We start from the raw sequence: 72089 nt of genomic DNA, 5'->3' as shown, positions 1-72089 counted from the left end.
AGCATATCCCCTGACGTCTTGTCACGCTGTAGCATATCCCCTGACGTCTTGTCACGCTGTAGCATATCCCCTGACGTCTTGTCACGTTGTAGCATATCCCCTGACGTCTTGTCACGCTGTAGCCTATCCCCTGACGTCTTGTCACGCTGTAGCATATCCCCTGACGTCTTGTCATGCTGTAGCATATCCCCTGACGTCACGCTGTAGCATATCCCCTGACATCTTGTCACGCTGTAGCATATCCCCTGACATCTTGTCATGCTGTAGCATATCCCCTGACGTCTTGTCACGCTGTAGCATATCCCCTGACGTCTTGTCACCCTGTAGCATATCCCCTGAGACTTGTCACGCTGTAGCATATCCCCTGACGTCTTGTCATGCTGTAGCATATCCCCTGACATCTTGTCATGCTGTAGCATATCCCCTGAGACTTGTCACGCTGTAGCATAACCCCTGACGTCACGCTGTAGCATAACCCCTGACGTCACGCTGTAGCATATCCCCTGACGTCTTGTCACGCTGTAGCATAACCCCCGACGTCTTGTCACGCTGTAGCATAACCCCTGAAATCTGGTCACGCTGTAGCATAACCCCTGACGTCTTGTCACGCTGTAGCATAACCCCTGATGTCTTGTCACGCTGTAGCATAACCCCTGACGTCACGCTGTAGCATATCCCCTGACGTCTTGTCACGCTGTAGCATAACCCCTGACGTCTTGTCACGCTGTAGCATAACCCCTGAAATCTGGTCACGCTGTAGCATAACCCCTGACGTCTTGTCACGCTGTAGCATAACCCCTGATGTCTTGACACGCTGTAGCATAACCCCTGACGTCTTGACACGCTGTAGCATAACCCCTGACGTCTTGACACGCTGTAGCATAACCCCTGACGTCTTGTCGCGCTGTAGCATATCCCCTGACGTCACGCTGTAGCATAACCCCTGACGTCACGCTGTAGCATAACCCCTGACGTCACGCTGTAGCATATCCCCTGACGTCACGCTGTAGCATATCCCCTGACGTCACGCTGTAGCATATCCCCTGATGTCACGCTGTAGCATAACCCCTGACGTCATGCTGTAGCATAACCCCTGACGTCTTGTCACGCTGTAGCATAACCCCTGACGTCTTGTCACGCTGTAGCATAACCCCTGACGTCTTGTCATGCTGTAGCATAACCCCTGACGTCACGCTGTAGCATATCCCCTGACGCCACGCTGTAGCATATCCCCTGACGTCACGCTGTAGCATATCCCCTGATGTCACGCTGTAGCATAACCCCTGATGTCTTGTCACGCTGTAGCATAACCCCTGACATCTTGTCATGCTGTAGCATATCCCCTGAGACTTGTCACGCTGTAGCATAACCCCTGACGTCACGCTGTAGCATAACCCCTGACGTCACGCTGTAGCATATCCCCTGACGTCTTGTCACGCTGTAGCATAACCCCCGACGTCTTGTCACGCTGTAGCATAACCCCTGAAATCTGGTCACGCTGTAGCATAACCCCTGACGTCTTGTCACGCTGTAGCATAACCCCTGATGTCTTGTCACGCTGTAGCATAACCCCTGACGTCACGCTGTAGCATATCCCCTGACGTCTTGTCACGCTGTAGCATAACCCCTGACGTCTTGTCACGCTGTAGCATAACCCCTGAAATCTGGTCACGCTGTAGCATAACCCCTGACGTCTTGTCACGCTGTAGCATAATCCCTGATGTCTTGACACGCTGTAGCATAACCCCTGACGTCTTGACACGCTGTAGCATAACCCCTGACGTCTTGACACGCTGTAGCATAACCCCTGACGTCTTGTCGCGCTGTAGCATATCCCCTGACGTCACGCTGTAGCATAACCCCTGACGTCACGCTGTAGCATAACCCCTGACGTCACGCTGTAGCATATCCCCTGACGTCACGCTGTAGCATATCCCCTGACGTCACGCTGTAGCATATCCCCTGATGTCACGCTGTAGCATAACCCCTGACGTCATGCTGTAGCATAACCCCTGACGTCTTGTCACGCTGTAGCATAACCCCTGACGTCTTGTCACGCTGTAGCATAACCCCTGACGTCTTGTCATGCTGTAGCATAACCCCTGACGTCACGCTGTAGCATATCCCCTGACGCCACGCTGTAGCATATCCCCTGACGTCACGCTGTAGCATATCCCCTGATGTCACGCTGTAGCATAACCCCTGATGTCTTGTCACGCTGTAGCATAACCCCTGACGTCACGCTGTAGCATATCCCCTGACGTCTTGTCACGCTGTAGCATAACCCCTGACGTCTTGTCACGCTGTAGCATAACCCCTGAAATCTGGTCACGCTGTAGCATAACCCCTGACGTCTTGTCACGCTGTAGCATAACCCCTGATGTCTTGACACGCTGTAGCATAACCCCTGACGTCTTGACACGCTGTAGCATAACCCTTGACGTCTTGACACGCTGTAGCATAACCCCTGACGTCTTGTCGCGCTGTAGCATATCCCCTGACGTCACGCTGTAGCATAACCCCTGACGTCACGCTGTAGCATAACCCCTGACGTCACGCTGTAGCATATCCCCTGACGTCACGCTGTAGCATATCCCCTGACGTCACGCTGTAGCATATCCCCTGATGTCACGCTGTAGCATAACCCCTGACGTCATGCTGTAGCATAACCCCTGACGTCTTGTCACGCTGTAGCATAACCCCTGACGTCTTGTCACGCTGTAGCATAACCCCTGACGTCTTGTCATGCTGTAGCATAACCCCTGACGTCACGCTGTAGCATATCCCCTGACGCCACGCTGTAGCATATCCCCTGACGTCACGCTGTAGCATATCCCCTGATGTCACGCTGTAGCATATCCCCTGACGTCACGCTGTAGCATAACCCCTGACGTCTTGTCACGCTGTAGCATAACCCCTGACGTCTTGTCACGCTGTAGCATAACCCCTGAACACTTGACACTCTGTAGCATATCCCCTGACGTCTTGTCGCGCTGTAGCATATCCCCTGACGTCACGCTGTAGCATAACCCCTGACGTCACGCTGTAGCATAACCCCTGACGTCACGCTGTAGCATATCCCCTGACGTCACGCTGTAGCATATCCCCTGACGTCACGCTGTAGCATATCCCCTGATGTCACGCTGTAGCATAACCCCTGACGTCATGCTGTAGCATAACCCCTGACGTCTTGTCACGCTGTAGCATAACCCCTGACGTCTTGTCACGCTGTAGCATAACCCCTGACGTCTTGTCATGCTGTAGCATAACCCCTGACGTCACGCTGTAGCATATCCCCTGACGCCACGCTGTAGCATATCCCCTGACGTCACGCTGTAGCATATCCCCTGATGTCACGCTGTAGCATATCCCCTGACGTCACGCTGTAGCATAACCCCTGACGTCTTGTCACACTGTAGCATAACCCCTGACGTCTTGTCACGCTGTAGCATAACCCCTGAACACTTGTCACTCTGTAGCATATCCCCTGACGTCTTGTCGTGCTGTAGCATATCCCCTGATGTCTTGTCACGCTGTAGCATAACCCCTGACGTCTTGTCACGCTGTAGCATAACCCCTGACGTCACGCTGTAGCTTATCCCCTGACGTCACGCTGTAGCATATCCCCTGACGTCACGCTGTAGCATAACCCCTGACGTCTTGTCACGCTGTAGCATATCCCCTGACGTCACGCTGTAGCATAACCCCTGACGTCTTGTCACGCTGTAGCATATCCCCTGACGTCACGCTGTAGCTTATCCCCTGACGTCACGCTGTAGCATATCCCCTGACGTCACGCTGTAGCATAACCCCTGACGTCTTGTCACGCTGTAGCATATCCCCTGACGTCACGCTGTAGCATAACCCCTGACGTCTTGTCACGCTGTAGCATATCCCCTGACGTCTTGTCACGCTATAGCTTATCCCCTGACGTCACGCTGTAGCATATCCCCTGACGTCTTGTCACGCTGTAGCATATCCCCTGACGTCTTGTCACGCTGTAGCTTATCCCCTGACGTCACGCTGTAGCATAACCCCTGACGTCTTGTCACGCTGTAGCATATCCCCTGACGTCTTGTCACGCTGTAGCATAACCCCTGACGTCTTGTCACGCTGTAGCATAACCCCTGACGTTACGCTGTAGCATATCCCCTGACGTCTTGTCACGCTGTAGCATATCCCCTGACGTCTTGTCACGCTGTAGCATATCCCCTGACGTCTTGTCACGCTGTAGCTTATCCCCTGACGTCTTGTCACGCTGTAGCATAACCCCTGACGTCTTGTCACGCTGTAGCTTATCCCCTGACGTCTTGTCATGCTGTAGCATAACCCCTGACGTCTTGTCACGCTGTAGCTTATCCCCTGACGTCTTGTCACGCTGTAGCATATCCCCTGACGTCTTGTCACGCTGTAGCTTATCCCCTGACGTCACGCTGTAGCATAACCCCTGACGTCTTGTCACGCTGTAGCATATCCCCTGACGTCTTGTCACGCTGTAGCATATCCCCTGACGTCTTGTCACGCTGTAGCATAACCCCTGACGTCTTGTCACGCTGTAGCATAACCCCTGACGTTACGCTGTAGCATATCCCCTGACGTCTTGTCACGCTGTAGCATATCCCCTGACGTCTTGTCACGCTGTAGCATATCCCCTGACGTCACGCTGTAGCATATCCCCTGACGTCTTGTCACGCTGTAGCTTATCCCCTGACGTCTTGTCATGCTGTAGCATAACCCCTGACGTCTTGTCACGCTGTAGCTTATCCCCTGACGTCTTGTCACGCTGTAGCATATCCCCTGACGTCTTGTCACGCTGTAGCTTATCCCCTGACGTCACGCTGTAGCATAACCCCTGACGTCTTGTCACGCTGTAGCATATCCCCTGACGTCTTGTCACGCTGTAGCATATCCCCTGACGTCTTGTCACGCTGTAGCATAACCCCTGACGTCTTGTCACGCTGTAGCATAACCCCTGACGTTACGCTGTAGCATATCCCCTGACGTCTTGTCACGCTGTAGCATATCCCCTGACGTCTTGTCACGCTGTAGCATATCCCCTGACGTCACGCTGTAGCATATCCCCTGACGTCTTGTCACGCTGTAGCATAACCCCTGACGTCTTGTCATGCTGTAGCATATCCACTGACGTCTTGTCACGCTGTAGCATAACCCCTGACGTCACGCTGTAGCATATCCCCTGAGGTCACGCTGTAGCATATCCCCTGACGTTACGCTGTAGCATATCCCCTGACGTCACGCTGTAGCATATCCCCTGACATCTTGTCATTGTCACGCTGTAGCATATCCCCTGACGTTACGCTGTAGCATATCCCCTGACGTCACGCTGTAGCATAACCCCTGACGTCTTGTCACGCTGTAGCATATCCCCTGATGTCTTGTCACGCTGTAGCATAACCCCTGACGTCTTGTCACGCTGTAGCATATCCCCTGACGTCTTGTCACGCTGTAGCATATCCCCTGACGTCTTGTCACGCTGTAGCATATCCCCTGACGTCTTGTCACGCTGTAGCATATCCCCTGACGTCTTGTCACGCTGTAGCATATCCCCTGACGTCTTGTCACGCTGTAGCATATCCCCTGACGTCTCGCTGTAGCATATCCCCTGACGTCTTGTCACGCTGTAGCATATCCCCTGACGTCACGCTGTAGCATATCCCCTGACGTCTTGTCACGCTGTAGCATATCCCCTGACGTCTTGTCACGCTGTAGCATATCCCCTGACGTCTTGTCACGCTGTAGCATATCCCCTGACGTCTTGTCACGCTGTAGCATATCCCCTGACGTCTTGTCACGCTGTAGCATATCCCCTGACGTCTCGCTGTAGCATATCCCCTGACGTCTTGTCATGCTGTAGCATATCCCCTGACGTCTCGCTGTAGCATATCCCCTGACGTCTCGCTGTAGCATATCCCCTGACGTCTTGTCATGCTGTAGCATATCCCCTGACGTCTCGCTGTAGCATATCCCCTGACGTCTTGTCATGCTGTAGCATATCCCCTGACGTCTTGTCATGCTGTAGCATATCCCCTGACGTCTCGCTGTAGCATATCCCCTGACGTCTCGCTGTAGCATATCCCCTGACGTCTTGTCATGCTGTAGCATATCCCCTGACGTCTTGTCTCGCTGTAGCATATCCCCTGATGTCTCGCTGTAGCATATCCCCTGACGTCTTGTCACGCTGTAGCATATCCCCTGACGTCTCGCTGTAGCATATCCCCTGACGTCTCGCTGTAGCATATCCCCTGACGTCTTGTCACGCTGTAGCATATCCCCTGACGTCTCGCTGTAGCATATCCCCTGACGTCTCGCTGTAGCATATCCCCTGACGTCTCGCTGTAGCATATCCCCTGACGTCTCGCTGTAGCATATCCCCTGACGTCTCGCTGTAGCATATCCCCTGACGTCTCGCTGTAGCATATCCCCTGACGTCTCGCTGTAGCATATCCCCTGACGTCTCGCTGTAGCATATCCCCTGACGTCTCGCTGTAGCATATCCCCTGACGTCTCGCTGTAGCATATCCCCTGACGTCTCGCTGTAGCATATCCCCTGACGTCTCGCTGTAGCATATCCCCTGACGTCTCGCTGTAGCATATCCCCTGACGTCTCGCTGTAGCATATCCCCTGACGTCTCGCTGTAGCATATCCCCTGACGTCTCGCTGTAGCATATCCCCTGACGTCTCGCTGTAGCATATCCCCTGACGTCTCGCTGTAGCATATCCCCTGACGTCTTGTCATGCTGTAGCATATCCCCTGACGTCTTGTCATGCTGTAGCATATCCCCTGACGTCACGCTGTAGCATAACCCCTGACGTCACGCTGTAGCATATCCCCTGAGGTCACGCTGTAGCATATCCCCTGACGTTATGCTGTAGCATATCCCCTGACGTCACGCTGTAGCATATCCCCTGACATCTTGTCATTGTCACGCTGTAGCATATCCCCTGACGTTACGCTGTAGCATATCCCCTGACGTCACGCTGTAGCATAACCCCTGACGTCTTGTCACGCTGTAGCATATCCCCTGATGTCTTGTCACGCTGTAGCATAACCCCTGACGTCTTGTCACGCTGTAGCATATCCCCTGACGTCTTGTCACGCTGTAGCATATCCCCTGACGTCTTGTCACGCTGTAGCATAACCCCTGACGTCTCGCTGTAGCATATCCCCTGACGTCTTGTCACGCTGTAGCATATCCCCTGACGTCTTGTCACGCTGTAGCAGATCCCCTGACATCTTGTCACGCTGTAGCATATCCCCTGACGTCTTGTCACGCTGTAGCATATCCCCTGACGTCTTGTCACGCTGTAGCATATCCCCTGACGTCTCGCTGTAGCATATCCCCTGACGTCTTGTCACGCTGTAGCATATCCCCTGACGTCACGCTGTAGCATATCCCCTGACGTCTTGTCACGCTGTAGCATATCCCCTGACGTCTTGTCACGCTGTAGCATATCCCCTGACGTCTTGTCACGCTGTAGCATATCCCCTGACGTCTTGTCACGCTGTAGCATATCCCCTGACGTCTTGTCATGCTGTAGCATATCCCCTGACGTCTCGCTGTAGCATATCCCCTGACGTCTTGTCACGCTGTAGCATATCCCCTGACGTCTCGCTGTAGCATATCCCCTGACGTCTCGCTGTAGCATATCCCCTGACGTCTTGTCATGCTGTAGCATATCCCCTGACGTCTCGCTGTAGCATATCCCCTGACGTCTTGTCATGCTGTAGCATATCCCCTGACGTCTTGTCATGCTGTAGCATATCCCCTGACGTCTCGCTGTAGCATATCCCCTGACGTCTCGCTGTAGCATATCCCCTGACTTCTTGTCATGCTGTAGCATATCCCCTGACGTCTTGTCTCGCTGTAGCATATCCCCTGACGTCTCGCTGTAGCATATCCCCTGACGTCTTGTCACGCTGTAGCATATCCCCTGACGTCTCGCTGTAGCATATCCCCTGACGTCTCGCTGTAGCATATCCCCTGACGTCTTGTCACGCTGTAGCATATCCCCTGACGTCTCGCTGTAGCATATCCCCTGACGTCTCGCTGTAGCATATCCCCTGACGTCTCGCTGTAGCATATCCCCTGACGTCTCGCTGTAGCATATCCCCTGACGTCTCGCTGTAGCATATCCCCTGACGTCTTGTCATGCTGTAGCATATCCCCTGACGTCTCGCTGTAGCATATCCCCTGACGTCTTGTCATGCTGTAGCATATCCCCTGACGTCTTGTCATGCTGTAGCATATCCCCTGACGTCTCGCTGTAGCATATCCCCTGACGTCTCGCTGTAGCATATCCCCTGACGTCTTGTCATGCTGTAGCATATCCCCTGACGTCTTGTCTCGCTGTAGCATATCCCCTGACGTCTCGCTGTAGCATATCCCCTGACGTCTTGTCACGCTGTAGCATATCCCCTGACGTCTCGCTGTAGCATATCCCCTGACGTCTCGCTGTAGCATATCCCCTGACGTCTTGTCACGCTGTAGCATATCCCCTGACGTCTCGCTGTAGCATATCCCCTGACGTCTCGCTGTAGCATATCCCCTGACGTCTCGCTGTAGCATATCCCCTGACGTCTCGCTGTAGCATATCCCCTGACGTCTCGCTGTAGCATATCCCCTGACGTCTCGCTGTAGCATATCCCCTGACGTCTCGCTGTAGCATATCCCCTGACGTCTCGCTGTAGCATATCCCCTGACGTCTCGCTGTAGCATATCCCCTGACGTCTCGCTGTAGCATATCCCCTGACGTCTCGCTGTAGCATATCCCCTGACGTCTCGCTGTAGCATATCCCCTGACGTCTCGCTGTAGCATATCCCCTGACGTCTCGCTGTAGCATATCCCCTGACGTCTCGCTGTAGCATATCCCCTGACGTCTCGCTGTAGCATATCCCCTGACGTCTCGCTGTAGCATATCCCCTGACGTCTCGCTGTAGCATATCCCCTGACGTCTCGCTGTAGCATATCCCCTGACGTCTCGCTGTAGCATATCCCCTGACGTCTCGCTGTAGCATATCCCCTGACGTCTCGCTGTAGCATATCCCCTGACGTCTCGCTGTAGCATATCCCCTGACGTCTCGCTGTAGCATATCCCCTGACGTCTTGTCATGCTGTAGCATATCCCCTGACGTCTTGTCATGCTGTAGCATATCCCCTGACGTCACGCTGTAGCATAACCCCTGACGTCACGCTGTAGCATATCCCCTGAGGTCACGCTGTAGCATATCCCCTGACGTTATGCTGTAGCATATCCCCTGACGTCACGCTGTAGCATATCCCCTGACATCTTGTCATTGTCACGCTGTAGCATATCCCCTGACGTTACGCTGTAGCATATCCCCTGACGTCACGCTGTAGCATAACCCCTGACGTCTTGTCACGCTGTAGCATATCCCCTGATGTCTTGTCACGCTGTAGCATAACCCCTGACGTCTTGTCACGCTGTAGCATATCCCCTGACGTCTTGTCACGCTGTAGCATATCCCCTGACGTCTTGTCACGCTGTAGCATAACCCCTGACGTCTCGCTGTAGCATATCCCCTGACGTCTTGTCACGCTGTAGCATATCCCCTGACGTCTTGTCACGCTGTAGCATATCCCCTGACATCTTGTCACGCTGTAGCATATCCCCTGACGTCTTGTCACGCTGTAGCATATCCCCTGACGTCTTGTCACGCTGTAGCATATCCCCTGACGTCTCGCTGTAGCATATCCCCTGACGTCTTGTCACGCTGTAGCATATCCCCTGACGTCACGCTGTAGCATATCCCCTGACGTCTTGTCACGCTGTAGCATATCCCCTGACGTCTTGTCACGCTGTAGCATATCCCCTGACGTCTTGTCACGCTGTAGCATATCCCCTGACGTCTTGTCACGCTGTAGCATATCCCCTGACGTCTTGTCATGCTGTAGCATATCCCCTGACGTCTCGCTGTAGCATATCCCCTGACGTCTTGTCACGCTGTAGCATATCCCCTGACGTCTCGCTGTAGCATATCCCCTGACGTCTCGCTGTAGCATATCCCCTGACGTCTTGTCATGCTGTAGCATATCCCCTGACGTCTCGCTGTAGCATATCCCCTGACGTCTTGTCATGCTGTAGCATATCCCCTGACGTCTTGTCATGCTGTAGCATATCCCCTGACGTCTCGCTGTAGCATATCCCCTGACGTCTCGCTGTAGCATATCCCCTGACGTCTTGTCATGCTGTAGCATATCCCCTGACGTCTTGTCTCGCTGTAGCATATCCCCTGACGTCTCGCTGTAGCATATCCCCTGACGTCTTGTCACGCTGTAGCATATCCCCTGACGTCTCGCTGTAGCATATCCCCTGACGTCTCGCTGTAGCATATCCCCTGACGTCTTGTCACGCTGTAGCATATCCCCTGACGTCTCGCTGTAGCATATCCCCTGACGTCTCGCTGTAGCATATCCCCTGACGTCTCGCTGTAGCATATCCCCTGACGTCTCGCTGTAGCATATCCCCTGACGTCTCGCTGTAGCATATCCCCTGACGTCTCGCTGTAGCATATCCCCTGACGTCTCGCTGTAGCATATCCCCTGACGTCTCGCTGTAGCATATCCCCTGACGTCTCGCTGTAGCATATCCCCTGACGTCTCGCTGTAGCATATCCCCTGACGTCTCGCTGTAGCATATCCCCTGACGTCTCGCTGTAGCATATCCCCTGACGTCTCGCTGTAGCATATCCCCTGACGTCTCGCTGTAGCATATCCCCTGACGTCTCGCTGTAGCATATCCCCTGACGTCTCGCTGTAGCATATCCCCTGACGTCTCGCTGTAGCATATCCCCTGACGTCTCGCTGTAGCATATCCCCTGACGTCTCGCTGTAGCATATTGAAAATATGAGAAGGATTATTCATATGAATATGTTGACCATCATCATGAATCCAAAGATGAGATCTATGCATAGTCACTTCACCCCTACCTACATGAACAAACTACCTGGACTAACCTGTACCCTGGACTAACCTGTACCCTGGACTAACCTGTACCCTGGACTAACCTGTACCCTGGACTAACCTGTACCCTGGACTAACCTGTACCCTGGACTAAATCAAATCAAATCAAATCTAATTTATTTATATAGCTCTTCGTACATCAGCTGATATCTCAAAGTGCTGTACAGAAACCCAGCCTAAAACCCCAAACAGCAAACAATGCAGGTGTAAAAGCACGGTGGCTAGGAAAAACTCCCTAGAAAGGCCAAAACCTAGGAAGAAACCTAGAGAGGAACCGGGCTATGTGGGGTGGCCAGTCCTCTTCTGGCTGTGCCGGGTGGAGATTATAACAGAACATGGCCAAGATGTTCAAATGTTCATAAATGACCAGCATGGTCAAATAATAATAAGGCAGAACAGTTGAAACTGGAGCAGCAGCACAGTCAGGTGGACTGGGGACAGCAAGGAGCCATCATGTCAGGTAGTCCTGGGGCACGGTCCTAGGGCTCAGGTCAGTTGAAACTGGAGCAGGAGCATGGCCAGGTGGACTGGGGACAGCAAGGAGTCCTCATGTCAGGTAGTCCTGGGACATGGTCCTAGGGCCCAGGCCAGTTGAAACTGGAGCAGCAGCATGGCCAGGTGGACTGGGGACAGCAAGGAGTCATCATGTCAGGTAGTCCTGGGGCATGGTCCTAGGGCTCAGGTCCTCCGAGAGAGAGAAAGAAAGAGAGAAGGAGAGAATTAGAGAACGCACACTTAGATTCACACAGGACACCGAATAGGACAGGAGAAGTACTCCAGATAAACAAACTGACCCTAGCCCCCCGACACATAAACTACTGCAGCATAAATACTGGAGGCTGAGACAGGAGGGGTCAGGAGACACTGTGGCCCCATCCGAGGACACCCCCGGACAGGGCCAAACAGGAAGGATATAACCCCACCCACTTTGCCAAAGCACAGCCCCCACACCACTAACCTGTACCCCCGCACGCTGACTCCTCACCCCTACCTACATGAACAAACTACCTGGACTAACCTGTACCCTGGACTAACCTGTACCCTGGACTAACCTGTACCCCCGCACGCTGACTCCTCACCCCTACCTACATGAACAAACTACCTGGACTAACCTGTACCCTGGACTAACCTGTACCCTGGACTAACCTGTACCCTGGACTAACCTGTACCCTGGACTAACCTGTACCCCCGCACGCTGACTCCTCACCCCTACCTACATGTACAAACTACCTGGACTAACCTGTACCCTGGACTAACCTGTACCATGGACTAACCTGTACCCCCCCGCACACTGACTCCTCACCCCTACCTACATGTACAAACTACCTGGACTAACCTGTACCCTGGACTAACCTGTACCCTGGACTAACCTGTACCCTGGACTAACCTGTACCCCCGCACACTGACTCCTCACCCCTACCTACATGTACAAACTACCTGGACTAACCTGTACCCTGGACTAACCTGTACCCTGGACTAACCTGTACCCTGGACTAACCTGTACCCCCGCACACTGACACTTGACCCCTACCTACATGTACAAACTACCTGGACTAACCTGTACCGCCGCACGCTGACTCGGTACCGCATCCCCCCTTTATATAGACTCATTATTGTTATTTTATTGTGTTAATTTTTCTTTTTTTTACACTCTCATTTACTTGGTAAATATGTTCTTAACTCTTTCTTGAACTGCACTGTTGGTTAAGGGCTTGTAAGTATGCATTTCACTGTAAGGTCTACACTTGTTGTATTCAGCACACGTGACAAATAAAGCTGAATTTGATTTGAGAGTCTACTGAATCCCAAAATAAAATGTTATAGCTCATGAGAGACACCTGCTGGTCATTTAGGGTAACGTCATGCTGGTATGACATCAACGTCTCTCACCCAATGAGAGGACGGTAATTCCTCCATTCATCTAAATGTCAAAGCAATCAAATAAAGATGAGAACAAAGAAAGGACGTGAAACTGAACCTGATGTTTGTAGAGGAAATAATCACAGCATCATAGGAAATAGTCTCGGCCATATCTTTCAATATATCAAGTGGATTAATGAGGCAGTCCAGACAAAGGGGAACAAGCTTCACATTATGCTCCACTGAGCGAGTATATGTAGTGATGGTGTCATAGCTGATGAATGGTGTATCCAATCCCCTCTCTCCATAGAGCCCAAGACCCAACATAAGTCCCAAATGGCACCCTATTCCCTATAGGCTATGGTCAAAAGTAGTGCACTACATAGGGAAACGAGGGTGGAGAGGAGAGGAGAGGAGAGGAGAGGAGGGAGAGGAGAGGAGAGGAGAGGAGAGGAGAGGAGAGGAGAGGAGAGGAGAGGATGAATTAATCCCCTAGTCCTTCATGCTTCTGCCATGATGATGAATAAATCCCCTAGTCCTTCATGCTTCTGCCATGATGATGAATAAATCCCCTAGTCCCTCATGCTTCTGCCATGATGATGAATAAATCCCCTAGTCCCTCATGCTTCTGCCATGATGATGAATAAATCCCCTAGTCCCTCATGCTTCTGCCATGAGGATGAATAAATCCCCTAGTCCCTCATGCTTCTGCCATGATGATGAATACATCCCCTATTCATCCACAGGTTATGTTCTGAACACTGTAATGCACCACGTCGGCCTCGGAGGCTCACAGGAATATCGGTATCCACAGTAGTGGTGGTCAGCTGTTTGTTCACCCGCATCCGCCGGCAATTACAATAACCCACCAGCAACTACTATGTGATGAAGTCAAAATCAGAGGCCCGCACCCAACCATCAAATGCAGAAAAGACACAATGGGCTACAGTCAAATACTGGAAAACGATTTGTTTTGACGGGGGTGGCAGGATTATTGTTTTGTTGCCTGATATAGATATGTTTCTGCTTATAATTTCTGACATTGTGTTAGGCTATTTGTTAGTCAACTTGTCTATAATTAGATAAATGCAGCTACCCTTCTGTTATATGTTGGCTAGAAGACTAGATAAACTCTTGCTCAACTGAATGACATAATGCCTGGATGGAATGAAAGCTTCAATCTAGTTGACATTGGTCAAGTTCTCTGTCATCTTTCTCGGAGCAAAGACGTTTCCAGGGACTGGTGAGAAAATACAAAAATAGATGTGGTTGAAATACCATCAGCTTTTATGACACTTTTAAGTAACTGAACATCTCAAGATGCAGAGATAAATAAATAAATCATATTTCTCCACTCCTGTTCATTTTACTGCAAAAAACGCTTAATTCTGCAGGAGTTATGCTCTATGATGTTGGGTAATAGACTCAACATAGTGATTTACCTGCTCTATGATGTTGGGTAATAGACTCAACATAGTGATTTACCTGCTCTATGATGTTGGGTAATAGACTCAACATAGTGATTTACCTGCTCTGTGATGGGTTACAGACTCAACATAGTGATTTACCTGCTCTGTGATGTTGGGTAATAGACTCAACATAGTGATTTACCTGCTCTGTGGTGTTGGGTTACAGACTCAACATAGTGATTTACCTGCTCTGTGATGTTGGGTAATAGACTCAACATAGTGATTTACCTGCTCTGTGATGGGTTACAGACTCAACATAGTGATTTACCTGCTCTGTGATGTTGGGTAATAGACTCAACATAGTGATTTACCTGCTCTGTGATGGGTTACAGACTCAACATAGTGATTTACCTGCTCTGTGATGTTGGGTAATAGACTCAACATAGTGATTTACCTGCTCTATGATGGGTTACAGACTCAACATAGTGATTTACCTGCTCTGTGATGGGTTACAGACTCAACATAGTGATTTACCTGCTCTGTGATGTTGGGTAATAGACTCAACATAGTGATTTACCTGCTCTGTGGTGTTGGGTTACAGACTCAACATAGTGATTTACCTGCTCTGTGATGTTGGGTAATAGACTCAACATAGTGATTTACCTGCTCTGTGATGGGTTACAGACTCAACATAGTGATTTACCTGCTCTGTGATGTTGGGTAATAGACTCAACATAGTGATTTACCTGCTCTATGATGGGTTACAGACTCAACATAGTGATTTACCTGCTCTATGATGGGTTACAGACTCAACATAGTGATTTACCTGCTCTGTGATGTTGGGTAATAGACTCAACATAGTGATTTACCTGCTCTGTGGTGTTGGGTTACAGACTCAACATAGTGATTTACCTGCTCTGTGGTGTTGGGTTACAGAGCAGCTTCCTGTAGAAGACTCAACATAGTGATTTACCTGCTCTGTGTTGTTGGGTTACAGACTCAACATAGTGATTTACCTGCTCTGTGGTGTTGGGTTACAGACTCAACATAGTGATTTACCTGCTCTGTGGTGTTAGGTTACAGACTCAACATAGTGATTTACCTGCTCTGTGATGTTGGGTTACAGACTCAACATAGTGATTTACCTGCTCTGTGGTGTTGGGTTACAGAGCAGCTTCCTGTAGACGACTCAACAGACTCTCTCTGACCATGAACTTTCTCACACGTCTCACATTCCACAGCCGGCCAGCCGCTCTCTTTTGGAATATTCTGAATTGTAATAACTTCCGTGGAAACAATTAACAATGAGAGAATGTATTGCGGGAAAGGGAGAGAGGAGGGAAGAAAGAGGAGGAGGAGGGAAGAAAGGGGAGGAGGAGAGAAGAGGAGGGGAGAAGGAGAGAAGAGGAGGGGAGGAGGAGGGAAGAAAGGGGAGGAGGAGGGAAGAAAGGGGAGGAGGAGAGAAGAGGAGGGGAGAAGGAGAGAAGAGGAGGGGAGGAGGAGGGAAGAAAGGGGAGGAGGAGAGAAGAGAGAGGAGGAGGAGAGAAGAGAGGAGAGAAGAGAGGGGAGAAGGAGAGAAGAGAGAGGAGAAGGAGAGAAGAGGAGGGGAGAAGGAGAGAAGAGGAGGGGAGGAGGAGGGAAGAAAGGGGAGGAGGAGAGAAGAGAGGGGAGAAGGGGAGAAGAGAGGGGAGAAGGAGAGAAGAGAGGGGAGAAGGAGAGAAGAGGAGGGGAGGAGGAGGGAAGAAGAAGAGGAGGGGAGGAGGGGAGGAGGGAAGAGAGAGAAGGAGAGAAGAGGAGGGGAGAAGGAGAGAAGAGGAGGGGAGAAGGAGAGAAGAGGAGGGGAGAAGGAGAGAAGAGGAGGGGAGAAGGAGAGAAGAGAGAGGAGAAGGAGAGAAGAGGAGGGGAGAAGGAGAAGGAGAGAAGAGGAGGGGAGAAGGAGAGAAGAGGAGGGGAGGAGGAGGGAAGAAAGGGGAGGAGGAGAGAAGAGAGGGGAGAAGGGAGGGGAGAAGGAGAGAAGAGAGGGGAGAAGGTGAGAAGAGGAGGGGAGAAGGAGAGAAGAGAGGGGAGAAGGAGAGAAGAGGAGGGGAGAAGGAGAGAAGAGGAGGGGAGAAGGAGAGAAGAGAGGGGAGAAGGAGAGAAGAGGAGGGGAGGAGGAGAAAAGAGGAAGGGAGAAGGAGAGAAGAGAGGGGAGAAGGAGAGAAGAGGAGGGGAGGAGGAGAGAAGAGAGGGGAGAAGGAGAGAAGAGGAGGGGAGAAGGAGAGAAGAGAGAGGAGAAGGAGAGAAGAGGAGGGGAGAAGGAGAGAAGAGGAGGGGAGGAGGAGGGAAGAAAGGGAGGAGGAGAGAAGAGAGGGGAGAAGGGGAGAAGAGAGGGGAGAAGGAGAGAAGAGAGGGGAGAAGGAGAGAAGAGGAGGGAGGAGGAGGGAAGAAGGAGAGAAGAGGAGGGGAGGAGGGGAGGAGGGAAGAAATGGGAGAAGGAGAGAAGAGGAGGGGTTTGGAGCATCAAGGGGGGTTTGTAAGAAGTCAGCTGAAGGCTGAGGACAGAGAGAGAAAGGAGTCTCAGATGTTTGGCTGGAGAAGAGCTCTGTGATGTGTTGCCAGACCTTCACTATATGAAAGAGTACAACATACAAATGCTGTTATTACGTCTGGGCTTCACCAGCCAGACCGGCTCAATGGTTTCTGTTGAGGCTAGAAGGAGACAAGAGTCTGTTTCACACTCCACTGCTCTGTCACATCACTCACAACACATTATCACAGATGTGACAGAGTGACCACCCTCTACCGGAATGGACCGGACTGACATCTCACAAATCACAGCTTTGAAAATGACCCTCCTCCTTGAGAAGTCCACAGCTTTGAGAGAGAGAAAGAGAAAGAGAGAGAGAGAGGGAGAGGGGGGAGAGAGATAAAAAGAGAGAGGGAGAGAGAGAGAGAGAGAGAGAGAGAGAGAGAGAGAGAGAGAGAGAGAGAGAGAGAGAGAGCGAGAGTGAGAGAGAGGACCGAGAGAGGGAGAGAGGGGAGAGAGATAAAAAGAGAGAGGGGGAGAGAGAGAGAGAGAGAGAGAGAGCGAGAGAGCGAGAGCGAGAGAGAGGACCGAGAGAGGGAGAGAGGGGAGAGAGATAAAAGAGAGAGGGGGAGGGAGAGAGAAAGAAAGAGGGAAGGGAGAGAGAGAGAAAGAGGGGGAGGGAGAGAGAAAGAAAGAGAGGGGAGGGAGAGAGAGAGAAAGAGGGGGAGAGAGAGAGAGAGCGAGAGCGAGAGAGAGGACCGAGAGAGGGAGAGAGGGGAGAGAGATAAAAAGAGAGAGGGGAGGGAGAGAGAAAGAAAGAGGGGGAGGGAGAGAGAGAGAAAGAGGGGGAGGGAGAGAGAAAGAAAGAGGGGGAGGGAGAGAGAGAGAAAGAGGGTTTCTACCCACCAGGAGAGAGAGAGAGAGAGAGAGAGAGAGAGAGAGAGAGAGAGAGAGAGAGAGAGAGAGAGAGAGAAAGAAGAGAGAGAGAGAGAGAGAGAGAAAGAGGGGGGGGAGAGAGAGAGAGACTGTGATGTACTGTTCCTTGACATCATCAATTCTCTTTCTTCCCTTCCTCTGTAGTAAAGAAGTACAGTGTATCATTGTAGTACACACACACACACACACACACACACACACACACACACACACACACACACACACACACACACACACACACACACACACACACACACACACACACACACACACACACACACACACACACACACACACACACACACACACACACACACACACACACACACACACACACACACACACACACACACAGAATGGATGGGCAATTCAACAAACAGGTGAAATGATCCCAGAAAGGTCTGGATCTCCCACCAGGCTAACATGAAAGACCTAGAGACAGTACAGACGGTTTCTACCACCAGGCTAACATGAAAGACCTAGAGACAGTACAGACGGTTTCTACCACCAGGCTAACATGAAAGACCTAGAGACAGTACAGACGGTTTCTACCACCAGGCTAACATGAAAGACCTAGAGACAGTACAGACGGTTTCTACCACCAGGCTAACATGAAAGACCTAGAGACAGTACAGACGGTTTCTACCACCAGGCTAACATGAAAGACCTAGAGACAGTACAGACGGTTTCTACCACCAGGCTAACATGAAAGACCTAGAGACAGTACAGACGGTTTCTACCACCAGGCTAACATGAAAGACCTAGAGACAGTACAGACGGTTTCTACCACCAGGCTAACATGAAAGACCTAGAGACAGTACAGACGGTTTCTACCACCAGGCTAACATGAAAGACCTAGAGACAGTACAGACGGTTTCTACCACCAGGCTAACATGAAAGACCTAGAGACAGTACAGACGGTTTCTACCACCAGGCTAACATGAAAGACCTAGAGACAGTACAGACGGTTTCTACCACCAGGCTAACATGAAAGACCTAGAGACAGTACAGACGGTTTCTACCACCAGGCTAACATGAAAGACCTAGAGACAGTACAGACGGTTTCTACCACCAGGCTAACATGAAAGACCTAGAGACAGTACAGACGGTTTCTACCACCAGGCTAACATGAAAGACCTAGAGACAGTACAGACGGTTTCTACCACCAGGCTAACATGAAAGACCTAGAGACAGTACAGACGGTTTCTACCACCACACCAGGCTAACATGAAAGACACAGACAGTACAGACAGTTTCTACCACCAGGCTAACATGAAAGACACAGACAGTACAGACAGTTTCTACCACCAGGCTAACATGAAAGTCACAGACAGTACAGACAGTTTCTACTACCAGGCTAACATGAAAGACACCCATAGAGTACAGACGGTTTCTACCACCACACCAGGCTAACATGAAAGACACAGACAGTACAGACAGTTTCTACCACCAGGCTAACATGAAAGACACAGACAGTACAGACAGTTTCTCCCACCAGGCTAACATGAAACACACAGACAGTACAGACAGTTTCTACCACCAGGCTAACATGAAAGTCACAGACAGTACAGACAGTTTCTACCACCAGGCTAACATGAAAGACACCCATAGAGTACAGACGGTTTCTACCACCACACCAGGCTAACATGAAAGACACAGACAGTACAGACAGTTTCTACCACCAGGCTAACATGAAAGACACCCATAGAGTACAGACGGTTTCTACCACCAGGCTAACATGAAAGACACAGACAGTACAGACAGTTTCTACCACCAGGCTAACATGAAAGACACCCATAGAGTACAGACGGTTTCTACCACCACACCAGGCTAACATGAAAGTCACAGACAGTACAGACAGTTTCTACCACCAGGCTAACATGAAAGACACAGACAGTACAGACAGTTTCTACCACCAGGCTAACATGAAAGACACCCATAGAGTACAGACAGTTTCTACCACCAGGCTAACATGAAAGACACAGAAAGTACAGATAATATTCTGGCACCATGAGACCCATATAAAACACAACTATGATCAGCAGGCTGTATTGTTACAGTACACTATGATCAGCAGGCTGTATTGTTACAGTACACTATGATCAGCAGGCTGTATTGTTACAGTACACTATGATCAGCAGGCTGTATTGTTACACTATGATCAGCAGGCTGTATTGTTACAGTACACTATGATCAGCAGGCTGTATTGTTACACTATGATCAGCAGGCTATATTGTTACAGTACACTATGATCAGCAGGCTGTATTGTTACACTATGGTCAGCAGGCTGTATTGTTACAGTACACTATGGTCAGCAGGCTGTATTGTTACAGTACACTATGATCAGCAGGCCGTATTGTTACACTATGGTCAGCAGGCTGTATTGTTACAGTACACCATGATCAGCAGGCTGTATTGTTACAGTACACTATGATCAGCAGGCTGTATTGTTACACTATGATCTGCAGGCTGCATTGTTACAGTACACTATGATCAGCAGGCTGTATTGTTACAGTACACTATGATCAGCAGGCTGTATTGTTACACTACACTATGATCAGCAGGCTGTATTGTTACACTATGATCAGCAGGCTGTATTGTTACAGTACACTATGATCAGCAGGCTGTATTGTTACACTATGATCAGCAGGCTGTATTGTTACACTATGATCAGCAGGCTGTATTGTTACAGTACACTATGATCAGCAGGCTGTATTGTTACACTATGATCAGCAGGCTGTATTGTTACACTATGATCAGCAGGCTGTATTGTTACACTATGACCAGCAGGCTGTATTGTTACAGTACACTATGATCAGCAGGCTGTATTGTGACAGTACACTATGATCAGCAGGCTGTATTGTTACAGTACACTATGATCAGCAGGCTGTATTGTTACACTATGATCAGCAGGCTGTATTGTGACACTATGATCAGCAGGCTGTATGTTCAGCAGGCTGTATTGTTACACTACACTATGATCAGCAGGCTGTATTGTTACACTATGATCAGCAGGCTGTATTGTTACACTATGATCAGCAGGCTGTATTGTTACACTATGATCAGCAGGCTGTATTGTTACAGTACACTATGATCAGCAGGCTGTATTGTTACACTATGATCAGCAGGCTGTATTGTTACACTATGATCAGCAGGCTGTATTGTTACAGTACACTATGATCAGCAGGCTGTATTGTTACAGTACACTATGATCAGCAGGCTGTATTGTTACAGTACACTATGATCAGCAGGCTGTATTGTTACACTATGATCAGCAGGCTGTATTGTTACACTATGATCAGCAGGCTGTATTGTTACACTATGATCAGCAGGCTGTATTGTTACACTATGATCAGCATGCTGTATTGTTACAGTACACTATGATCAGCAGGCTGTATTGTTACAGTATGATCAGCAGGCTGTATTGTTACACTATGATCAGCAGGCTGTATTGTTACAGTACACTATGATCAGCAGGCTGTATTGTTACACTATGATCAGCAGGCTGTATTGTTACACTATGATCAGCAGGCTGTATTGTTACACTATGATCAGCAGGCTGTATTGTTACAGTACACTATGATCAGCAGGCTGTATTGTTACATGATCAGCAGGCTATGATATGATCAGCAGGCTGTATTGTTATCAGGCTGTATTGTTACTATGATCAGCAGGCTGTATTGTTACACTATGATCAGCAGGCTGTATTGTTACACTATGATCAGCAGGCTGTATTGTTACAGTACAGCAGGCTGTATTGTTACACTATGATCAGCAGGCTGTATTGTTACACTATGATCAGCAGGCTGTATTGTTACAGTACACTATGATCAGCAGGCTGTATTGTTACAGTACACTATGATCAGCAGGCTGTATTGTTACAGTACACTATGATCAGCAGGCTGTATTGTTACAGTACACTATGATCAGCAGGCTGTATTGTTACACTATGATCAGCAGGCTGTATTGTTACACTATGATCAGCAGGCTGTATTGTTACACTATGATCAGCAGGCTGTATTGTTACAGTACACTATGATCAGCAGGCTGTATAGTTACACTACACTATGATCAGCAGGCTGTATTGTTACACTATGATCAGCAGGCTGTATTGTTACACTATGATCAGCAGGCTGTATTGTTACACTATGATCAGCAGGCTGTATTGTTACACTATGATCAGCAGGCTGTATTGTTACACTATGATCAGCAGGCTGTATTGTTACAGTACACTATGATCAGCAGGCTGTATTGTTACACTATGATCAGCAGGCTGTATTGTTACACTATGATCAGCAGGCTGTATTGTTACACTATGATCAGCAGGCTGTATTGTTACACTATGATCAGCAGGCTGTATTGTTACACTATGATCAGCAGGCTGTATTGTTACACTATGATCAGCAGGCTGTATTGTTACAGTACACTATGATCAGCAGGCTGTATTGTTACAGTACACTATGATCAGCAGGCTGTATTGTTACAGTACACTATGATCAGCAGGCTGTATTGTTACACTATGATCAGCAGGCTGTATTGTTACAGTACACTATGATCAGCAGGCTGTATTGTTACACTATGATCAGCAGGCTGTATTGTTACAGTGTTACACTATGATCAGCAGGCTGTATTGTTACACTATGATCAGCAGGCTGTATTGTTACACTATGATCAGTAGGCTGTATTGTTACACTATGATCAGCAGGCTGTATTGTTACAGTACACTATGATCAGCAGGCTGTATTGTTACAGTACACTATGATCAGCAGGCTGTATTGTTACACTACACTATGATCAGCAGGCTGTATTGTTACACTATGATCAGCAGGCTGTATTGTTACACTATGATCAGCAGGCTGTATTGTTACACTATGATCAGCAGGCTGTATTGTTACACTATGATCAGTAGGCTGTATTGTGACAGTACACTATGATCAGCAGGCTGTATTGTTACAGTACACTATGATCAGCAGGCTGTATTGTTACACTATGATCAGCAGGCTGTATTGTTACACTATGATCAGCAGGCTGTATTGTTACAGTACACTATGATCAGCAGGCTGTATTGTGACAGTACACTATGATCAGCAGGCTGTATTGTTACAGTACACTATGATCAGCAGGCTGTATTGTTACACTATGATCAGCAGGCTGTATTGTTACAGTACACTATGATCAGCAGGCTGTATTGTTACACTACACTATGATCAGCAGGCTGTATTGTTACACTATGATCAGCAGGCTGTATTGTTACACTATGATCAGCAGGCTGTATTGTTACACTACAGTGACTCAGTAGGACTGTGAGACTCCGTTGACAGTGAAACAACGTAGCTGATGATCAGTGAAACAGGCTGTATTGTTACAGTGAGACTCCGTAGCTGACAGTGAGACAACGTAGCTGACAGTGAGACAACGTGATCAGCAGGCTGTATTACATTTACATTTACAGTCATTTAGCACTATTATCCAGAGCGACTTACAAATTGGTGCATTCACCTTATGACATCCAGTGGAACAGTCACTTTTCAGCAGGCTGTATCGTTACACTATGATCAGCAGGCTGTATTGTTACAGGCTGATCACTATGATCAGGCTGTATTGTTACAGTACACTGATCAGCAGGCTGTATTGTTACAGTACACTATGATCAGCAGGCTGTATTGTTACAGCAGGCTGTATTGTTACACTATGATCAGCAGGCTGTATTGTTACACTATGATCAGCAGGCTGTATTGTTACACTATGATCAGCAGGCTGTATTGTTACACTATGATCAGCAGGCTGTATTGTTACACTATGATCAGCAGGCTGTATTGTTACACTATGATCAGCAGGCTGTATTGTTACACTATGATCAGCAGTGTATTGTTACATGATCAGCAGGCTGTATGACACTATGAACAGCAGGCTGTATTGTTACACTATGATCAGCAGGCTGTATTGTTACACTATGATCAGCAGGCTGTATTGTTACACTATGATCACAGGCTGTATTGTTACATGATCAGTAGGCTGTATTGTTACAGTACACTATGATCAGCAGGCTGTATTGTTACACTATGATCAGCAGGCTGTATTGTTACAGGCTGTATTGTTACACTATGATCAGCAGGCTGTATTGTTACACTATGATCAGCAGGCTGTATTGTTACAGTACACTATGATCAGCAGGCTGTATTGTTACAGTACTATGATCAGCAGGCTGTATTGTTACAGTACACTATGATCAGCAGGCTGTATTGTTACACTATGATCAGCAGGCTGTATTGTTACACTATGATCATCAGGCTGTATTGTTACACTATGATCAGCAGGCTGTATAGTTACACTACACTATGATCAGCAGGCTGTATAGTTACACTACACTATGATCAGCAGGCTGTATTGTTACACTATGATCAGCAGGCTGTATTGTTACACTATGATCAGCAGGCTGTATTGTTACACTATGATCAGCAGGCTGTATTGTTACACTATGATCAGCAGGCTGTATTGTTACACTATGATCAGTAGGCTGTATTGTGACAGTACACTATGATCAGCAGGCTGTATTGTTACAGTACACTATGATCAGCAGGCTGTATTGTTACACTATGATCAGCAGGCTGTATTGTTACAGTACACTATGATCAGCAGGCTGTATTGTTATAGTACACTATGATCAGCAGGCTGTATTGTTACAGTACACTATGATCAGCAGGCTGTATTGTTACACTATGATCAGCAGGCTGTATTGTTACAGTGAAACTCCATAGCTGACAGTGACTCTGTAGCTGACAGTGAAACTACGTAGCTGACTGTGAGACTCCGTAGCTGACAGTGAAACAACGTAGCTGACAGTGAGACTACATAGCTTACAGTGAAACAACGTAGCTGACAGTGAGACTCCGTAGCTTACAGTGAGACTCCGTAGCTGACAGTGAGACAACGTAGCTGACAGTGAGACAACGTAGCTGACAGTGAGACTCCGTAGCTTACATTTACATTTACATTTAAGTCATTTAGCAGACGCTCTTATCCAGAGCGACTTACAAATTGGTGCATTCACCTTATGACATCCAGTGGAACAGTCACTTTACAATAGTGCATCTAAATCTTAAAGGGGGGGGTGAGAAGGATTACTTATCCTATCCTAGGTATTCCTTAAAGAGGTGGGGTTTCAGGTGTCTTCGGAAGGTGGTGATTGACTCCGCTGTCCTGGCGTCGTGAGGGAGTTTGTTCCACCGTTCCACCAGCTTACAGAGAGACTCCGTAGCTGACAGTGAGACTACGTAGCTGACAGTGAGACTCCGTAGCTTACAGAGAGACTCCGTAGCTGACAGTGAGACTACGTAGCTGACAGTGAGACTCCGTAGCTGACAGTGAGACTACGTAGCTGACAGTGAGACAACGTAGCTGACAGTGAAACTACGTAGCTGACTGTGAGTCCACATTGCTGACAGTGAGACTCCGTAGCTGACAGTGAGACTCCATAGCTGACTGTGAGTCCACATTGCTGACAGTGCATTACAGTACATGAGGTTTAATCATGATAGAATACATTCCAGCCTCTCCCTGACAACATGCTGATCTAATCATCTCTGTTTAATGAATGACTTCATAGAGAGACTAAACAGGTTCCACCTCCTCAGTGTCCTATTAGAGACCGTCTTTCTGTAGCTCGGTTGGTAGAGCATGGCGCTTGTAACGCCAGGGTAGTGGGTTCGATCCCGGGACCACCCATACGTAGAATGTATGCACACATGACTGTAAGTCGCTTTGGATAAAAGCGTCTGCTAAATGGCATATATTATAAACATCTCTCCACTCGTTCCTGTCAGTCCCAGCCAAAGGCTTTGTTTTCCAGCTATCACTGTCAGGATTGGAAGAGTAACTATACTGGTAGTGACCAGACTGAGCCTAAAAGGGGAGCCCTACTCTAGCTCTCTGCTGTCTGTCCTGAGTGTCCTATAGAGACCAGCCAGTAGGGGACTCCACCTCCTCAGTGTCCTATAGACACCAGCCAGTAGGAGGCTCCACCTCCTCAGTGTCCTATGGAGACCAGCCAGTAGGAGGCTCCACCTCCTCAGTGTCCTATAGAGACCAGCCAGTAGGAGGCTCCACCTCCTCAGTGTCCTTTAGAGACCAGCCAGTAGGAGGTTCCACCTCCTCAGTGACCTATTAGAGACCAGCCAGTAGGAGGCTCCACCTCCTCAGTGTCCTATAGAGACCAGTCAGTAGGAGGCTCCACCTCCTCAGTGTCCTATTAGAGACCAGCTAGTAGGAGACTCCACCTCCTCAGTGTGCTATAGAGACTAGCCTGTAGGAGACTCCACCTCCTCAGTGTCCTATAGAGACCAGCCAGTAGGAGGCTCCACCTCCTCAGTGTGCTATAGAGACCAGCTAGTAGGAGGCTCCACCTCCTCAGTGTGCTATAGAGACCAGCCTGTAGGAGACTCCACCTCCTCAGTGTGCTATAGAGACCAGCCAGTAGGAGACTCCACCTCCTCAGTGTGCTATAGAGACCAGCCAGTAGGAGACTCCACCTCCTCAGTGTCCTATAGAGACCAGTCAGTAGGAGGCTCCACCTCCTCAGTGTCCTATAGAGACCAGCCAGTAGGAGACTCCACCTCCTCAGTGTCCTACTAGAGACCAGCCAGTAGGAGACTCCACCTCCTCAGTGTGCTATAGAGACCAGCCAGTAGGAGACTCCACCTCCTCAGTGTCCTATAGAGACCAGCAAGTAGGAGGCTCCACCTCCTCAGTGTGCTATAGAGACCAGCCAGTAGGAGGCCCCACCTCCTCAGTGTCCTATAGAGACCAGCCAGTAGGAGACTCCACCTCCCTCAGTGTCCTATAGAGACCAGCCTAGAGACCAGCCAGTGTGCTAGGAGACTCCACCTCCTCAGTGTCCTATAGAGACCAGCCAGTAGGAGACTCCACCTCCTCAGTGTCCTATAGAGACCAGCCAGTAGGAGACTCCACCTCCTCAGTGTCCTAGAGACCAGTCAGTAGGAGAATCCACCTCCTCAGTGTCCTATTAGAGACCAGCCAGTAGGAGACTCCACCTCCTCAGTGTGCCAGTATAGAGACCCCACCTAGCCAGTAGGAGACTCCACCTCCTCAGTGTCCTATAGAGACCAGCCAGTAGGAGGCTCCACCTCCTCAGTGTCCTATAGAGACCAGCCAGTAGGAGGCTCCACCTCCTCAGTGTGCTATAGAGACCAGCCAGTAGGAGACTCCACCTCCTCAGTGTCCTATAGAGACCAGCCAGTAGGAGACTCCACCTCCTCAGTGTGCTATAGAGACCAGCCAGTAGGAGACTCCACCTCCTCAGTGTCCTATAGAGACCAGCCAGTAGGAGGCTCCACCTCCTCAGTGTCCTATAGAGACCAGCCAGTAGGAGACTCCACCTCCTCAGTGTCCTACTAGAGACCAGCCAGTAGGAGACTCCACCTCCTCAGTGTCCTATAGAGACCAGCCAGTAGGAGACTCCACCTCCTCAGTGTCCTATAGAGACCAGCCAAATAGGAGGCTCCACCTCCTCAGTGTCCTATAGAGACCAGCCAGTAGGAGGCTCCACCTCCTCAGTGTCCTATAGAGACCAGCCAGTAGGAGACTCCACCTCCTCAGTGTCCTATAGAGACCAGCCAGTAGGAGACTCCACCTCCTCAGTGTCCTATAGAGACCAGCCAGTAGGAGGCTCCACCTCCTCAGTGTCCTCCTCAGACCAGCCAGTAGGAGGATCCACCTCCTCAGTGTCCTATAGAGACCAGCCAGTAGGAGACTCCACCTCCTCAGTGTCCTATAGAGACCAGCCAGTAGGAGGCTCCACCTCCTCAGTGTCCTATAGAGACCAGCCAGTAGGAGGCTCCACCTCCTCAGTGTCCTATAGAGACCAGCCAGTAGGAGACTCCACCTCCTCAGTGTCCTATAGAGACCAGCCAGTAGGAGGCTCCACCTCCTCAGTGTCCTATAGAGACCAGCCAGTAGGAGACTCCACCTCCTCAGTGTCCTACTAGAGACCAGCCAGTAGGAGGCTCCACCTCCTCAGTGTCCTATAGAGACCAGCCAGTAGGAGACTCCACCTCCTCAGTGTCCTACTAGAGACCAGCCAGTAGGAGACTCCACCTCCTCAGTGTCCTATAGAGACAAGCCAGTAGGAGACTCCACCTCCTCAGTGTCCTATAGAGACCAGCCAGTAGGAGGCTCCACCTCCTCAGTGTCCTATAGAGACCAGCAAGTAGGAGGCTCCACCTCCTCAGTGTCCTATAGAGACCAGCCAGAGACCAGCCAGTAGGAGACTCCACCTCCTCAGTGTCCTATAGAGACCAGCCAGTAGGAGGCTCCACCTCCTCAGTGTCCTATAGAGACCAGCCAGTAGGAGGCTCCACCTCCTCAGTGTCCTATAGAGACCAGCCAGTAGGAACCTCCTCAGTGTGCTAGGAGACTCCACCTCCTCAGTGTCCTATAGAGACCAGCCAGTAGGAGGCTCCACCTCCTCAGTGTCCTATAGAGACCAGCAAGTAGGAGGCTCCACCTCCTCAGTGTGCTATAGAGACCAGCCAGTAGGAGGCTCCACCTCCTCAGTGTCCTATTAGAGACCAGTCAGTAGGAGACCCCACCTCCTCAGTGTGCTATAGAGACCAGCCAGTAGGAGGCTCCACTTCCTCAGTGTGCTATAGAGACCAGTCAGTAGGAGACTCCACCTCCTCAGTGTGCTATAGAGACCAGCCAGTAGGACGCTCCACCTCCTCAGTGTGCTATAGAGACCAGTCAGTAGGAGACTCCACCTCCTCAGTGTGCTATAGAGACCAGCCAGTAGGAGGCTCCACCTCCTCAGTGTGCTATAGAGACCAGTCAGTAGGAGACTCCACCTCCTCAGTGTGCTATAGAGACCAGTCAGTAGGAGACTCCACCTCCTCAGTGTGCTATAGAGACCAGTCAGTAGGAGACCCCACCTCCTCAGTGTGCTATAGAGACCAGCCAGTAGGAGGCTCCACCTCCTCAGTGTGCTATAGAGACCAGTCAGTAGGAGACTCCACCTCCTCAGTGTGCTATAGAGACCAGCCAGTAGGAGTAGCTCCACCTCCTCAGTGTGCTATAGAGACCAGTCCAGTAGGAGACTCCACCTCCTCAGTGTGCTATAGAGACCAGCCAGTAGGAGGCTCCACCTCCTCAGTGTGCTATAGAGACCAGCCAGTAGGAGACTCCACCTCCTCAGTGTCCTATAGAGACCAGCCAGTAGGAGGCTCCACTTCCTCAGTGTGCTATAGAGACCAGCCAGTAGGAGACTCCACCTCCTCAGTGTGCTATTAGAGACCAGTCAGTAGGAGACTCCACCTCCTCAGTGTGCTATAGAGACCAGTCAGTAGGAGACTCCACCTCCTCAGTGTCCTATTAGAGACCAGTCAGTAGGAGACTCCACCTCCTCAGTGTCCTATTAGAGACCAGTCAGTAGGAGACTCCACCTCCTCAGTGTCCTATTAGAGACCAGTCAGTAGGAGACTCCACCTCCTCAGTGTCCTATTAGAGACCAGTCAGTAGGAGACTCCACCTCCTTGGTGGTGGAAAAATAACCAAATTGTCATACTTGAGTAAAAGTAAAGATACTTTACTAGAAATTGGCTCAAGTTAAAGTGGAAGTCACCCAGTGAAATACTACTTGAATAAAAGTCTAAAAGTATTTGGTTTGAAAAATAGAGAAACATGGATCACCACAGACAACACTGCTACTCCTACTGCTCTCTCTTCGTCCGCCCCGTGTTCTCGCACACCCCGAGAGCTTCTGGTCAGCGGGGTGGTGGCACCAGGATCCTCATCTCTCCCATGTGGTCATTCTCTCTTTCTCCCCTTACCCATCTGTCTATCGCCTCCTTTGAATTCCATGCTGTCACAGTTACCAGCCCTTTCAAGCTTAACATCCTTATCATTTATCGCCCTCCAGGTTCCCTCGGAGAGTTCATCAATGAGCTTGATGCCTTGATAAGCTCCTTTCCTGAGGACGGCTCACCTCTCACAGTTCTGGGCGACTTTAACCTCCCCCATGTCTACCTTTGACTCATTCCTCTCTGCCTCCTTCTTTCCACTCCTCTCTCTTTTGACCTCACCCTCTCACCTTCCCCCCTACTCACAAGGCAGGCAATACGCTCGACCTCATCTTTACTAGATGCTGTTCTTCCACTAACCTCATTGCAACACCCCTCCAAGTCTCCGACCACTACCTTGTATCCTTTTCCCTCTCGCTCTCATCCAACACCTCCCACACTGCCCCTACTCGGATGGTATCGCGCCTTCCCAACCTTCGCTCTCTCTCCCCCGCTACTCTCTCCTCTTCCATCCTATCATCTCTTCCCTCCGCTCAAACATTCTCCAACCTATCTCCTGATTCTGCCTCCTCAACCCTCCTCTCCACCCTCTCTGCATCCTTTGACTCTCTATGTCCCCTATCCTCCAGGCCGGCTCAGTCCTCCCCTCCCGCTCCATGGCTCGATGACTCATTGCGAGCTCACAGAACAGGGCTCCGGGCAGTCGAGCGGAAATGGAGGAAAACTCGCCTCCCTGCGGACCTGGCATCCTTTCACTCCCTCCTCTCTACATTTTCCTCCTCTGTCTCTGCTGCTAAAGCCACTTTCTACCACGCTAAATTCCAAGCATCTGCCTCTAACCCTAGGAAGCTCTTTGCCACCTTCTCCTCCCTCCTGAATCCTCCTCCCCCTCCCCCCTCCTCCCTCTCTGCAGACGACTTAGTCAACCATTTTGAAAAGAAGGTCGACGACATCCGATCCTCGTTTGCTAAGTCAAACGACACCGCTGGTTCTGCTCACACTGCCCTACCCTGTGCTCTGACCTCTTTCTCCCCTCTCTCTCCAGATGAAATCTCGCATCTTGTGACGACCGGCCGCCCAACAACCTGCCCGCTTGACCCTATCCCCTCCCCTCTTCTCCAGACCATTTCCGGAGACCTTCTCCCTTACCTCACCTCGCTCATCAACTCATCCCTGACCGCTGGCTACGTCCCTTCCGTCTTCAAGAGCGAGAGTTGCACCCCTTCTGAAAAAACCTACACTCGATCCCTCCGATGTCAACAATTACAGACCAGTATCCCTTCTTTCTTTTCTCTCCAGCTCTCCCGCTATCTCTCTCTGAATGACCTTCTTGATCCAAATCAGTCAGGTTTCAAGACTAGTCATTCAACTGAGACTGCTCTCTTCTGTATCACGGAGCGCTCCGCACTGCTAAAGCTAACTCTCTCTCCTCTGCTCTCATCCTTCTAGATCTATCGGCTGCCTTCGATACTGTGAACCATCAGATCCTCCTCTCCACCCTCTCCGAGTTGGGCATCTCCGGCGCGGCCCACGCTTGGATTGCGTCCTACCTGACAGGTCGCTCCTACCAGGTGGCGTGGCGAGAATCTGTCTCCTCACCACGCGCTCTCACCACTGGTGTCCCCCAGGGCTCTGTTCTAGGCCCTCTCCTATTCTCGCTATACACCAAGTCACTTGGCTCTGTCATAACCTCACATGGTCTCTCCTATCATTGCTATGCAGACGACACACAACTAATCTTCTCCTTTCCCCCTTCTGATGACCAGGTGGCGAATCGCATCTCTGCATGTCTGGCAGACATATCAGTGTGGATGACGGATCACCACCTCAAGCTGAACCTCGGCAAGACGGAGCTGCTCTTCCTCCCGGGGAAGGACTGCCCGTTCCATGATCTCGCCATCACGGTTGACAACTCCATTGTGTCCTCCTCCCAGAGCGCTAAGAACCTTGGTGTGATCCTGGACAACACCCTGTCGTTCTCAACCAATATCAAGGCGGTGGCCCGTTCCTGTAGGTTCATGCTCTACAACATCCGCAGAGTACGACCCTGCCTCACACAGGAAGCGACGCAGGTCCTAATCCAGGCACTTGTCATCTCCCGTCTGGATTACTGCAACTCGCTGTTGGCTGGGCTCCCTGCCTGTGCCATTAAACCCCTTCAACTCATCCAGAACGCCGCAGCCCGTCTGGTGTTCAACCTTCCCAAGTTCTCTCACGTCAACCCGCTCCTCCGTTCTCTCCACTGGCTTCCAGTTGAAGCTCGCATCCGCTACAAGACTATGGTGCTTGCCCACGGAGCTGTGAGGGGAACGGCACCTCAGTACCTCCAGGCTCTGATCAGGCCCTACACCCAAACAAGGGCACTGCGTTCATCCACCTCTGGCCTGCTCGCCTCCCTACCACTGAGGAAGTACAGCTCCCGCTCAGCCCAGTCAAAACTGTTCGCTGCTCTGGCCCCCCAATGGTGGAACAAACTCCCTCACGGCCAGGACAGCGGAGTCAATCACCACCTTCCGGAGACACCTGAAACCCCACCTCTTTCAGGAATACCTAGGATAGGATAAGTATTCCCTCACACCCCCCCCTTTAAGATTTAGATGCACTATTGTAAAGTGACTGTTCCACTGGATGTCATAAGGTGAATGCACCAATTTGTAAGTCGCTCTGGATAAGAGCGTCTGCTAAATGACTTAAATGTAAATGTAAATGTAAATGTTCTCTGTTTAGTGAGTCCTCCAGATCAGAGGCAGTAGGGATGACCAGGGATGTTCTCTGTTTAGTGAGTCCTCCAGATCAGAGGCAGTAGGGATGACCAGGGATGTTCTCTGTTTAGTGAGTCATCCAGATCAGAGGTAGTAGGGATGACCATGGCACTATAGGGATGACCAGGGATGTTCGGGATGCATATTAGTGAGTCCTCCAGATCAGAGGTAATAGGGATGACCATGGCACTATAGGGAACAGGAAGCCATTTGGGATGCAGGCTAAGTGTTCTAGTTACGGCTAAATGTGGAATAAGTCAGTACTTCTGAAGGCACTATAGGGAACAGGAAGCCATTTGGGATTCAGACTAAGTGTTCTAGTTACGGCTAAATGTGGAAATAAAAATGTGATCACATGAATTATTTTATTTGAATAAAAGACTGTAGCCTTTTGTTACGTTATAAAATAGTTTATTACTCATTTAAGAAATGTTACATAGCAACCTTGAGTGTTACTCCAAACACTGTTGGAGCAAATATACAATCCATATTACCCCAAACATTTTGTTTTCATTCCCAACACACATCTGAAATATGGACTACCCATGGTGAGATTGTGTTGCTAGGGAACTATTCAATCAAAACTGGTCACCACATTTCCAAGGAAAGTCTAAAACAGACATTTTCATTTTGTTTCATGGGTTTATTGAAGTCTTGGATTGGATTGTTTGATTTATGGATTCCTTTTGATGTATGGAAATCCAGTTACAGGTTTTGATTGAATATTGTCCTCCGTTATTTCCAAACCCAACCTTTTATGCTGGCAGCATTTTTCAAAATGTTTTGCATAATTTCAGAAAAACAGTTTCAAATGATTGTCTTCTTCGCAGTCTTCATTAAAATGTCCAACAGATTCAGAGTACAAGGCGTCCTCTGGTTGAACCAGTCAGTAAGGACCAGTCAGTAAGAACCAATCAGTAAGGACTTGGTTTGTGTGCTTAACTAAGTGCTCCTCAAGTCTTAATGTGTTCTGGCTGAGTCTTTAATAACTGTGGCCAAGCTCCTGAAATATTTCCTCTGAGTTTACATAGATCACAATGAAATACCTGCAGAAAATAAAGTCAGTTTCTGACTCTGAAAGTAGTCCTTGATATTGCACCATATCCTCCTCCTCAACCCTCTTCCTCCTCCTCCTCCTCATCTTGGTCCTCCTCCTTTTCTCCTCCTCTCCCTCTCCCTCCCCTCCTCTCCCCCCTCTTCCTCCTCCCGCCTCCCTCCTCCTCCTCCCCCTCCTCCTCCCTCTCGCCCTCCTCCTCCTCTCCGCCTCCTCATCCTCCTCTCCCTCTCCCTCCTCCCCCACATTCTCCTCCTCCTCTCCCGTCTCCTCCCCCTCTCCCTCGCCCTCTCCTCCTATTCTCCGACCTCCTCTCCCTCCTCCACTTCCTCCTCTCCTCTCCCCCTCCTCCTCCTCCTCCCCCGCCTCCTCCTCCTCTTCCTCTTCCTCCCCCTCTCTCTCCTGCTCCTCTCCCACCTCCTCCTCTCTCCCTCCTCTTCCTCCCCCACCTCCTCCTCTCTCCCTCCTCTTCCTCCCCCTCCTCCTCTCCCTCCTCTTCCTCCCCCTCTCTCCCACCTCCTCCCTCCTCTCTCCCTCCTCTTCCTCCCCCTCCTCCTCCTCTCCCCCTCCTCTCCAACACCCAGTCAACAGTTACAGTAGCCAGTGAATATAACACAAAGTGTTGCAGCTAATAATCCTTTTTGTTTCTGTACAAGCACCTCTGCATTGGCCTAGACACAGTTAACCCAGTTGGCCCAGTTGACCCAGTTGGCCCAGTTAACCCAGTTAACCCAGTTGGCCCAGTTAACCCAGTTGGCCCAGTTACCCAGTTGGCCCAGTTATCCCAGTTAACCCAGTTGGCCCAGTTACCCAGTTAACCCAGTTGGCCCAGTTAACCCAGTTGGCCCATTTTCAGAAATATGTGCAAATGGTAAACTTGGAAAAATATTTAGCTGGTTCCCAGGTCTAAGAAACACTAGGGAGTAAACCTTGGTATCTGTTATCTAATTGCATCAGCTGGGATACCTGTGTCTGTAGGGAATGGTTAAGTTAGGATAGTTTGTAGGAACACAGTTGAAGTCAGAAGTTTACATACACTTAGGTTGGAGTCATTAAAACTTGTTTCTCAACCACTCTACACATTTCTTGTTTAACAAACTATAGTTTTGGCAAGTCGGTTCGGACATCTACTTTCTGCATAACACAAGTACATTTTTCCAACAATTGTTAACAGACAGATTATTTCATTTATAATTCACTGTATTACAATTCCAGTGGGTCAGAAGTTTACATACACTAAGTTGACTGTGCCTTTAAACAACTTGGACAATTCCAGAAAATGATGTCATGGCTTTAGAAGCTTCTGATAGGCTAATTGACGTCATTTGAGTCAATTGGAGGTGTATCTGTGGATGTATTTCAAGGCCTACCTTCAAACTCAGTGCCTCTTCACTTGACATCATGGGATGATCAAGAGAAATCAGCCAAGACCTCAGAAAAAAAATTGTAGACCTCCACAAGTCTGGTTCATCCTTGGGAGAAATTTCCAAACACCTGAAGGTACCATGTTCATCTGTACAAACAATAGTACGCAAGTATAAACACCATGGGACCACGCAGCCGTCATACCGCTCAGGAAGGAGATGCGTTCTGTCTCCTAGAGATTAACGTACTTTGGTGTGAAAAGTGCAAATCAATCCCAGATCAACAGCAAAGGACCTTGTGAAGATGCTGGAGGAAACAGGTGCAAAAGTATCTATATCCACAATAAAACAAATCCTATATCGACATAAGGAAGAAGGAAGAAGCCACTGCCCCAAAACCACCATAAAAAAATCCAGACTACGGTTTGCAACTGCGCATGGTGACAAAGATCGTACTTTTTGGAGAAATGTCCTCTGGTCTGATGAAACAAAAATAGAACTGTTTGGCCATAATCACCATCGTTGTGGTTGGAGGAAAAAGGGGAGATTTGCAAGCCAAGGAACACCATCCCAACCGTGAAGCAGCATCACGTTGTGGGGGTGTTTTGCTGCAGGAGGACTGGTGCACTTCACAAAATAGATGAAATCATGAGGATGGAAAATTATGTGGATATATTGAAGCAACATCTTAAGACATCAGTCAGGAAGTTAAAGCTTGGTCGCAAATGGGTCTTTCAAATGAACAATGACCCCAAACATACTTCCAAAGTTTTGGCAAAATGGCTTAAGGACAACAAAGTCAACATATTGGAGCGGCCATCATAAAGCCCTGAATAGAAATGTTGTGGGCAGGACTGAAAAGGTGGGTGCGAGCAAGGAGACCTACAAACCTGACTCAGTTACACCAGCTCTGTTAGGAGGAATGGGCCAAAATTCACCCAACTTTTTGTGGGAAGCCTGTGGAAGGCTACCCAAAACGTTTGACCCAAGTTTAAACAATTTAAAGGCAATGCTACCAAATACTCATTGAGTGTATATATACTTCTGACCCACTGGGAATGTGATGAAATAAATAAAAGGTTAAATAAATAATTCTCTCTACTATTATTCTGACATTTCACATTCTTAAAATAAAGTGGTGATTCTAACTGACCTAAGACAGGGAATTTTTACTAGGATTAAACGTCAGGAATTGTGAAAAACTGAGTTTAAATGTATTTGGCTAAGATGTATGTAAACTTCCGACTTGTCTGTAGGGAATGGTTGAGTTAGGATGTTTGGTGTTCTGAAGGGAGGGTTAGGATATTAGTTTGGTGTTTGGTTTGACAGAGGAGAGCTGTGAGGCTCTGAAGGAGGGTTAGGGTTATATTAGTTTGGTGTTTGGTTTGACAGAGGAGAGCTGTGAGGCTCTGAAGGGAGGGTTAGGGTTATGATAGTTTGGTGTTTGGTTTGACAGAGGAGAGCTGTGAGGCTCTGAAGGGAGGGTTAGGGTTTGGTTATGATAGTTTGGTGTTTGGTTTGACAGAGGAGAGCTGTGAGGGGCTGATGTCTGGGTGTTGCTGTGTGTTGAGGGCAGACATGGAAGACATGGGGTGTAGACCATGATGCAACAGTTCCCCATACGAGGCTCCCATAGGGTGCCGGTACATGTGGGCGGGGCTGTGAGCCTGTCTTTGCATCATGAAGGAGTGGAAAGCGAAGGGCGGGACCAGAGGAGAGAGGCCGGCCTGGTTCTTCAGGTACTGTAGGGGATGGTACCCCAGGGGCCTGTGGGGGCCCAGGCCCTCACACATATCCTGGATCTGAGAGATGAAGGCCTCTGGGTAGAGGCCCCCGGGGAACAGGGGGGAGGAGTGGAAGGGGAACTTGTGTCCTTCCACGAAGGAGTTGATGTGTAGGTGGAGGCTGTGGGCCGGGGCTGGCTGGGGGTCGGCTGGTACCACCCCCTCCAGTGCTGGGGTCCTGACCTTCCACTCCGAGTGGCCCTCCCTGTCTCTGTCCCTGCTTGTACAGGATGAGGAGGAAGAGGAGGAGTGCATGGGACTGACAGCTCTGATCTTCCTCTCTGGGGGCCCGTTCTCCCGCTCCTCCAGACTCCTCTTCAGTGGGCGCGCCGTGCACACGTTGTTCTGGGGTCTGGACGTATTCTTGGTGCCTAGACGTATTCTTGGTCTGTTTAGCTCCTCCATCTTGTGTCCCAGCCCCTGGTCCTCCCATCCTCCTCTCTGGCCATTCAGGGTCTTCCCCCTGGGGTTAGGCTGGGGGTCTGCAGGGTGTCTGGGGCTGGAGGACATGGTCATGGGGGGGACTCTACAGAACCTTCCAGTATCCTGGAGGGGCATGGGGGGTGGGGGTTGTTGTGAAGGGAGGGGATGGCAGTGGAGGGGTAGGTTTGTGAGGAGAGGACTTGGGAAGACTTAAGTCTGTGGGTTGGTCTTCTGAGCTTGTCTGTACGAGAGACGTCATGTCTCTTAGTGTGTGAGGGGTCAGGTTGGGGGTCAGGGGGTTTATACGGGCACAGTAGCCCCCCAGACCCATTGTGTCGGGGTGTTTAGAGGAGGGGAACCGCGGCCCTCCCGGGCCAGGCGCGGCCTCACAATCCCTGGGTAAGGCGGTCTCCCTCTCCCTGCTGCTGATGAACTGGCTGACGTGTGTCTCTGTATGGTTGTACAAACTGTGGAGGTTCTGGGGGTGGAGGGGTGGGAGAAGTCAGGCAGGAATCTGGTAATGTGGCCAGGTTGGGGCGTCTCAGGACTCCGTAGGTAAAGGTCACAGGGAAAGTTAGGATGGTGCTGGGTCAGGTCACAGGGAGAGTTAGGATGGTGCTGGGTCAGGTCACAGGGAGAGTTAGGATGGGGCTGGGTCAGGTCACAGGGAGAGTTAGGATGGGGCTGGGTCAGGTCACAGGGAGAGTTAGGATGGTGCTGGGTCAGGTCACAGGGAGAGTTAGGGTTGGGCTGGGTCAGGTCACAGGGAGAGTAGGGTTCCCCTGTTTTACACATGTTCCTGTTCAGGCCCTCCCTCTCCCTCCTCTCCCCTGTCTCGCAGAACAGCGGCTTGAAGCTCTGGGCATGCTGGATGACAGACGGACGTTTGACCACAGCTGTGTCTGTGCTGCAGGAACTCTGACAGCCTGCTATTGGCTGACTGGCCGACTCCTCTGCGTTGCCAATAGCCAGGCTTGTGTTGATGAGGGGTGGGGGCGGGCCAATGGAGTAGTGATTTCGCAGAGATGGCCCAGGGGCGGTTCCATTGACCTGAGAGAGCAGCTTCTTCTTGGCTAGATCAGACATGGTGCCAGAGTTGGTGCCAGGGTTGGTGCCAGGATGGTTGGTGCCTGGATGGTTGGTGCCAGGATGGTTGGTGCCAGGATGGTTGGTGCCTGGATGGTTGGTGCCTGGATGGTTGATGCCTGGATGGTTGGTGCCAGGGTTGGTGCCAGGGTTGGTGCCTGGATGGTTGGTGCCTGGATGGTTGGTGCCTGGATGGTTGATGCCAGGGTTGGTGCCTGGATGGTTGGTGCCAGGGTTGGTGCCTGGATGGTTGGTGCCTGGATGGTTGGTGCCTGGATGGTTGATGCCTGGATGGTTGGTGCCAGGGTTGGTGCCTGGATGGTTGGTGCCTGGATGGTTGGTGCCTGGATGGTTGGTGCCAGGGTTGGTGCCTGGATGGTTGATGCCAGGTCCAGGATGGGCTCTGCCTGGGTAGAGTATAGTAGAGTATCTGTAACAGGAGTGGTCCTGTCCAGGAGCTGTGCTCTGTCGGTGGTGTCCTCTGGAGCCCTGGGGGACTGTACGGACCTCTGCCGAATGGGGAGCACCACCTCCACTATGGCCACCATGCCAGGGTTAGGGCCCTGGGGCTCCTCAGTCAACCCAGACTGGTCCAGCCTGGCTTGGGGACATGGGTTGGCATAGTCAGGCAGCTCCTTTTGGCATTGGTCCTGAGGGTGGGAGTGGTTTATTGGAGTGGGAGTGTCTACAGGGAAGAAGTGGAGTGTAGTGGTGTCTGAAGGTGGCTTCTCGTTGTTCTCCCAGGAAACTCCTTGGTGTAGAACCCTCTCCTGATGCAGACCGCTACTGGCTCCTCCTCCTCCTCCTCCTCCTCACTGGTGCTCCTGCTCACCTCACCAGCCGGCAGGGACACCTCCTGCTTCACCTTGACTCCCTCCTCCTCCGGACTACTTTCCTTCTCCTCACACTCCTGCAACACAACAGACACAGAGGACAGTTAGGAACCAGAGTGACAACAGCCACAGAGGACAGTTAGGAACTAAACAGACAACAGCCACAGAGGACAGTTAGGAACTAAACAGACACAGAGGACAGTTAGGAACCAGACAACAGACACAGAGGACAGTTAGGAACCAGACAGACAACAGACACAGAGGACAGTTAGGAACCAGACAGACAACAGACACAGAGGACAGTTAGGAACCAGATAGACAACAGACACAGAGGACAGTTAGGAACTAAACAGACACAGAGGACAGTTAGGAACTAAACAGACACAGAGGACAGTTAGGAACTAAACAGACACAGAGGACAGTTAGGAACTAAACAGACACAGAGGACAGTTAGGAACTAAACAGACAACAGACACAGAGGACAGTTAGGAACTAAACAGACACAGATAAGTTAGGACAAACAGACACAGAGGACAGTTAGGAACTAGACAGACACAGAGTACAGTTAGGAACTAAACAGACACAGAGTACAGTTAGGAACTAAACAGACACAGAGGACAGTTAGGAACTAAACAGACACAGAGTACAGTTAGGAACTAAACAGACACAGAGTACAGTTAGGAACTAAACAGACACAGAGGACAGTTAGGAACCAGAAGACAACAGACAGAGGACAGTTAGGAACAACAGAGAGGACAACAGACACAGAGGAAAGTTAGGGACCAGAGACACAGACAAACCAGACACAGAGGAAAGTTAGGAACCAGACAGACAACAGCACAGAGGACAGTTAGGAACCAGACAGACAACAGACACAGAGGACAGTTAGGAACCAGACAGACAACAGACACAGAGGACAGTTAGGAACTAAACAGACACAGAGGAAAGTTAGGAACCAGACAGACAACAGACACAGAGGACAGTTAGTTAGAAACCAGACAGTTAGGAACAACAGACACAGAGGACAGTTAGGAACCAGTTAGACAACAGACAGAGGACAGTAAACCAGTAGACAACAGACACAGAGGACAGTTAGGAACCAGACAGACAACAGACACAGAGGACAGTTAGGAACCAGACAGACAACAGACACAGAGGACAGTTAGGAACCAGACACAGAGGACAGTTAGACAACAGACACAGAGGACAGTTAGGAACCAGACAGACAACAGACACAGAGGACAGTTAGGAACCAGACAGACAACAGACACAGAGGACAGTTAGGAACCAGTTAGACAACAGACACAGAGGACAGTTAGGAACCAGATAGACAACAGACACAGAGGACAGTTAGGAACTAAACAGACACAGAGGACAGTTAGGAACTAAACAGACACAGAGGACAGTTAGGAACTAAACAGACACAGAGGACAGTTAGGAAGTAAACAGACACAGAGGACAGTTAGGAACTAAACAGACACAGAGGACAGTTAGGAACTAAACAGACACAGAGGACAGTTAGGAACTAAACAGACAACAGACACAGAGGACAGTTAGGAACCAGTAGAAACAGACACAGAGACACAGAGGACAGTTAGGAACTAAACAGACACAGAGGACAGTTAGGAACTAAACAGACACAGAGGACAGTTAGGAACTAAACAGACACAGAGGACAGTTAGGAACTAAACAGACAACAGACACAGAGGACAGTTAGGAACTAAACAGACACAGAGGACAGTTAGGAACTAAACAGACAACAGACACAGAGGACAGTTAGGAACTAAACAGACAACAGACACAGAGGACAGTTAGGAACTAAACAGACACAGAGGACAGTTAGGAACTAAACAGACACAGAGGACAGTTAGGAACTAAACAGACACAGAGGACAGTTAGGAACTAAACAGACACAGAGGACAGTTAGGAACTAAACAGACACAGAGGACAGTTAGGAACTAAACAGACACAGAGGACAGTTAGGAACCAGAAAGACAACAGACACAGAGGAAAGTTAGGAACCAGAGAGACAACAGACACAGAGGACAGTTAGGAACCAGACAGATAACAGACTGAGGACAGTTAGGAACCAGACAGATAACAGACAGAGGACAGTTAGGAACCAGACAGATAACAGACAGAGGACAGTTAGGAACCAGACAGACAACAGACACAGAGGACAGTTAGGAACCAGACAGATAAGACACAGAGGACAGTTAGGAACCAGAGTCCATTATAGAGGTAATATTAAGAGTTTACAGGGGGTTTACTGGCACACGGACAGTTAGAAACCAGACCACCAATACACACTACAGAGGTAGTACTGAATAACGTTTACATGCACAGTCCAATCCACCAGCCTCCCTCTTCTCCTCTCTAATGAACTGTTTCCATCAAATGGGGATTCATAATAATGGGGATTCATAATAAACCCCAGGAAGAGTAGCTGCTGCCTCGGCAGGAACTAATGGGATCCATAATAAACCCCAGGAAGAGTAGCTGCTGCCTTGGCAGGAACTAATGGGGATCCATAATAAACCCCAGGAAGAGTAGCTGCTGCCTCGGCAGGAACTAATGGGGATCCATAATAAACCCCAGGAAGAGTAGCTGCTGCCTCGGCAGGAACTAATGGGGATCCATAATAAACCCCAGGAAGAGTTGCTGCTGCCTCGGCAGGAACTAATGGGGATCCATAATAAACCCCAGGAAGAGTAGCTGCTGCCTCGGCAGGAACTAATGGGGATCCATAATAAACCCCAGGAAGAGTAGCTGATGCCTTGACAGGAACTAATGGGGATCCATAATAAACCCCAGGAAGAGTAGCTGCTGCCTTGGCAGGAACTAATGTGGATCCATAATAAACCCCAGGAAGAGTAGATGCTGCCTTGGCAGGAACTAATGGGGATCCATAATAAACCCCAGGAAGAGTAGCTGCTGCCTTGGCAGGAACTAATGGGGATCCATAATAAACACCAGGAAGAGTAGCTGCTGCTGAGCATTCCAGAGAATGAGGTAATGTTTCTGTTCTATACCGTAGCAGGGAGAGTAGCTGCTGACTTAGCAGGAACTAATGGAGATGCATAATAAACCCCAGGAAGAGTAGCTGCTGCCTCGGCAGGAACTAATGGGGATCCAAAATAAACCCCAGGAAGAGTAGCTGCTGCCTTAGCAGGAACTAATGGGGATCCATAATAAAACTAATGGGGATCCATAATAAAACTAATGGGGATCCATAATAAAACTAATGGGGATCCATAATAAAACTAATGGGGATCCATAATAAAACTAATGGGGATCCATAATAAACTCCAGGAAGAGTAGCTGCTGCCTTAGCAGGAACTAATGGGGATCCATAATAAACCCCAGGAAGAGTAGCTGCTGCCTTAGCAGGAACTAATGGGGATCCATAATAAACCCCAGGAAGAGTAGCTGCTGCCTTAGCAGGAACTAATGGGGATCCATAATAAAACTAATGGGGATCCATAATAAAACTAATGGGGATCCATAATAAACTCCAGGAAGAGTAGCTGCTGCCTTAGCAGGAACTAATGGGGATCCATAATAAACCCCAGGAAGAGTAGCTGCTGCCTTAGCAGGAACTAATGGGGATCCATAATAAACCCCAGGAAGAGTAGCTGCTGCTGATCATTCCAGAGAATGAGGTAATGTTTCTGTTCTATACCGTAGCAGGGAGAGTAGCTGCTGCTGAGCATTCCAGAGAATGAGGTAATGTTTCTGTTCTATACCGTAGCAGGGAGAGTAGCTGCTGCTGATCATTCCAGAGAATGAGGTAATGTTTCTGTTCTATGTAGCAGGGTGAGATGGTTCCAGTTTGGAGTCAGAGGACCAGACACTGGTCTATACAATGAAAACTGTTGACACAGCAGATGCTGTCTGCTATGTATTATAGATACCTTTCATACAAATCTTAACCTTGTGACCCATTCTATGTATTATAGATACCTTTCATACAAATCTTAACCTCGTGACCCATTCTATGTATTATAGATACCTTTCATACAAATCTTAACCTTGTGACCCATTCTATGTATTATAGATACCTTTCATACAAATCTTAACCTTGTGACCCATTCTATGTATTATAGATACCTTTCATACAAATTTTAGCCTGGTGACCCATTCTATGTATTATAGATACCTTTCATACAAATCTTAACCTGGTGACCCATTCTATGTATTATAGATACCTTTCATACAAATCTTAACCTCGTGACCCATTCTATGTATTATAGATACCTTTCATACAAATCTTAACCTTGTGACCCATTCTATGTATTATAGATACCTTTCATACAAATCTTAACCTTGTGACCCATTCTATGTATTATAGATACCTTTCATACAAATCTTAACTTTGTGACCCATTCTATGTATTATAGATACCTTGTATCATAAAATCTTTGTACTTTTGTGACCCATTCTATGGTGCATCATTGAGTTGTTGCATCATATAGGCTGAGAGGGGTGTATCTCGGCTCATAAAGAAATGGTCATTTGTAAGGGGTGTTTAGAAATGGTGTCATCATTGAAATGGTTCATTAGAAATGGTGCATCATTGAGAGGGGTGTATTAGAAATGGTGCATCATTGAAAGGGGTGTATTAGAAATGGTGCATCATTGAGAGGGGTGTATTAGAAATGGTGCATCATTGAAAGGGGTGTATTAGAAATGGTGCATCATTGAAAGGGGTGTATTAGAAATGGTGCATCATTGAAAGGGGTGTATTAGAAATGGTGCATCATTGAGAGGGGTGTATTAGAAATGGTGCATCATTGAAAGGGGTGTATTAGAAATGGTGCATCATTGAAAGGGGTGTATTAGAAATGGTGCATCATTGAAAGGGGTGTATTAGAAATGGTGCATCATTTAAAGTCAAATGTCATTGCAAGGCTCTTATTATTAAAGATGTAGTTTAAGTATAACTCTGGTGTGTGAAGTTTGTCTCTCCTCATTTGGTAAATACAGAAATTAACCACCACACTGACTGGGAGGAGAGAGAGAAAGAATTAGACTGACTGGGAGGAGAGAGAGGGACACAGAGAAAGAGAATGGGACTGACTGGTGAGAGTTCCAGGCCTTTAGCACAGGGGTCCTGTTCAGTCCTGGGGGGTTGGGGGTTTTGTGGGTGTTGCTCCTCTTTGGGGCACTGCGTCACCGTGGGAACCTTGGTCTTGGGGACCTCCTGCTGGGTGGTGAGGTCTTTACGGGGTTTGGGGAGGGGGAGGGGCTTATCTTCCTCTCCTTTAGTGAACCTCTCATAAGGCAGGATAAGCCTGGGGAGAGAGAGAAGTATTATCAATCAATATCAGCCATTAAACATCAACAGTTATTATACAGATACCCCAGGTAATGAGAGAGAGAGACAGAGAGACAGAGAGACAGAGAGACAGAGAGACAGAGAGAGACAGAGAGAGAGAGACAGAGAGAGACAGAGACAGAGAGACAGAGAGACAGAGAGAGAGATGGAGAGATGGAGAGACAGAGACAGAGACAGAGACAGAGACTGAGTCTCAGCTGACACCATTTAAGTAACTGATTATATCTATAGACACACATTTAACCTAACACTGACACCCAGCCATAGAGTCCTAACACTGACACACTGACACCCAGCCATAGAGTCCTAACACTGACACACTGACACCCAGCCATAGAGCCCTAACACTGACACACTGACACCCAGCCATAGAGCCCTAACACTGACACACTGACACCCAGCCATAGAGCCCTAACACTGACCTACTGACACCCAGCCATAGAGCCCTAACACTGATACACTGACACCCAGCCATAGAGTCCTAACACTGACACACTGACACCCAGCCATAGAGCCCTAACACTGATACACTGACACCCAGCCATAGAGCCCTAACACTGACCTACTGACACCCAGCCATAGAGCCCTAACACTGACACCCAGCTGTCATGTCTTTGGCTATGCCGGATTAAGTGATATGACATGCTATTCTATAGAATAATTTCTCCGTAATTAATATTACCTTATTGAGCTAATCATGTAAATGTAATTAACTAGAGAGTCGGGCACCACAAAATAATATTTATAGAGCTGTTATCTTCCGAATAAACTCTTAAAGACCTAGTAATATTTTACATCAATAGCAGTCAATATTAATCGGCACCTTAATTCAGTCTCATCTGAAAGTTGTAAATTCTTGATTATCTGCACGAACCCTGGCTAACAAGTTGAACCAGCAATACAAAATTGGGTTTAATTATTTATTTACTAAATACCTAACTAATCACACAGAATTACACACACACATAATTAATCAACTTGATTACAAATTACGTCATAAAGGAAATCGTCCCTAGCGGGCGGAACAGATATGACAGCTGGTTACACAAAATAAAAGGGGCTGGGTTTGAGTGAACGAGCGGGAAGACTGAGGAACAAAGGGCGAAGCTGTGCTATCGTAAATACAGTATCTTAGGCATTCTAAATTACCGCCCATTTGGAAAAGGAAAATGCAATAAATATTTACTCTGAGCTGCGCTTCGGTAGGTTGGTGGTAGATGGAAGGCCGTGTTGCCAAACCGAGTCCTTTGAAGAATGTCTCTGGTTGTCAATTGGATACGTTGTAGTAACGTCGTTGGGTGATAGACAGGTTACTCTGTCTGTTCCTTCCTAACCCTCGTTTGCAGCAGCTGTTGCTAACTCAACGGCTAGGAGGTATTACTTCTGTAGTGAATAAGAGTTCAAAGTTCATACCATTCGCAACCAAAGCTCACGCTGATGTTGGCTTCGTTCTGTAGTTATTATCTGAACCATTCTGACATCGGACCGTCGTCCTCACGTCCTCGGAACAGGAGGTTATATTGTCGTCAAGGGCTTATATAGGAAGGGAGAGGAGGGCGTGTTTGAAAAGTTTTATAGCCCATGTCCCTTCACAGGGGCAGGCCACTGATTGAGCAAAGCCCTATCTTATGAAAACCCAAATCTCTAGAAGCTTCTCTTTTAGAAGCTAAAATCGATTTCATCCCATGACAAATAAGTTTTGTTGAACGTTACTCAAAGTAACACGGTTCTACTCAAAACGCTGCAGAGCAAAGACAATCAGTTAATGAACACAATGACAAAGTTGGATGACAAATCAGCAGAACTCATTGAAGTCGCTGACCAAATGAATGATGAGAGAACTCAGGTGATGAAGATGGAAATATTGATTTCTAAGCAAGTGGAGGAAATCTCATCACTGACTCTCTCGCTCCGTACTTAATGCCTCTATCTGCAAACAATGACAGATAAGTTTGAGACCAAAAGGAGCAAGTGTTACACTCATGTGTCCAAAATCTGTATTCTAAGCACTCAAGTGGACTCTGCAATGCAGCAGAATACCACCCTTAGGGACCATCTGGAGGAAGTCCAGAATGGTCACGCTCTACAGCGTGACTACCAATACAAGCACCCGGAGCCCTGTACTCACAAGAGTAAAGACGATAGGTTTCAGACCTTGCCTCCGTCATGTGTCCCTCAGTCTTCTCCTCTTGACCATTCGGCACTGAGTAATATTGCGCCTCTTGGCCAACAACAAGGATTGGCTTCTCCTCGAGCTTTGAAATGAGAATTCAGTGGTTCCGCGACTCGCAAACACGATAGCTCACAGGCTAACACGGTCAAACAAGCTAGTAACGAACACCCACAAGCTTAATATCATAGGCTTCGTTCAGCTTCCTTTGGCCTACTCACTGAAACAGGCATGGAAGACCTGTTACCTTTTAAACAGATGTTCCTGTCGAACATGTATCCTACCTTTATTACCTACTTGGGCCCTGACGCCCACGTTGGCTTGCCTATCTTACAACTCAGAGAGCTTGCAAGCACAGCCTTTGAGGCATCAAAAGTTCACAACGCTAAGAGCCCTGACCACTCGGTTTTGAAGTTTCACTCCAGTCAGAGTGTGCATTATCAGGTATTGGAGCGTTGAGAGATGACACACAACAACAGTTTCTACCACGAAACCATGATTCCAATAACCTCCGCGGTCTAAATAACTGTAAAGTACGTCTCCATCAACATGACTACCGCTAAAATCGACCTGTTCGCTACGTTCCTGCACCCAACTCCCAAAAAGTGTCAGAGCACAAGGATAACAAAGGGGTGAAGGATGATCAAAACATAGACTAATGTTCTCCAGAAGTTCCACTACGGGAAGAACTAAAGCGAGAACAATTTGAGAAAAGGGTGAAAGATAAGTCACAAGGACTAGACGGGGAATTACCGGACACCAGGTCCGCAGGAATTAACACCCATAGCAAGGATGTTAAAGTTCAAATTTCTCCCGCTCTCATTCAAGACCCTTCCAGGGCCCGCTTGATCAAGAAACAAGCCCCCGTCTATAGACTCTGATACAAAGGTTGTGAAGAAAAAGGTAAAAGGCTTCGTTAAAGCCAAGCCCACTCAAAATCGGAAAAGTCAATCTGCTTCCACCTTGAACAGAAATGGCACATTACGAAGTTGCGAATGACCACTCCACTTTGTGGGGAACATGTCCACTAACCATGAATCTAAACGCACATACCTGGAAACAGTCCTGGAGTACTGCTTAACTTGTCATGCGCTAATTGTTTTGGGTGCGACAATATCACTCATCTCTCAAACATTGTTTGATGATCTTAAAAGGGCTTTGAAGCCAGCTAAACGTTGGTTAAAAGTGGAACGATGCGACGCTACACTTCGAGGGGTCACTCAAACTACCTTGCCTCTCACATTGAGAGTCATGCTGAAACTACACTTCAAGGACGTATCGCTCGTTCACCCTGTGTATGTTACCAGCCTCAAAACTGTAACCCTGCTACTTGGAGCAGACTTGATGGATCGGTTACTCCCATTGCTGGACTGGAAAACCAACGAGGTATGGTCACAGTCTACAGTGCCTCCTCCACTGACCACACTGCCTTCCCTAACGCTAGCTGCAATGCAGTCATTAATGAGGGTATCTGTCGAAAGCACCCCTTGGTAAAAATATGTTTAAAAACCTCTTGGGGCAGAATCCAATCCAAGGAGATATTACGATATCTCTACACATTCCATCAGCCAACCTGCTTGCATTATTTTCATGATTTCTACTAATAACTGGTCTGAGACTGTATCCTCCACGGTACCAACTATAGTACTAATAACTGGTCTGAGACTGTATCCTCTATATGGTACCAACTACAGTACTAATAACTGGTCTGAGACTGTATCCTCCATGGTACCAACTACAGTACTAATAACTGGTCTGAGACTGTATCCTCTATATGGTACCAACTACAGTACTAATAACTGGTCTGAGACTGTATCCTCCATGGTACCAACTACAGTACTAATAACTGGTCTGAGACTGTATCCTCTATAACTGGTACCAACTACAGTACTAATAACTGGTCTGAGACTGTATCCTCCATGGTACCAACTACAGTACTAATAACTGGTCTGAGACTGTATCCTCCATGGTACCAACTACAGTACCAATAACTGGTCTGAGACTGTATCCTCCATGGTACCAACTACAGTACTAATAACTGGTCTGAGACTGTATCCTCCATATGGTACCAACTACAGTACTAATAACTGGTCTGAGACTGTATCCTCCATGGTACCAACTACAGTACTAATAACTGGTCTGAGAATGTATCCTCCATGGTACCAACTACAGTACTAATAACTGGTCTGAGACTGTATCCTCCATGGTACCAACTACAGTACTAATAACTGGTCTGAGACTGTATCCTCCATGGTACCAACTACAGTACTAATAACTGGTCTGAGACTGTATCCTCCATGGTACCAACTACAGTACTAATAACTGGTCTGAGACTGTATCCTCCATGGTACCAACTACAGTACTAATAACTGGTCTGAGACTGTATCCTCTATATGGTACCAACTACAGTACTAATAACTGGTCTGAGACTGTATCCTCCATGGTACCAACTACAGTACTAATAACTGGTCTGAGACTGTTCTCTAATATGTACCATACTGTATAATCATTCTCTGCCTGTCATGAGAACGGTTCTCCTAATATGTACCAACTACAGTACTAATCATTCTCTGCCTGTCTGAGTCAAAATGTTCTCCTAATATGTACCAACTACAGTACTAATCATTCTGAGACTGCCTGTCATGGTACCAACTAAGTACTAATCATTGGTCTGAGATGTACCAATCCACAGGACCAATCATTCTCTGCCTGTCATGAGTCAAAATGTTCTCCTAATATGTACCATACTGTATGAATCATTCTCTGCCTGTCATGAGTCAAACGGTTCTCCTAATATGTACCATACTGTATGAATCATTCTCTGCCTGTCATGAGTCAAAATGTTCTCCTAATATGTACCATACTGTATGAATCATTCTCTGCCTGTCATGAGTCAAAATGTTCTCCTAATATGTACCATACTGTATGAATCATTCTCTGACTGTCATGAGTCAAAATGTTCTCCTAATATGTACCATACTGTATGAATCATTCTCTGCCTGTCATGAGTCAAAATGTTCTCCTAATATGTACCATACTGTATGAATCATTCTCTGACTGTCATGAGTCAAACGGTTCTCCTAATATGTACCATACTGTATGAATCATTCTCTGACTGTCATGAGTCAAAATGTTCTCCTAATATGTACCATACTGTATGAATCATTCTCTGCCTGTCATGAGTCAAAATGTTCTCCTAATATGTACCATACTGTATGAATCATTCTCTGACTGTCATGAGTCAAAATGTTCTCCTAATATGTACCATACTGTCAAATCATTATTACTCCCATCTCAGTATTTGCCATTCATTAATACAGTACAGTTAGAGTACATTTCATAGTGTCTGTGTACACAGGTGTAGTAGGGGACATGTTTAATATAGACTTTCATAGTGTCTGTGTACACAGGTGTCTAGGGGACATGTTTAATATAGCGACCTTTCATAGTGTCTGTGTAAAGGTATAGTAGGGGACATGTTTAATATAGCTCCCTTTCATAGTGTCTGTGTATACAGGTATAGTAGGGGACATGTTTAATATAGAGTACCTTTCATAGTGTCTGTGTATACAGGTATAGTAGGGGACATGTTTAATATAGAGACCATTCATAGTGTCTGTGTACACAGGTATAGTAGGGGACATGTTTAATATAGAGACCTTTCATAGTGTCTATGTATACAGGTATAGTAGGGGACATGTTTAATATAGAGACCTTTCATAGTGTCGTCTGGTGCAGGTTGCAGCGCTGGTGCTTCCTGGGTTTCCTCCTAACTCGTCATAAACATGTTTCCACTGTCGGCGCAATGTGATCTGATGACACAGGGGGACAATGACAGGGTTAGAAAACAGTTGGACCCTAACATATAGCATAGCTAGCATATTAGCATATTGAAACTCTTAAAACTCTGGGGGCGGTATTTCATTTTTGGATAAAAAACGTTCCCGTTTTAAACAGGATATTTTGTCACAACAAGATGCTCGACTATGCATATAACTGACAGCTTTGGATAGGAAACACTCTGACATTTCCACAACTGCAAAGATATTGTCTGTGAGTGCAACAGAACTGATGTTACAGGCGAAACCCAGATAAAAATCCAATCAGGAAGTGCCCCCTATTTTGAAAGCGCTGCATGCCAATGACTCTTTATATGGCTGTTAATGGGCTACGCATGAGCTTACGCTTTCTACGTATTCCCCAAGGTGTCTACAGCATTGTGACTTATTTTTACGCATTTATGTTGAAGAATAGCCGTAAGGGACCACATTGAGCAAGTGGTCACATGATGGCTCCCGCAGAAAATCTTGCGTAAAGTACAGAGGTAGCCATTATTCCAATCGCTTCTAATGAGAAATCAATTGTCCCGGTGGATATATTATGGAATAGATATGTGAAAACACCTTGAGAATTGATTCTAAACAACGTTTGCCATGTTTCTGTAGATATTATGGAGCTAATTTGGAAAAAGTTTGGCGTTGTAGTGACCGCATTTTCCGGTCGATTTCTCAGCCAAACGTGAAGAACAAACGGAGTTATTTCGCCTACAAAAATAATATTTTTGGAAAAAAGGAACATTTGTTATCTAACCCATTGCTCCATTTAAAGGGATATCAACCAGATTCCTTTTCCTATCACTTCCTCAAGGTGTCAACAAGTCTTCAGACATAGTTTTATTTTGAAGAATGAGCGTGAACGACCACATTGCGTAAGTGGATAGGTGGGGGCTCTCAGAGTGAGTTGTGCGCAAAAGTGAAAGGCGGCCATTGTTACTCCCGGTCCTAGTGAAAAGCCAACTTTTCCAGCTTGATATATTATCGAATAGATATTTGACAAACACCCTGAGGATTGATTATAAAAAACGTCTGACATTTTTGTGGACATTATGTGGATTTTATGGGTAAAATTTGGAATTTTTGTCTGCGTTGTCGAGACCGCTCTTTCTGGTGGATTCCTGGGCATAACGCACCAAACTAAGGTATTTGAGGTATTCTAAGGTATACGAGGTATTTGGATATAAAAAATATCTTTATGGAACAAAAGGAACATTTGTTGTCTAACTGGGAGTCTCGTGAGTGAAAACATCCGAAGATCATCAAAAGGTAAACGATTAATTTGATTGCTTTTCTGATTTTCGTGTCCAAGTTACCTGATGCTAAGTGTACTTATTGTTTTGTTGAGCGATCGATGAACTTACACAAACGCTTGGATTGCTTTAGCTGTAAATCATAATTACCTGAGACGACAGGTGGATTAACAAAAGGCTAAGAGGCTGTGTTTTGCAATATTGCACTTGTGATTTCATGAATAAGAATATTTTCTAGTAATATTATTTGACTGTGGTGCTATGCTATTCAGCGTTGCTGATGACAATTATCCCGGATCCGGGAGGGGTGGTTCAGAGAGGTTAAGGGTAGAGAAAGCTTGTTGGACACTAAGAAAGCTTTGTTGTAGAGTGTTTAACACTAAATCCAGGGAGGGGCCAGCTGAGTATAAGACTGTTTCATCTGCATATAAATGGATTAGAGAGCTTCCTACTGCCTGAGCTATGTTGTTGATGTAAATTTAGAAGAGTGTGGGGCCCAGCATTGAGCCTTGGGGTACTCCCCTGGTCACAGGCAGTGGCTGAGACAGCAGATTTTATGACTTTATACACTGCACTCTTTGAGAGAGGTAGTTAGCAAACCAGGCCAAAGACCCATCAGAGACACCAATATTCCTTAGCCAGCCTCCCAGAATGGAATGGTCTACCATATCAAAAGCTTTGGCCAAGTCAATAAAAATAGCAGCGCAATATTGCTTAAAATCAAGGGCAATGGTGAAATCATTGAGGACCTTTAAGGTTGCAGTGACGCATCCATAACCTGAGTGGAAACCAGATTCCATACCCGAGAGAATACTATAGACATCAAGAAAGCCAGTCAGTTGATTGTTGATTAAGTTTCTCCAACACTTTTGATGAACAGGGCAAAATAGAAATAGGCCTTTAACAGTTAGGATCAGCTTGATCTCCCCATTTAAAAGGACGAGCTGTGGCTGCCTTCCAAGCAATGGGAACCTCCTCAGAAAGGAGAGACGGGTTAAAAAGGTCAGAGATAGGGCTTGGTGATGATAGGGGCAATGGGAACCTCCTCAGAAAGGAGAGACAGGTTAAAAAGGTCAGAGATAGGGCTTGGTGATGATAGGGGCAATGGGAACCTCCTCAGAAAGGAGAGACAGGTTAAAAAGGTCAGAGATAGGGCTTGGTGATGATAGGGGCAATGGGAACCTCCTCAGAAAGGAGAGACAGGTTAAAAGGTCAGAGATAGGCGTGGCGATGACAGTGTCAGAGGAAACACTGAGGGAAAACATAAAGCTATACAAACCCTTTATTACACCATGATTTAGACGGAGAAATCACTTACCAGATCATATCCTCCAAGGGTCTCTGCTGCTTGAAACATGTTCCAAAGGTTTACTGTTAGAGGGACAATAATAGTGAGATCAATAAGACAATAACACCAAGACAAACCCAGTTGTAATGTTCTGTCTATACAACGATCAATAAGACAATAACACCAAGACAAACCCAGTTGTAATGTTCTGTCTATACAACGATCAATAAGACAATAACACCAAGACAAACCCAGTTGTAATGTTCTGTCTATACAACGATCAAGAAGACAATAACACCAAGACAAACCCAGTTGTAATATTCTGTCTATACAATACAGTCAGTCAGTCAGTCAGTCAGTCAGTCAGTCAGTCAGTCAGTCAGTCAGTCAGTCAGTCAGTCAGTCAGTCAGTCAGTCAGTCAGTCAGTCAGTCAGTCAGTCAGTCAGTCAGTCAGTCAGTCAGTCAGTCAGTCAGTCAGTCAGTCAGTCAGTCATCACAGTACAGTCATTCAAAAGTCGGTCGATTTAAGATTTTTGAAATATCAAGTCACTTCAGTTACATGAAAGTCAGGAAAACCTGTTTTTAGTACAGTATTAATAACATATTAATTACAATGTACAGGACAATTCCATACTGTAGTGTCTGTCAATGACATTCTGTAAAGTCAGTCAGGAATATTACTGATGGACTCCAGAGGATCAATCTGGCTTTCATCAGTCAGTCATTCCATCAGCATTTGTCATGGTGGCCTCCTCTCTCTTATTCTACCCCCATATCCTCAGTCAGTCTCCTCCTCTCTCTCAAACCTCCAGTCAGTCAGTCAGTCCTCAGTCAGTCTCAGTCATTCTACCCCCATCATCCTCAGTCTCAGTCAGTCCTCCTCTCTTTAAGATTTTTGAAATCCTCACTCCTTACCTGTTTTTAGTACAGTATTAATAACATATAATTACAATGTACAGGACAATTCCCATACTGTAGTGTCTGTCAATGACATTCTGTAAAAGGATATTACTGATGGACTCCAGAGGATCAATCTGGCTTTCATCTCAAACCTCCTCCCTTCCTTCTCCCCTATTGTATCCCCTCTCATATCCTCCCTCTCCTCCTCTCTCTATTCTACCCCCATATCCTTCTCTCCTCCTCTCTCTCAAACCTCCTCCCTTCCTCTCCCTATTGTATCCCCATATCCTCCTCTCCTCCTCTCTCTTATTCTACCCCCATATCCTTCTCTCCTCCTCTCCCTTATTCTATCCCCATATCCTTCTCTCCTCCTCTCTCTTATTCTACCCCATATCCTTCTCTCCTCCTCTCCCTTATTCTACCCCCATATCCTTCTCTCCTCCTCTCTCTTATTCTACCCCCATATCCTTCTCTCCTCCTCTCCCTATTCTACCCCCATATCCTTCTCTCCTCCTCTCTCTTATTCTACCCCCATATCCTCCTCTCCTCCTCTCCCTTATTCTACCCCCATATCCTTCTCTCCTCCTCTCTCTTATTCTACCCCCATATCCTTCTCTCCTCCTCTCTCTTATTCTACCCCCATATCCTTCTCTCCTCCTCTCTCTTATTCTACCCCCATATCCTCCTCTCCTCCTCTCTCTCTTATTCTACCCCCATATCCTTCTCTCCTCCTCTCTCTTATTCTACCCCCATATCCTTCTCTCCTCCTCTCTCTCAAACCTCCTCCCTTCCTCTCCCCTATTGTATCCCCATATCCTTCTCTCCTCCTCTCTCTTATTCTACCCCCATATCCTTCTCTCCTCCTCTCTCTCAAACCTCCTCCCTTCCTCTCCCCTATTGTATCCCCATATCCTCCTCTCCTCCTCTCTCTTATTCTACCCCCATATCCTTCTCTCCTCCTCTCTCTCAAACCTCCTCCCTTCCTCTCCCCTATTGTATCCCCATATCCTCCTCTCCTCCTCTCTCTTATTCTACCCCCATATCCTTCTCTCCTCCTCTCTCTCAAACCTCCTCCCTTCCTCTCCCCTATTGTATCCCCATATCCTCCTCTCCTCCTCTCCCTTATTCTACCCCCATATCCTTCTCTCCTCCTCTCTCTCAAACCTCCTCCCTTCCTCTCCCCTATTGTATCCCCATATCCTCCTCTCCTCCTCTCTCTTATTCTACCCCCATATCCTCCTCTCCTCCTCTCTCTCAAACCTCCTCCCTTCCTCTCCCCTATTGTATCCCCATATCCTCCTCTCCTCCTCTCTCTTATTCTACCCCCATATCCTTCTCTCCTCCTCTCTCTCAAACCTCCTCCCTTCCTCTCCCCTATTGTATCCCCATATCCTCCTCTCCTCCTCTCTCTTATTCTACCCCCATATCCTTCTCTCCTCCTCTCTCTCAAACCTCCCTCCCTTCCTCTCCCCTATTGTATCCCCATATCCTCCTCTCCTCCTCTCTCTTATTCTACCCCCATATCCTTCTCTCCTCCTCTCTCTCAAACCTCCTCCCTTCCTCTCCCCTATTGTATCCCCATATCCTCCTCTCCTCCTCTCTCTTATTCTACCCCCATATCCTTCTCTCCTCCTCTCTCTTCAAATCCCATATCCCTTCCTCTCCCCTATTGTATCCCCATATCCTCCTCTCCTCCTCTCTCTTATTCTACCCCCATATCCTTCTCTCCTCCTCTCTCTTATTCTACCCCCATATCCTTCTATCCTCCTCTCTCCATCCTCCTCTCTTATTCTACCCCCATATCCTCCTCCTCCTCCTCTTATTCTACCCCCATATCGTCCTGTTCTGCTCTGCTCTGTTCTGCTCTGCTCTGTTCTGCTCTGCTGTGTTCTGCTCAGCTGTGTTCTGCTCAGCTGTGTTCTGCTCAGCTGTGTTCTGCTCAGCTGTGTTCTGTTCCCTTCTGCTCAGCTGTGTTCTGCTCAGCTGTGTTCTCTCCTTCTGCTCAGCTGTGTTCTGCTCAGCTGTGTTCTGCTCAGCTGTGTTCTGTTCTGTTCTGCTCAGCTGTGTTCTGATCAGCTGTGTTCTGTTCTGTCTCTGCTCAGCTGTGTTCTGCTCAGCTGTGTTCTGCTCAGCTGTGTTCTGCTCAGCTGTGTTCTGTTCTGTTCTGCTCAGCTGTGTTCTGCTCTGTTCCGCTCTGCTGTGTTCTGCTCAGCTGTGTTCTGCTCAGCTGTGTTCTGTTCTGCTCTGCTCAGCTGTGTTCTGCAAAGTCTGCTTGTTCTGCTATCCTCAGCTGTGTTCTGCTCAGCTGTGTTCTGCTCAGCTGTGTTCTGCTCTGTTCCGCTCTGCTGTGTTCTGCTCAGCTGCTCAGCCCTGTTCTGCCTGCTCTGCTCAGCTGTGTTCTGCTGAGTTCTGCTCTCAAACCTCCTCTGTTCTGCTCTGCTCTGCTCTGCTGTGTTCTGCTCAGCTGTGTTCTGCTCAGCTGTGTTCTGTTCTGTTCTGCTCAGCTGTGTTTTGCTCAGCTGTGTTCTGCTCGGTTCTGCTCAGCTGTGTTCTGCTCAGCTGTGTTCTGCTCAGCTGTGTTCTGTTCTGCTCTGCTCAGCTGTGTTCTGCTGAGTTCTGCTCTGTTCTGCTCTGCTCTGCTCAGCTGTGTTCTGCTCAAACTGTGTTCTGCTCCCTGTGTTCTGCCAGTTCTGTATCTGTTCTGCTCTCTCTCCTCTCTCTGTGTTCTGCTCCCAGTTCCTTCTGCTCCTCCTTCTGCTCAAACTGTGTTCTCTGCTCTCCCTATTGTATCTGCTCAGCTGTGTTCTGCTCTGTTCCGCTCTGCTGTGTTCTGTTCTGCTGTGCTGCCACATGTTAGCATAGTTGTTCCTGGACTCAATGCAGGGCTGATCCCATGTTGACACAGCAGCACCTGACCCTGGTGGCCTGACAGACAGACTGACAGCATCTAGTGAGAAAACAGAGGTGTTGGCTCCAGAAAGATCCTCTCCCCTATTGTAGAGGCAGTAAAAGAAGGAGGCTTCTACTTACTCTGTTTGAAGCCCAGGTAGGGGATCCTTCTCTATGGGCGTCCTCCTCTCCTTCATGTATTTATACAGAGCTACTAGGAAGGCCTGTTCATCAGGAGGACACTCCTCACCTCCTCCCCCTGTTCCTCCTTTAGAGGAGACCCTCTTACAGCAGCTGCTGCCTCTACTGATTCCTTTAGGCCACCTGGACAGCACTGCCTTGGACTCAGGCTTCACCTGAAGACACAGAGGACAGAGAAGGATATGAGAACAGAGAAGGACATGAGGGCAGAGGAGGACATGAGGGCTGGACATGAGGGCTGAGATGGACATGAGGGTAGAGATGGACATGAGGGCAGAGATGGACATGAGGGCAGAGATGGACATGAGGGCAGAGATGGACACTGTGTTCTGCAGAGATGGACACGAGGGCAGAGATGGACATGAGGGCAGAGATGGACATGAGGGCAGCTGAGATGGACATGAGGGCAGAGATGGACATGAGGGCAGAGATGGACATGAGGGCAGAGGTGGACATGAGGGTAGAGATGGACATGAGGGCAGCTGTGTTCTGAGATGGACATGGGCAGAGATGGACATGAGGGCAGAGATGGACATGAGGGCAGAGATGGACATGAGGGCAGAGATGGACATGAGGGCAGAGATGGACATGAGGGCAGAGATGGACATGAGGGCTGAGATGGACATGAGGGCTGAGATGGACATGAGGAGCAGAGGAGGACATGAGGGTAGAGAAGGACATGAGGGCAGAGATGTGGGCAGAGATGGACATGAGGGCAGAGATGGACATGAGGGTGAGATGGACATGAGGGTTCTGAGATGGACATGAGGGTAGCTGGACATGAGGGCTGAGATGGACATGAGGGCAGAGATGGACATGAGGGCAGAGATGGACATGAGGGCAGAGGGACATGAGGGCAGAGAAGGACATGAGGGTGTTTGGACATGAGGGCAGAGAAGGACATGAGGGCAGAGATGGACATGAGGGCTGAGATGGACATGAGGGCAGAGATGGACATGAGGGCAGAGATGGACATGAGGGCAGAGAAGGACATGAGGGCAGAGATGGACACAGGGCAGAGATGGACACGAGGGTGAGATCTGACACAGGGTGAGATCTGACACAGGGCAGAGATGGACACAGGGTAGAGAAGGACATGAGGGCAGAGATGGACATGAGGGCAGAGATGGACATGAGGGCAGAGATGGACATCAGGGCAGAAAGGACATGAGGGCAGAGAAGGACATCTGCAGAGATGGACATGCTGTGCTGAGATGGAGCATAGGGCAGAGAAGGACATGAGGGCTGAGAAGGACATGAGGGCAGAGATGGACATGAGGGCAGAGATGGACAGAGGGCAGAGAAGGACATGAGGGCAGAGAAGGACATGAGGGTAGAGAAGGACATGAGGGCAGAGATGGACATGAGGGCAGAGATGGACATGAGGGCAGAGAAGGACATGAGGGCAGAGAAAGGACATGAGGGCAGAGATGGACATGAGGGCAGAGATGGACATGAGGGCAGAGAAGGACATGAGGGTAGAGAAGGACATGAGGGCAGAGATGGACATGAGGGCAGAGATGGACATGAGGGCAGAGATCCTCATGAGGGCAGAGAGACCCTCTTGAGGGCAGAGATGGACATGAGGGCAGAGATTTGGGCCAGATGGACATGAGGGCAGAGAAGGACATGAGGGTAGAGAAGGACATGAGGGCAGAGATGGACATGAGGGCAGAGAGGACATGAGGGCAGAGATGGACATGAGGGCAGAGGGCAGAGGACATGAGGGCAGGGTGGGCAGAGATGGACATGAGGGCAGAGATGTGGGCAGAGATGGACATGAGGGCAGAGATGGACATGAGGGCAGAGATGGACACGAGGGAGAAGGACAGAGATGGACATGAGGGCAGAGATGGACATGAGGGCAGAGATGGACATGAGGGCAGAGATGGACATGAGGGCAGAGATGGACATGAGGGCAGAGAAGGACATGAGGGTAGAGATGGACATGAGGGCAGAGATGGACATGAGAAGGACAGAGGGTGAGAAGGACATGAGGGTAGAGAAGGACATGAGGGCAGAGATGGACATGAGGGTAGAGAAGGACATGAGGGTAGAGAAGGACATGAGGGTAGAGATGGACATGAGGGCAGAGATGGACATGAGGGCAGAGATGTGGGCAGAGATGGACACGAGGGCAGAGATGGACACGAGGGTAGAGAAGGACATGAGGGTAGAGAAGGACATGAGGGCAGAGATGGACATGAGGGCAGAGATGGACATGAGGGCAGAGATGTGGGCAGAGATGGACATGAGGGCAGAGATGGACATGAGGGCAGAGATGGACATGAGGGCAGAGATGTGGGCAGAGATGGACATTAGAGCAACGGACATCAGTGCCCGACCTCACTAACGCTCTGAATGGAAGACATCTAGTGGAAAGAGTGGAGGCTGTTATAGCAACAAAACAATTTAAACCTGCAAATTTAGTTAACCTCTAACGACTCCCCATCCCCCATGAGGGAGCGTAATCATCGGCTGACACTAATTAGCATAACGCAACGGACATAAATATTCCTAGAAAATATTCCTATTCATGAAAATCACAAATGAAATATATTGAGACACAGCTTAGCCTTTTGTTTATCACCCTGTCATCTCAGATTTTCAAAATATGCTTTACAGCCAAAGCTAGACAATAATTTGTGTAAGTTTATCGATAGCCTAGCATAGCATTTTGTCCAGCTAGCAGCAGGTAACTTGGTCACGGAAATCAGAAAAGCAATCAAATTAAATAGTTTACCTTTGATGAGCTTCAGATGTTTTCACTCACGAGACTCCCAGTTAGATAGCAAATGTTCCTTTTTTTCCCAAAAGATTATTTTTGTAGGCGAAATAGCTCCGTTTGTTCTTCACGTTTGGCTGAGAAATTCCCCGGAAATTGAAGTCACGAAAACAGCGAAAAATATTCCAAATTAGCTCCAAAATATCGACAGAAACATGGCAAACGTTGTTTATAATCAATCCTCAAGGTGTTTTTCAAATATCTATTCGATAATATATCCATCGGGACAATTAGTTTTTCAGTAGGACCGATTGGAGTAATGGCTACCTCTGTATTTTACGAGAAATCTCTCTGGGAGCATCAGGTGACCACTTGCGCAATGTAGCCGCTTACGTGTATTCTTCAAAATAAATGCGTAACACTACATCACAATGCTGTAGACACCTTGGGGAATACGGAGAAAGAGTAATCTGGTTGATAGCCCATTCACTGCTCAATAGGGATGCATAGGAACTCAGCGCTTTCAAAACATGAGGCACTTCTGGATTGGATTTTTCTCAGGCTTTCGCCTGCAACATCAGTTCTGTTATCGCTAATGCTATCGCTGTTGTTATTGCCATGGTTTACGTTATTACTATCATTATCGGTATTCTGCCCTACCAAGCAAAAAGGCAGTAACTGCTCATTTGGTCGAAAATGAGTTGATATATTTTTTTGCTACATTAAATACATGCTTAATCATGTGGACAAGTATCCTGCCTCTATTATATTGCGTTTTGGAGAAAATGGAGGTCATGTTAGCAGTAACTGCATAGAGCTACTGTGAAACCAAGGTAAATAAAAGCCATTTTTCTCAGTTCCACGCTATGAGGAATTGCCTTTTTGCTTGGGAGCTGAATGGGAGTGAAGGACAATATGTGAAACTCCCCTGGTACACTGTTTATGAGCAGGGGTGAAGGAGGTGAAGTGAAACCCAGCCGGCTGATAGTTTGTTCATTTTATGAGCTGAATGGGACAAAATGTGAAGCTCCTCCGGTACACTGTTTATGAGCAGGGGTGAAGGAGGTGAAGTGAAACCCAGCCGGCTGATAGTTTGTTCATTTTATGAGCTGAATGGGACAAAATGTGAAGCTCCTCCTGTACACTGTTTATGAACAGGGATGAAGGAGGTGAAGTGAAGCCCAGTGGAACTGTATCTGTGAGCTGGCTGAATGTGGAACTGTATCTGTGAGCCGGCTGAATGTGGAACTGTATCTGTGAGCCGGCTGAATGTGGAACTGTATCTGTGAGCCGGCTAAATGTGGAACTGTATCTGTGAGCCGGCTAAATGTGGAACTGTATCTGTGAGCCGGCTAAATGTGGAACTGTATCTGTGAGCTGGCTGAATGTGGAACTGTATCTGTGAGCCGGCTGAATGTGGAACTGTATCTGTGAGCTGGCTGAATGTGGAACTGTATCTGTGAGCTGGCTGAATGTGGAACTGTATCTGTGAGCCGGCTGAATGTGGAACTGTATCTAAGAGCTGGCTGAATGTGGAACTGTATCTGAGCCGGCTGAATGTGGAACTGTATCTAAGAGCTGGCTGAATGTGGAACTGTATCTGTGAGCTGAATGTGGAACTGTATCTGTGAGCTGGCTGAATGTGGAACTGTATCTAAGAGCTGGCTGAATGTGGAACTGTATCTAAGAGCCGGCTGAATGTGGAACTGTATCTGTGAGCCGGCTGAATGTGGAACTGTATCTGTGAGCCGGCTGAATGTGGAACTGTATCTGTGAGCTGGCTGAATGTGGAACTGTATCTGTGAGCAGGCTGAATGTGGAACTGTATCTGTGAGCCGGCTGAATGTGGAACTGTATCTGTGAGCTGGCTGAATGTGGAACTGTATCTAAGAGCTGGCTGAATGTGGAACTGTATCTGTGAGCCGGCTAAATGTGGAACTGTATCTGTGAGCTGGCTGAATGTGGAACTGTATCTGTGAGCCGGCTGAATGTGGAACTGTATCTGTGAGCCGGCTGAATGTGGAACTGTATCTGTGAGCTGGCTGAATGTGGAACTGTATCTGTGAGCCGGCTGAATGTGGAACTGTATCTGTGAGCCGGCTGAATGTGGAACTGTATCTAAGAGCTGGCTGAATGTGGAACTGTATCTGTGAGCCGGCTGAATGTGGAACTGTATCTGTGAGCCGGCTGAATGTGGAACTGTATCTGTGAGCCGGCTGAATGTGGAACTGTATCTGTGAGCTGGCTGAATGTGGAACTGTATCTGTGAGCCGGCTGAATGTGGAACTGTATCTGTGAGCCGGCTGAATGTGGAACTGTATCTGTGAGCTGGCTGAATGTTAAACTGTATCTGTGAGCCGGCTGAATGTGGAACTGTATCTGTGAGCCGGCTGAATGTGGAACTGTATCTGTGAGCCGGCTGAATGTGGAACTGTATCTGTGAGCCGGCTGAATGTGGAACTGTATCTGTGAGCTGGCTGAATGTGGAACTGTATCTGTGAGCCGGCTGAATGTGGAACTGTATCTGTGAGCCGGCTGAATGTGGAACTGTATCTGTGAGCCGGCTGAATGTGGAACTGTATCTGTGAGCTGGCTGAATGTGGAACTGTATCTGTGAGCCGGCTGAATGTGGAACTGTATCTAAGAGCTGGCTGAATGTGGAACTGTATCTGAGCCGGCTGAATGTGGAACTGTATCTGTGAGCCGGCTGAATGTGGAACTGTATCTGTGAGCCGGCTGAATGTGGAACTGTATCTGTGAGCTGGCTGAATGTGGAACTGTATCTGTGAGCCGGCTGAATGTGGAACTGTATCTGTGAGCCGGCTGAATGTGGAACTGTATCTGTGAGCCGGCTGAATGTGGAACTGTATCTGTGAGCTGGCTGAATGTGGAACTGTATCTAAGAGCCGGCTGAATGTGGAACTGTATCTGTGAGCCGGCTGAATGTGGAACTGTATCTGTGAGCCGGCTGAATGTGGAACTGTATCTGTGAGCTGGCTGAATGTGGAACTGTATCTGTGAGCCGGCTGAATGTGGAACTGTATCTGTGAGCCGGCTGAATGTGGAACTGTATCTAAGAGCTGGCTGAATGTGAAACTGTATCTGTGAGCCGGCTGAATGTGGAACTGTATCTGTGAGCCGGCTGAATGTGGAACTGTATCTAAGAGCTGGCTGAATGTGGAACTGTATCTAAGAGCCGGCTGAATGTGGAACTGTATCTGTGAGCCGGCTGAATGTGGAACTGTATCTGTGAGCCGGCTGAATGTGGAACTGTATCTGAGCCGGCTGAATGTGGAACTGTATCTGTGAGCCGGCTGAATGTGGAACTGTATCTGTGAGCCGGCTGAATGTGGAACTGTATCTAAGAGCTGGCTGAATGTGGAACTGTATCTGTGAGCCGGCTGAATGTGGAACTGTATCTAAGAGCTGGCTGAATGTGGAACTGTATCTGTGAGCCGGCTGAATGTGGAACTGTATCTAAGAGCTGGCTGAATGTGGAACTGTATCTGTGAGCCGGCTGAATGTGGAACTGTATCTAAGAGCTGGCTGAATGTGGAACTGTATCTGTGAGCTGGCTGAATGTGGAACTGTATCTGTGAGCCGGCTGAATGTGGAACTGTATCTGTGAGCCGGCTGAATGTGGAACTGTATCTGTGAGCCGGCTGAATGTGGAACTGTATCTGTGAGCCGGCTGAATGTGGAACTGTATCTGTGAGCCTGGCTGAATGTGGAACTGTATCTGTGAGCTGGCTGAATGTGGAACTGTATCTGTGAGCCGGCTGAATGTGGAACTGTATCTGTGAGCCGGCTGAATGTGGAACTGTATCTGTGAGCCGGCTGAATGTGGAACTGTATCTGTGAGCTGGCTGAATGTGGAACTGTATCTGTGAGCCGGCTGAATGTGGAACTGTATCTGTGAGCCGGCTGAATGTGGAACTGTATCTGTGAGCCGGCTGAATGTGGAACTGTATCTGTGAGCCGGCTGAATGTGGAACTGTATCTGTGAGCCGGCTGAATGTTAAACTGTATCTGTGAGCCGGCTGAATGTGGAACTGTATCTGTGAGCTGGCTAAATGTGGAACTGTATCTGTGAGCCGGCTGAATGTGGAACTGTATCTGTGAGCTGGCTAAATGTGGAACTGTATCTGTGAGCTGGCTGAATGTTAAACTGTATCTGTGAGCCGGCTGAATGTGGAACTGTATCTGTGAGCCGGCTGAATGTGGAACTGTATCTGTGAGCCGGCTGAATGTGGAACTGTATCTGTGAGCCGGCTGAATGTGGAACTGTATCTAAGAGCTGGCTGAATGTGGAACTGTATCTAAGAGCTGGCTGAATGTGGAACTGTATCTGTGAGCCGGCTGAATGTGGAACTGTATCTGTGAGCCGGCTGAATGTGGAACTGTATCTGTGAGCTGGCTGAATGTGGAACTGTATCTGTGAGCCGGCTGAATGTGGAACTGTATCTGTGAGCCGGCTGAATGTGGAACTGTATCTAAGAGCTGGCTGAATGTGGAACTGTATCTGTGAGCCGGCTGAATGTGGAACTGTATCTAAGAGCTGGCTGAATGTGGAACTGTATCTGTGAGCCGGCTGAATGTGGAACTGTATCTAAGAGCTGGCTGAATGTGGAACTGTATCTGTGAGCCGGCTGAATGTGGAACTGTATCTAAGAGCTGGCTGAATGTGGAACTGTATCTGTGAGCCGGCTGAATGTGGAACTGTATCTGTGAGCCGGCTGAATGTGGAACTGTATCTTTTATTGAATGTGGAACTGTATCTAAGAGCTGGCAGTGAATGTGGAACTGTATTTTCAATGATGGCTGAATGTGGAACTGTATCTAAAGCTGGCTGAATGTGGAACTGTATCTGTGAGCCGGCTGAATGTGGAACTGTATCTGTGAGCTGGCTGAATGTGGAACTGTATCTGTGAGCCGGCTGAATGTGGAACTGTATCTGTGAGCCGGCTGAATGTGGAACTGTATCTGTGAGCCGGCTGAATGTGGAACTGTATCTGTGAGCTGGCTGAATGTGGAACTGTATCTGTGAGCCGGCTGAATGTGGAACTGTATCTGTGAGTGAATGTGGAACTGTATCTAAGAGCTGGCTGAATGTGGAACTGTATCTGTGAGCCGGCTGAATGTGGAACTGTATCTGTGAGCTGGCTGAATGTGGAACTGTATCTGTGAGCCGGCTGAATGTGGAACTGTATCTAAGAGCTGGCTGAATGTGGAACTGTATCTGTGAGCCGGCTGAATGTGGAACTGTATCTAAGAGCTGGCTAATGTGGAACTGTATCTGTGAGCTGGCTGAATGTGGAACTGTATCTGTGAGCCGGCTGAATGTGGAACTGTATCTGTGAGCCGGCTGAATGTGGAACTGTATCTGTGAGCCGGCTGAATGTGGAACTGTATCTGTGAGCTGGCTGAATGTTAAACTGTATCTGTGAGCCGGCTGAATGTGGAACTGTATCTGTGAGCTGGCTGAATGTGGAACTGTATCTGTGAGCCGGCTGAATGTGGAACTGTATCTGTGAGCTGGCTGAATGTGGAACTGTATCTAGAGCTGGCTGAATGTGGAAACTGTATCTAAGAGCTGGCTGAATGTGGAACTGTATCTGTGAGCCGGCTGAATGTGGAACTGTATCTGTGAGCCGGCTGAATGTTAAACTGTATCTGTGAACAATGTGGAACTGCTGTGAGCTGGCTGAATGTGGAACTGTATCTGAGTGTAGCCAATGGTCTGAATGTGGAACTGTATCTGGAAGAGCCTGCTGAATGTTAAACTGTATCTGTGAGCCGGCTGAATGTGGAACTGTATCTGTGAGCCGGCTGAATGTGGACTGTAATTTATTTTACAGATGCTGTATTTTTACTAGGCAAGTCAGTTAAGAACAAATGGCTAAATGACAGCCTGGGAACAGTGGGTTAACTCCTGTTCAGGGGCAGAACCAGATTTGCTTGTCAGATGCTCGGGGATTCGATGCAACCTTTCGGTTAACCAACGCTGCTACCCTGCCTCTGTGAGCCGGCTGAATGTGGAACTGTATCTGTGAGCCGGCTGAATGTTAAACTGTATCTGTGAGCTGGCTAAATGTGGAACTGTATCTGTGAGCCGGCTAAATGTGGAACTGTATCTGTGAGCCGGCTGAATGTGGAACTGTATCTGTGAGTCGGCTGAATGTGGAACTGTATCTGTGAGCCGGCTGAATGTGGAACTGTATCTGTGAGCCGGCTGAATGTTAAACTGTATCTGTGAGCCGGCTGAATGTGGAACTGTATCTGTGAGCCGGCTAAATGTGGAACTGTATCTGTGAGCCGGCTGAATGTTAAACTGTATCTGAGCCGGCTGAATGTGAACTGTATCTGTGAGCTGGCTAAATGTGGAACTGTATCTGTGAGCCGGCTGAATGTGGAACTGTATCTGTGAGCAGGCTGAATGTGGAACTGTATCTGTGAGCAGAGACTGAATGTGGAACTGTATCTGTGAGCTGGCTGAATGTGGAACTGTATCTGTGAGCCGGCTGAATGTGGAACTGTATCTGTGAGCTGGCTGAATGTGGAACTGTATCTGTGAGCTGGCTAAATGTGGAACTGTATCTGTGAGCTGGCTGAATGTTAAACTGTATCTGTGAGCCGGCTGAATGTCAAACTGTATCTGTGAGCCGGCTGAATGTGGAACTGTATCTGTGAGCCGGCTGAATGTCAAGGTGTGTGTCGGTGTGAACATATCATTTTAAAGCTAGGTAGTTCAGTCCCAGAGTTAGTGTGTATAGTATATGACACACTGAGTGTATACCAATGGTCTGTATTATGTCATCAACCCAGGAAGAGAAGCTGCTGCGTTAGTAGTCTTGGGGATCCTAATCAATTACTGAATGAATGCTATACCTGTGGGCCCAGAGGAGAGACCAGTGCTAATGCTATTGCTATCAGATGCTGTACCTGTGGGCCCAGAGGAGAGACCAGTGCTAATGCTATTGCTATCAGATGCTGTTCCTGTGGGCCCAGAGGAGAGATCAGTGCTAATGCTATTGCTATCAGATGCTGTACCTGGGGGCCCAGAGGAGAGACCAGTGCTAATGCTATTGCTATCAGATGCTGTACCTGGGGGCCCAGAGGAGAGACAGTGCTAATGCTATTGCTATCAAATGTTGTACCTTGGCAGGGGCCTTGCCCTCTGTGTTGCACGTCTCCTTGCCTGCTGGTGTATTCTGGGAGTCGCAGCGTTGCGAGACCGACAGAAACACTTTTCCGAGGCCGAAACCTTCAGGTTGGGAGCTAGAGGAGAGAGAGAGAGAAAACACTGTTGTCAACAGAGTGGAGTCACAGTGGAGTCAGAGACACATAGACACTGTGGAGTCAGAGACAATATGGAGTCAGAGACAATATGGAGTCAGAGACAATATGGAGTCAGAGACACAGAGACACTGTGGAGTCAGAGACAATATGGAGTCAGAGACAATATGGAGTCAGAGACAATATGGAGTCAGAGACCATATAGAGTCAGAGACAATATGGAGTCAGAGACCATATAGAGTCAGAGACAAAGAGACACTGTGGAGTCAGAGACACAGAGGAGTCAGAGACACAGAGGCACTGTGGAGTCAGAGACAATATGGAGTCAGAGACCATATAGAGTCAGAGACAAAGAGACACTGTGGAGTCAGAGACACAGAGGAGTCAGAGACAATATAGAGTCAGAGACACAGAGACACTGTGGAGTCAGAGACAATATGGAGTCAGAGACAATATAGAGTCAGAGACACAGAGGAGTCAGAGATACAGACACAGAGACACTGTGGAGTCAGAGACAATATGGAGTCAGAGACACAGAGACACAGAGGAGTCAGAGATGCAGAACACACTGAGGAGACAGGGGGACAGAAACACACTGAGGAGACAGAAACACACTGAGGAGACAGGGGGACAGAAACACACTGAGGAGACAAGGGGACAGAAACACACTGAGGAGACAGAAACACACTGAGGAGACAGGGGGACAGAAACACACTGAGGAGACAGGGGGACAGAAACACACTGAGGAGACAGAAACACACTGAGGAGACAGAAACACACTGAGGAGACAGAAACACACTGAGGGGACAGAAACACACTGAGGAGACAGAAACACAATGAGGAGACAGAAACACACTGAGGGGACAGAAACACACTGAGGAGACAGAAACACAATGAGGAGACAGAAACACACTGAGGAGACAGGGGGACATAAACACACTGAGGAGACAGGGGGACAGAAACACATTGAGGAGACAGAAACACAATGAGGAGACAGAAACACACTGAGAAGACAGAAACACACAGAGGAGACAGAAACACACAGAGGAGACAGGGGACAGAAACACACTGAGGAGACAAGGGGACAGAAACACACTGAGGAGACAGAAACACACTGAGGAGACAAAGGGACAGAAACACACTGAGGAGACAGAAACACTGAGGAGACAGAAATACACTGAGGAGACAGAAACACACTGAAGAGACAGAAACACACTGAGGAGACAGAAACACTGAGGAGACAGAAACACTGAGGAGACAGAAACACACTGAGGAGACAGAAACACACTGAGGAGACAAGGGGACAGAAACACACTGAGGAGACAGAAACACACTGAGGAGACAAGGGGACAGAGACACACTGGGGAGACAGAAACACACTGAGGAGACAGAAACACACTGAGGAGACAGAAACTCTGAGGAGACAGAAACACACTGAGGAGACAGAAACTCTGAGGAGACAGAAACACACTGAGGGGACAGAAACACACTGAAGAGACAGAAACACACTGAGGGGACAGAAACACACTGAGGAGACAGAAACACACTGAGGAGACAGAAACACACTGAGGAGACAGAAACACACTGAGGAGACAGAAACACACTGAGAAGACAGAAACACTGAGGAGACAGAAACACACAGAGGTGACAGGGGATAGAAACACACTGAGGAGACAGAAACACACAGAGGAGACAGGGGGACATAAACACACTGAGGAGACAGAAACACACTGAGGAGACAGAAACACACTGAGGAGACAGAAACACACTGAGGAGACAGGGGACAGAAACACACTGAGGAGACAGGGGGACAGAAACACACTGAGGAGACAGAAACACACTGAGGAGACAGAAACACACAGAGGAGACAGAAACACACTGAGGAGACAGAAACACTGAGGAGACAGAAACACACTGAGGAGACAGAAACACTGAGGAGACAGAAACACACTGAGGAGACAAGGGGACAGAAACACACTGAGGAGACAGAAACACACTGAGGAGACAAGGGGACAGAAACACACTGAGGAGACAGAAACACACTGAGGAGACAGAAACACTGAGGAGACAGAAACACACGGAGGAGACAAGGGGACAGAAACACACTGAGGAGACAGAAACACACTGAGGAGACAAGGGGACAGAAACACACTGGGGAGACAGAAACACTGAGGAGACAGGGGGACAGAAACACACTGGGGAGACAGAAACACACTGAGGAGACAGGGGGACAGAAACACACTGAGGGGACAGAAACACACTGAGGAGACAGAAACACACTGAGGAGACAGAAACACACTGAGGAGACAGGGGGACAGAAACACACTGGGGAAACAGAAACACACTGAGGAGACAGAAACACACTGAGGAGGCAGAAACACACTGAGGAGACAGAAACACACTGAGGAGACAGAAACACACTGAGGAGACAGAAACACACTGAGGAGACAGAAACACACTGAGGAGACAGAAACACACTGAGGAGACAGGGGGACAGAAACACACTGAGGGGACAGAAACACACCGAGGAGACAGAAACACACCGAGGAGACAGAAACACACTGAGGAGACAGGGGAACAGAAACACACTGAGGAGACAGAAACACACTGAGGAGACAGAAACACACAGAGGAGACAGAAACACACCGAGGAGACAGAAACACACTGAGGAGACAGAAACACACTGAGGAGACAGAAACACACCGAGGAGACAGAAACACACTGAGGAGACAGAAACACACCGAGGAGACAGAAACACACCGAGGAGACAGAAACACACCGAGGAGACAGGGGGACAGAAACACACTGAGGAGACAGAAACACACTGAGGAGACAGGGGGACAGAAACACACTGAGGAGACAGGGGGACAGAAACACACTGAGGAGACAGAAACACACTGAGGAGGCAAGGGGACAGAAACACACTGAGGAGACAGAAACACACCGAGGAGACAGAAACACACTGAGGAGACAGAAACACACTTTAGAGACAGAAACACACTGAGGAGACAGAAACACACTGAGGAGACAGAAACACTGAGGAGACAGAAACACACTGAGGAGACAAAAACACACTGAGGAGACAGAAACACACTGAGGAGACAGAAACACACTGAGGAGACAGAAACACACTGAGGAGACAGAAACACACTGAGGAGACAGAAACACACCGAGGAGACAGAAACACACTGAGGAGACAGAAACACACTGAGGAGACAGAAACACACTGAGGAGACAGAAACACACTGAGGAAGACAGAAACACACTGAGGAGACAGAAACACACTGAGGAGACAGAAACACACTGAGGAGACAGAAACACACTGAGGAGACAAGGGGACAGAAACACACTGAGGAGACAGAAACACACTGAGGAGACAGAAACACACTGAGGAGACAGAAACACACTGAGGAGACAGAAACACACTGAGGAGACAGAAACACACCGAGGAGACAGAAACACACCGAGGAGACAGAAACACACTGAGGAGACAGAAACACACTGAGGAGACAGGGGGAAACACACTGAGGAGACAGAAACACACTGAGGAGACAGAAACACACCGAGGAGACAGAAACACACCGAGGAGACAGAAACACACGAGGAGACAGAAACACACCGAGGAGACAGAAACACACTGAGGAGACAGGGGGACAGAAACACACTGAGGAGACAGAAACACACGAGGAGACAGAAACACACCGAGGAGACAGAAACACACTGAGGAGACAGGGGGACAGAAACACACTGAGGAGACAGAAACACACTGAGGAGACAGAAACACACTGAGGAGACATGGGGACAGAAACACACTGAGGAGACAGAAACACTGAGGAGACAGAAACACACTGAGGAGACAGAAACACACTGAGGAGACAGGGGGACAGAAACACACTGAGGGGACAGAAACACACTGAGGAGACAGAAACACACTGAGGAGACAGGGGGACCGAAACACACTGAGGAGACAGAAACACACTCAGGAGACAGGGGGACAGAAACACACTGAGGAGACAAGGGGACAGAAACACTGAGGAGACAGAAACACACTGAGGAGACAGAAACACACTGAGGAGACAGAAACACACTGAGGAGACAGAGGGGACAGAAACACACTGAGGAGACAGAAACACACTGAGGAGACAGAAACACACTGAGGAGACAGAAACACACTGAGGAGACAGAAACACACTGAGGAGACAGACAAAACACACTGAGGAGACAGAAACACACTGAGGAGACAGAAACACACTGAGGAGACAGGGGACAGAAACACACTGAGGAGACAGAAACACACTGAGGAGACAGGGGACAGAAACACACTGAGGAGACAGAAACACACTGAGGAGACAGACAGAAACACACTGAGGAGACAGAAACACACTGAGGAGACAGACAGAAACACACTGAGGGGACAGAAACACACTGAGGAGACAGAAACACACTGAGGAGACAGAAACACACTGAGGAGACAGGGGGACAGAAACACACTGAGGAGACAGAAACACACTGAGGAGACAGAAACACACTGAGGAGACAGAAACACACTGAGGAGACAGAAACACACTGAGGAGACAGAAACACACTGAGGAGACAGAAACACACTGAGGAGACAGAAACACACTGAGGAGACAGAAACACACTGAGGAGACAGGGGACAAAACACACTGAGGAGACAGGAGGACAGAAACACACTGAGGAGACAGAAACACACTGAGGAGACAGAACAGAAACACACTGAGGAGACAGAAACACACAGGAGACAGAAACACACTGAGGAGACAGAAACACACTGAGGAGACAGAAACACACTGAGGAGACAGAAACACACTGAGGAGACAGAAACACACTGAGGAGACAGAAACACACAGAAACACACTGAGGAGACAGAAACACACTGAGGAGACAGAAACACACCGAGGAGAAAAACACACCGAGGAGACAGAAACACACCGAGGACAGACAGAAACACACTGAGGAGACAGAAACACACTGAGGAGACAGGGGGACAGAAACACACTGAGGAGACAGGGGGACAGAAACACACTGAGGAGACAGAAACACACTGAGGAGGCAAGGGGACAGAAACACACTGAGGAGACAGAAACACACCGAGGAGACAGAAACACACTGAGGAGACAGAAACACACTGAGAGACAGAAACACACTGAGGAGACAGAAACACTGAGGAGACAGAAACACACTGAGGAGACAAAAAACACACCGACAGAAACACACTGAGGAGACAGAAACACACTGAGGAGACAGAAACACACTGAGGAGACAGAAACACACTGAGGAGACAGAAACACACTGAGGAGACAGAAACACACTGAGGAGACAGAAACACACTGAGGAGACA

At 48.3% G+C, this 72089-nt stretch overlaps 1 pseudogene; it reads right to left on the bottom strand.

Moving 5' to 3' along the window:
- Window positions 1-36203: 36203 nt before the first annotated feature.
- On the bottom strand, window positions 36204-66709 carry LOC124021819 (annotated as a pseudogene).
- Window positions 66710-72089: the final 5380 nt, after the last annotated feature.

Source organism: Oncorhynchus gorbuscha, unplaced genomic scaffold (genome assembly GCF_021184085.1).
Source record: "Oncorhynchus gorbuscha isolate QuinsamMale2020 ecotype Even-year unplaced genomic scaffold, OgorEven_v1.0 Un_scaffold_1228, whole genome shotgun sequence".
In the NCBI taxonomy this organism is placed as follows: domain Eukaryota; kingdom Metazoa; phylum Chordata; class Actinopteri; order Salmoniformes; family Salmonidae; genus Oncorhynchus; species Oncorhynchus gorbuscha.
Note: the sequence above shows the minus strand (reverse complement) of the source record. Positions and strands in the feature narration are given on the sequence as shown.